The following is a 72089-nucleotide window of genomic DNA, read 5'->3' as shown; positions in this document are numbered from 1 at the left end:
GAAACTGTACTCTATAATTGCCTCTCAGAAATTTACAGCATACATTGATGTTAAAAAGTCTAGGAAATGCTTCAGGGGAGCTGGGTATCATGGTTTTAAACTATGCCTTAAGTTAGAGCTGGAGTTTGGCCCTGTGTAGATAGTGTAGTTCTGGACCCTGGCCCATAGCAAGTCTCCTTTTCTGGCTCTGGAAAGGTGGATTATGGCTGCTGGAAACACCTGATTGATAGGTAGGTGGACCTATTGGCACCTCCATTTGCTAATGGTATGCCATTTCTGCAGCCAATGACATGCTGTGGGTTTCCTCATTATTTTGATCTGCAAATTTCTTAATTTTGATTTTCCTCTTATTTTTGTGCATATCTCTTTATTTCCCTTTTAAAAAATTTTCAGATGTACAGACTTAGACTAAATATAGTGCTTGGTTCATGACACACTTTCCTCCTTGGCCCACTTATGTTTACATATGTATGTATGTATTTTTATGCATGTGTGTGTATGTTAATGTATTTTGTCATTTCTTTCTTTCCCTTCCTATCCCTTCCCACTCTGTTTCCCATTTTTTCTCTCTCTTCTTTCCTTCCTTCTTTTCCTCTTGCCATTAAGCTGTGTTTGACAATAATCTACATCTAGCAATACTGTTTTCCTCATCAATCCATCCCCTTGTCTCCACTTATATTTCTAAGTCCTGTAGTCATCATTCCTTTGCTTTTTTATATAATTTTAATGGATATGTATATATCTTCTGATGTATATTTTTATTTAAGTATTTTTTTACATCCCAAGAAAAGTTATTAGTGTGTATAATCCTTTGGGACTAACCTTTTCACTTTCTACTAAATATGCAAGATCCACCTTTATCATTTTGGGTCACTGTAGTTCATTTGTTTGGACCATTGTATAATAATCCATTTTGTTAATATATTATTGTTTATTTAGCCACTTTCTTACTGATGACATATGAGTTGCTTCTAAGATTTTGCTACTGAGAACTGCCAGTAATGTTTCTATAAAATTATTCTATTATACATCTGCCAAAGTTTATTGTATATGTTTAAGAATAGGCTCAGTGGGTTATAGGCAATATGAATGCTAAACTTTAGGAGGGAATGCCAGAATGTTGATTGCACCAAATTATACTCACCCAGGCAATGTGTAAAGAGATCCTGTAGCTCTACATCCTGGCTTACATTTGTCAGCTCAGTGAGTGCATCTTTTAGCCTAAAAGAATTATTTAGTCATTATAGTGTTTGAAATCGAGAGTGAAGTTTATGCCTATGCTAATTCTTTCTTTTTAAACTATTTATTTATTTATTTATTTTTGTCTTGCTCTGTCACCCACCCAGGCTGGAGTGCAATGGCATGATTTCACTCACTGCAACCTCTGCCTCCCAGGTTCTAGTGATTCTCCTGCCTCAGCCTCCCCAGTAGCTAGGATTATAGGCACCTACCACCATTCCTGGCCAATTTTTGTATTTTTAGTAGATACAGGGTTTCACCATGTTGGCTATGCTGTTCTTGAACTCCACTTTGGTCTCCCAAAGTGCTGAGATTACAGAAGTGAGCCACTGCACCTCTAATTCTTTCATTTTGACCTAAAAGGTCACTCTGAGTTAAAGAATGTAGACTAAAGAGCATAATAGTGGAACATGGACATGGTTGAAGGAAGTGAAATGTAGTGTAGGAAGACACTGTCTATTTAAAAAAAACCCACCATCAGAAGCCAAATAAACATTCCTGCATGAATTCAGAGGTGTCCGACTTGACTTTCTTTATTTTTGGTATCACCCTTTGCATCCTTACTGAATAAATAGACCTTGTTCTTTATTCTCTCCCAGGTCCCCAAAACTCCACACACTTTCAGTCTCTATGAATCTTGTCACCATTTAGCATGGTACATTAGTGAGCTTGGGCTGCCACAACAAAATACCACAGATTAAATACTTAAACAAGAGAAATTTATCTCCCACTGTTGTGGAGACTGGGAAGTCCAAGACCAAGGTGCTGGCAAATTTAGTTTATGGTAAAGGCTCCCTTTTGAGCTTGTAGATAGATAGCTGTTGTGGCCATGTTATTACACGACTTTTCTTCAGTGCACGTGTGAGGACAAAGTGAGCTTTCTATTGTCTCTTTTTATAAGAACACTGATTTTATTGGATCAGGGTCCCACCCTTAGGACCTCATTGAATCTTAATTACTTCCTTAGAGATTCCTTCTCCAAATACAGCCACCCTAGGGTTTAGGGCTTCAACAGGAATATTGGAAGGTCACAAAATTTTAGTCCATAAGATTCCACTCCTTCCATCCCAAAATGTATGTCCTTTCATGAAAGATACATTAATTGTATCCCAACAGCCCCCAAAGTTTTTACTCATTCTAGCATCAATTCTAAAGTCTAAGGTCACATCTACATTTTAAAATTAGATGTGGGTGAGACCTGAGGCATGATTCACCCTGAAGCAAAATTGCTCTCTAGCTGTGAAACTGTGAAACCACACAAGGTCTGTGCTTCTAAAACAAAATGATGAGAGAGGCACAGAATAAACATTCCTACTCCAAAAAGAGAAATAGGGAAGAAGAAAGGAGTGCCAGGTTCCAAGCAAATCCAAAACCCAGTAGAGCAAATTCCAAGAGATCTTAAGATCTGAGAATAATTTTTGGTTTAGTGCTCTACCCTCCAGCCCCACTGGGGTGGCAGCCTCACTCCTATAGCTTTGTGGGGCAGCCCTACCTGTTCACCTCCATAGGGTTTCCCTGCCCATGAAGCACTAGGTTGTGGCAGCCTGCCCTGCTGAAACTGAGGAGGAGGCCACAACTCCTGAAAGCTTTGAGATAGTGGAGAAAACAGCTTTGCCCTGGGCCTGCAATGAGAGCGGCAGCCCTGATGATCTCTGGATTATAGGATCAACCTCTTTTTTTTAAAGAATAACTCATGCTTAGCCAAATAGTTTTATTGTTCCATCCTGTTTCCTTTGGTCGAAACTGTCAGTGTTTTCACTGGTGTAATCTCTTCTTTATTCTTGGTTCCTGCTGAGATGGCTGGTTAAATGTGTTGTTCACACTCTTACCAATCTCCTTATCAAATAGTTGTTCATCCACAGCCTTACAGTTTTCTTCAGAACATGCTTTTTCATTTTTGCAATATTGATGGGCTGAGAAATTTTCAAAGCTTCAAGTTCTGGTTCTTTTTTTCCCTGAACAATTCCTTCAATTTCTCTCTCTTCTCTATCATTTTATTATAAGGGGTAAGGAGAAATCAAGCTGCTCCTTCAACAGTTAGCTTAAAAATCTCCTTAGCCAAATACCAATTTCATCACTCACTGGTTTTACTTTCTACCAAACATTAGAACATGTTTCAGCCAAGTTCTTTGCCCCTTTATAATAAGGATCACCTTTTCTCTAGTTTCCAATAACTTATTCCTCATAAGGCCTATATCTGGGGCCTTGCCAGAATGGCTGTTAATGTCCATATTTCTACAAACATTCTGTTCATGGTGATATATATGTTCTCTAAGATGACAGAAGCTTTCTTTATAACTCTTCTCTTTTCTTCCTGAGCCCTCACCAGGGTTGCCTTTAATACTCATGATATGGTTTGGCTCTGTGTTCCTACCAAAATACCTGGAATTATAATCCCCATGTGTCAGGGGAGGGACCTGGTGGGAGGTGATTGGATCATGGGGTTGGTTCCCCCATGCTGTTCTTGTAGTGAGGGAGTTTTCAGGACAGCTGATGGTTTTAACTGCAGCACTTCCTCACTCTTTCACTCTCTTTCCTGCCACCACATAAGATGTGCCTTGCTTCCCTTCCCCTTCCACCATGATTATAAGTTTCCTGAGGCCTCCCCAGCCATGCAGAACTGTGAGCCAATTAAACTTCTTCCCTTTCCTTTATAAACTACCCAATTTCAGTTAGTATCTTTATAGTTGTGTGAAAACGGACAAATACAATCCATATTTCTATCACTACTTAATTCAAGGCAGTGTAAGCTTTTTCTAGCACATAGTTCTAAATTTATCCCATCTCTATCCATCACTCAGTTCCAAAGACTCTTTCATATTTTTAGGTATTTGTTACAGCAGCACCCTACTCTTGGTACCAAAATCTGTATTAGTCAGCTTGAACTGTCACAACAAGCTTGAACTGGGTAGCTTTAACAACAGCAATTTATTTTCTCACTGTCCTGGAGGCTAGAAGTTCCAGATTAAGATTTGGCAGTGTTGTTTTTTTGTGATGGCTCTATTTTTGACTTGCAGACAGTCAGCTTCTTGCTGTGTCTTTACATGACCTGTCTTTGTTGTGCACACATGAAAAGAGAGAGTGGTCAAACTCTCTGGTGTCTCTTATTTTAAGTCCCTTTGAGATCAGGGACTCACCCTTATGACCTAATGCAACCTTAATTACTTCCTTACTCCAAATATAGCCAGCCTGGAGTTTAGGACTTCAACCTGTGAATTCTAGGTACACAAAAAAATTCAGTTTGTAATACATGGTTACACTGAATTGACCATTAATTGGTAAGAAGCTGGTGCTTCACTCCCAAACCTTAGCCTTCTAAGCACTCTTGTTGTCTGTTGCTGCCTGACTGGATTTACATGATCAGCTCTGACTAGTTTATCATCAGTTCCTAAGTATTCTGACTAAATAAATTCTAAATTCTCTAAATTCTGTGGTGGGCAAAGTTTGGGTTATAATTGGGCAGACTACAATGCTAGTTTCCTGCAGGCATGGATGACCAAGTATTAGGAAAGTAGCATGTAATTCAGGTAATTATTTTTTTAAGTGTATAAACATACTCTTTAAAATATAACATGTATTTTTCTTGATCGTAAATATAATGCATATTTATTATAGAAGATTTATGGAAGCAAAAGGAAGAAAATTAAAATCATCCAAATGTAATCATCCAGAATGTAGCTACTTTTAATAATTTGATGTAGATCATCCCCATCCATTATATATACCTTCCAGAAGAGTCTTTCAAGGAAGAATGAGTCAGCAAAGTGGTTTAAATGGACAGTAGAGAAGTGAATAAAATTGCTTATATAGACACATATGTAGGTATTGCTATACAGTGCTTTTTAAAATGAAAAAGGACATGGATATTCTTCTCTGTGGGATTCTATAGTTTAACTGATAATTACTAGGCTATTTTCTTTCTTTCTAGTTTTATAAAATATTACACAATGAGTATATCTGTAGGAAAATCTTTGTGCATCCATAATTTTCTATGAATAAATTCCTAGGAGTAGAATTTTTAGGTTAAAACATTTTTAAAGCTTTTGATACATATTTCCAGAAAACCCTTGTGGAAGCTACATTAACTCTCCTACCAATATTATAAAAGAATGTTTGCTTCTTTTCATCAGCACCCTCTATGAGTATTGGCATTAGAAAACAGCGTTACTGAATTGTTACGTGAAAATGGGTATGTGGTTGTTTTTATTAGCATACTTTCCTCTCTTTTTTCTTCCTTTTCTTCTGCCATTCTTTTCTTCCCTTCCCCTTCCTTCCTTTCCTCTCTCTCTTTCTCTCTTCCTCGCTTTCTCTCTTTCTTTCTTTTCCTCATTGTCTCCCTTTCTTTTTTCCTTCCAAGTTAAACATTTTTATCTATGGAACCAACTTGAGCAAATGTTCCCAGTAAGGTATAAACAATTTTATTCATTTCTACACTGCCCATTTAAACCGTTTTGCAAACTCATTCTTCCTTGAAAGACTCTTCTGGAAGGTTCAACGACTTTTACAAATAATCCTTCTGCCACTTCCAGTTCCAAAAACAGCTTCATATCACAAATTAAAATATCCAGTTCAGTGTCATATTGTACAACTCTATAGTACTTTCCACTCTACAGCTCTAGGCTGGGAAATCTGCAGTGGGGAGAAGGCATAGCTAGTTTCCCATTTTGTACAACTTAGCAAATTCCTTAAAAGTTTTTAGTAAAAAGTAATATATCATTTTACTTTATAACTTAGTGAAAGATAGCTTCCCACAAACTCAGTTTTTCCACAACTCCAGAAAAGCCAGACATGACCATAGTGAAGATTCTTTCCTAGGATCCTCACTCTATTGGACTCTCTTGAGGTGGACAATGCCTCTGTTGGATGGCTTGTTATATACCCCACCTCTCTGTGCATGCATAACCTTTCTCTCCTGAGGTTATCCAGGCCCTGTCAAGAAGCTTGCTAGGATGTCATCTTTAAAAAACTTTTCTTGCTCCTTCCCTTAGACCTGTTAACCTATAGGCAAACCCTACCATTCCTGGAAGAGACTAGATCCTGATATAACTCTTTTCCTCTTTGGGTTCAGATATAGCCACACACTTTTAGTCTCCTCAGACAACATAAAATTTAAATCCTATTCAGACTCAGGAGACTACAGATCATGCTCTCTGAGAGATTCCTTCTCCAATGACTGGAGGTGAAAAGGAAGTGTGGAAGAAAGCTGGGGATGCAGAGGAAGCACAGCACACTGATGACTTTTCTTCAAGCAGTTTCTTTAGCTTTTACTCTCTTACAGACTAGGGGTGGATGATTACTTGAGCTGAAAGAATAGTTTTCACAATTACTCAGTATATCTGAAATCTGAGGATCCTTGGTACTTACTATATTTCCACATATAATTTTAACATGTATTTGCATATGTATCTTTTTAACCATTTGGATTTTGTTGTTGGTGGTTGCTTACTTAAAAAAATTTTAGTTCATTTTCCTTTCTGATTTTGTATATACATAAAATTACACTTTAGGTTCTGGGGTACATGTGCAGAACATGCAGGATTGTTGCATAGGTACCTACATGGCAGTGTGGTTTGCTGCCTCTATCCCCCCATCACCTACCTCTGGCATTTCTCCCCATGTTATCCCTCCCCAACCTCCCTACCCCTCACTGTCCCTACCCTATTCTCCCCCAACAGACCCCAGTGTGTGATGCTCCCCTCTCTGTGTCCTTGTGTTCTCATTGTTCAACACCTGCCTATGAGTGAGAACATGCAGTGTTTGACTTTCTGTTCTTGTGTCAGTGTGCTGAGAATGATGGTTTCCGTATTCATCTATGTTCCTACAAAGGACATGAACTCATCATTTTTTATGGTTGTATAGTATTCCATGGTGTATATGTGCCACATTTTCCTTGTCCAGTCTATGATTGATGGGCATTTGAGTTGGTTCCAGGTCTTTGCTATTGTAAACAGTGCCACAATGAACGTAAGTGTGCATGTGTCTTTATAATAGAATAATTTATAATCATTTGGATATGTACCCAGTAATGAGATTGCTGGGCCAAATGGAATTTCTATTTCTACATCCTTGAGGAATCGCCACACTGTCTTCCACAATGGTTGAACTAATTTACACTCCCACCAACAGCGTAAGTGTTCCTATTTCTCCACATCCTCTCTGGCATCTGTTGTCTCCCAATTTTTTAACGATTGCCCTTCTAACTGGCATGAGTTGGTATCTCAGTGTGGTTTTGATTTGTATTTCTTTAATGACCAGTGATGATGAGCATTTCTTCATATGTTTGTCGGTCTCATAAATGTCTTCTTTTGAAAAGTGTCTATTCATGTCCTTTGCCCACTTTTGAATGGGTTTGTTTGATTTTTCTTGTAGATCTGTTTTAGTTCTCTGTAGATTCTGGATATTAGCCTAAATTTTCTTGTAGAGTTTTTATTATTTCAGGTCATACATTTATGTCTTTAATCCATCTTGAGTTACTTTTTGTATAAGGTGTAAGGAAGGAGTTCACTTTCAGTTTTCTGCATATGGCTAGCCAGTTTTCCCAACACCATTTATTAAATAAGTAATTATTTCCCCACTGCTTGTTTTTATCAGGTTTGTCAAAGATCAGATGGTTGCAGGTGTGTGGTGTTGTTTCTGAGGGCTATGTTCTGTTCCATTGGTCTATATATCTGTTTTGGTACCAGTACCATGTTGTTTTGGTTACTGTAGTCTTGCAGTATAGTTTGAAGTCAGATAGCATGATGCCTCCAGCTTTGTTTGCTTCCTTGCTTGTTTGTTTTTCAAATGGAGTCTCACTATGTCACCAGGCTGGAGTGCAGTGATGCAATCTTAGCTCACTGTAACCTCCACCTCCTGGGTTCAGGTGATTCTTCTGCCTCAGCTTCCTGAGTAGCTGGGACTACAGGCACACACCACCATGCCCAGATAATTTTATTTGTATTTTTAGTAAAGACAGCATTTCACCATGTTGGCTAGGATGGACTCAATCTCTTGATGTCATGAACCTCCTGCCTTGGCATCCCAAAGTGCTGAGATTACAGGCATAAGCCACTGCACCCAGCCCAGCTTTGTTCTTTTTGCTTAGGATTGTCTTGGCTATACAGGTTCTTTTTGGTTCCATGTGAAATTTAGCTTTTTTCTAATTCTGTGAAGAAAGTTGACTTGACGGGGATAGCACTGAATTCATAAATTACTTTGGGCCGTATGGCCATTTTCACAATATTGAGGTCCTTCACATCCCTTGTAAGTTGTATTCCTAGGTATTTTATTCTCTTTGTAGCAATTGTGAATGAGAGTTCACTCATAATTTGAGTCTCTGTTTGTCTGTTATTGACGTATAGGAGTGCTTGTGATTTTTGCACATTGATTTTGTATCCTGAGACCGCTGAAGTTGCTTATCAGCTTAAGGAGATTTTGGACTGAGACGATGGGGTTTTCTAAATATACAATCATGCCATCTGCAACAGAGACATTTGACTTCCTCTTTTCTTAATTGAATACCCTTTATTTCTTTCTTTTGCCTGATTTCCCTGGCCAGAATTTCCAATACTATGTTGAATAGGAGTGGTGAGAGAGGGCATCTTTGTGTTGAGCTGGCTTTCAACGGGAATGCTTCCAGCTTTTGTCCATTCAGTATGATATTGGCTGGGGGTTTGCCATAAATAGGTCTTATTGTTTTGAGATATGTTCCATTAATACCCAGTTTGTTGAGAGTTATTAGCATGAAGAGCTGTTGAATTTTGTCAAAGGCCTTTTCTGCATCTATTGAGATAATCGTGGTTTTTGTCATTGGTTCTGTTTATGTGATGGATTATGTTTATTGATTTGTGTATGTTGAACCAGCCTTGCATCCTAGGATGAAACTGACTTGATCATGGTGGATAAGCTTTTTGATGAGCTGCTGGATTTGGTTTGCCAGTGTTTTATTGAGGATTTTAACATCAATGTTCTTCAGGGCTATTGGCCTAAAAATTTCTTTTTCAGTTGTGTCTCTGGCAGGTTTTGGTATCAGGATAATGCTGGCCTCATAAAATGAGTTAGGAAGGAGTCCCTTTTCTTCTATTGTTTGAAATAGTTTCAGAAGCAATGGTACCAGCTTCTCTTTGTACTTCTGGTGGAATTTGTCTGTGAATCCATCTGGTCCTGGGCTTTTTTTTTAGGTTGGTAGGTTATTAATTACTGCCTCAGTTTCAGAACTTGTTATTGGTCTATTCAGGAATTCAACTTCTTCCTGGTTTAGTCTTGGGAGGGTGTATTTGTCCAGGAATTTATCCATTTCTTCTAGACGTTCTAGTTTATTTGTGTACCAGTCTTTATAGTATTCTCTGATGGTAATTTGTGTTTCTGTGGGATCAGTAGTGATATCCCCTTTATCATTTTTATTGTGTCTATTTGATTCTTCTCTCTTTTTGTTCTTTATTGATCTACCTAGCAGTCTATCTAATTTCTTAGTCTTTTCAAAGAACTGGCTCCAGGACTAACTAATTTTTGAAGAGTTTTTCTTGTTTCTATCTCTTTCAGTTTTGTTGTGATCTTATTTATTATCTTCTGCTAGCTTTTGAATTTGTTTGCTCTTGCTTCTCTAGTTTTTCAGTTGTGATGTTAGGGTGTCAATTTTAGATTTTTCCTGCTTTTTCCTGTGGGCATTTACTGCAATAAAGTTCCCTGTAAATATTGGGTTAGCTGTGTCCCAGAGATTCTGGTACATTGTGTCTTCATTCTCATTGGTTTCAAAGAACTTATTTATTTATGTCTTAATTATATTTTTTACCCAGTAGTCATTCAGGAGCAGGTTCAGTTTCCATGTAATTGTGTGGTTTCAAGTGAGTTTCTTAATACTGCATTCTAATTTGATTTCACTGTGGTCTGATAGACTGTTATGACTTCCATTCTTTTGCATTTGCTGAGGAGTACTTTGCTTCTAATTATGTGGTCTATTTTAGAATAAATGCACTGTGGTGCTGAGAAGAATGTATGATCTGTTGATTTGGGGTGGAGAATTCTGTAAATGTCTCTTAGGTCCACTTGGTACAGAACTGAGTTCAAGTCCTAAAAATCCTTGTTAATTTTCTGTCTCATTGATTTATCTAATGTTTACAGTGGGGTGTTAAAAGTCTCCCACTATTATTGTGTGTGAGTCTAAGTCTCTTGTTAGGTCTCTAAGAACTTGCTTTATGAATCTGGGTGTTCCTGTATTAGGTGCATGTGTATTTAAGATAGTTAGCTCTTCTTGTTGTGTCATCCCTTTACCATTTTGTGATACCCTACTTTGTCTTTTTTGATCTTTGTTGGTTTAAAGTCAGTTTTATCAGAGCCTAGGATTGCAATGCCTGATTTTTTTTACCTTCCATTTGCTTGCTGCATATTCCTCCATCTCTTTATTTTGAGCCTATGTGTGTCTTTGCACGTGAGATTGGTCTCTTGAATACAGCACACTGTAAAGTCTTGACCCTTTATCCAATTTGCCAGTCTGTGTCTTTAACTGGGGCATTTAACCCATTTACCAATTTACATTTAAGTTTAATATTGTTATGTGTGAATTTGATTCTGTCATTATGATGCTAGCTGGTTATTTTGCCCATTAGTTGTTGCAGTTTCTTCATAGTGTCAATGGTCTTTACAATTTGATATGCTTTTGCAGTGGCTGGTACCAGTTTTTCATTTCCATAGTTGGTGCTTTTTAAAAGAGCTCTTGTAAGGCAGACCTGGCAATGACAAAATGTCTTAACATTTCTTTGTCTGTAACGACTTTATTTCTCCTTTGCTTATGAAGCTTAGTTTGGCTGGATATGAAATCTGGATTGAAAATTCTTTTCTTTCAAAATATTGAATATTGGCCCTCACTCTCTTCTGGCTTGCAGGGTTTCTGCAGAGAGCTTCTGTTTGTCTGATGGGCTTCCCTTTGTAGGTAACCAGATCTTTCTCTCTGGCTGCCCTTAACTTTTTTTTTCTTTCATTTCAACTTTCGTGAATCTGATGATTATGTGCCTTGGTGTTGCTCTTCTTGATGAGTATCTTTGTGGTCTTGTCTGTATTTCCTGAATTTGAATGTTTGCCTGTCTTGCTAGGTTGGGGAAGTTCTCATTAATAATATCCTGAAGATTGTTTTCCAACTTGGTACCATTCTCCCTGAAAGTACAATTGGTGTACTTTCAGGTACACCAATAGAATGTAGGTTTTGTCTTTTCACATAAACCAATATTTCTTTGGAGGCTTTGTTCATTACTTTTTATTCTTTTTTTCTCTAATATTGTCTTCACATTTTATTTCAGTAAGTTATCTACAATCTCTGATATCCTTTCTCCCACTTGATTGATTTGGCTATTGATACTTGTGTATGCTTTATGAAGTTCTCGTGCTGTGTTTTTCAGTTCCATTAGGTCATTTATGATTTTCTCTAAACTGGTTATTCTAGTTAGCAATTTCTCTAACCTTTTTTCAAGGTTCTTAGCTTCCTTGCATGGGATAGAACATGCTCCTTAGCTCGGAGGAGTTTATTACCCACCTTCTGAAGCCTACTTCTGTCAATTTGTCAAACTTATTCTCCATTCAATTTTGTTCCCTTGCTGGCAAGAGGTTGTGATCCTTTGGAAGAGAAGAGGCATTCTGGTTTTCTAAATTTTCAGCCTTTTTGTGCTGTTTTCCCTTATCTTCATGGATTTATCTACCTTTGGTCTTTGATGTTGGTGACCTTTGTATGTAGTTTAAGTGTGGACATCCTTTTTGTTGATGTTGATGCTATTTTTTTTTCTGTTTGTTAGTTTTCTTTCTAAAAGTGAGGCCTCTCTGCTGCAGGTCTGCTGGAGTTTGCTGGAGGTCCACTCTAGACCCTGTTTGCCTGAGTGTCACCAGCAGAGGCTGCTGAAGAGCAAAGATTATTGCCTGTTCCTTCATCTGGAAGCTTTGTTCCAGAGGGGCACCCACCAGATGCCAGCCAGAGCTCTCCTGTATAAGGTATCTGTCGAACCCTGCTGGGAGGTGTCTCCCAGTCAGGAGGCACAGGGGTCAGGGACCCACTAGAGGAAGCAGTCTGTCCCTTAGCAGAGCTTCCCAGCACAGCGCTGGGAAGTCTGTTGCTCTCTTAAGAGTTGGCAGGCAGGAATGTTTAAGTCTGCTGAACCTGCACCACAGCTGCTCCTTTCCCCAGGTGCTGTGTCCCAGAGAGATGGAAGTTTTTCTATAAACCCCTGACTGGGGCTGCTGCCTTTCTTTCAGAGATGCCCTTCCCAAAGAGGAGGAATCTAGAGAGGCAGTCTTGTTACAGTGGCTTTGTGGAGCTGTGGTGGGCTCCACCTAGTTCAAACTTCCCAGTGGCTTTGTTTACACTGTGAGGGGAAAACTGGTTACTCAAGCCTCAGTAATGGTGGATGCCCCCCAAGCAAGTTTGAGGATCCCAGGTCGACTTCAGACTGCTGTGCTGGCAGTGAGAATTTCAAGCCAGTGGATCTTAGCTTGCTTGTCTCCATAGGGGTGGGATCCACTGAGCTAGACCACTTACTTGGCTCCCTGGCTTCAGCCCCCTTTCCAGGGAAGTGAATGGTTCTTCTCACTGGTGTTCCAGGCACTGCTGGGGTATTAAAAAAAAACTCCTGCAGTTAGCTCAGTGTCTGCTCAAAAGTCCGCCCAGTTTTGTGCTTGAAACCCAGGGCCCTGGTGGTGTAGGCACCTGAGGGAATCTTCTGGTCTACGAGTTGTGAAGAGTGTGGGAAAAGGGTAGTATCTGGGTTGTAATGCATTCATTCCTCATGGCACAGTCCCTCATAGCTTCCCTTTGATAGGGAAGCGAGTTCCCTGACCCCTTGCGCTTCTCAGGTGAGGCAACACTTTACCCTGCTTCTGCTTACCCTCCATGGGCTGCACCCACTGTCAAACCAGATCCAACAAGATGAGCCAGGTACCTCAGTTGGAAATGCAGAAATCACCCACCTTCTGTGTTGGTCTCACTGGGAGCTGTAGACCAGAGCTGTTCCTATATGGCCAACTTGCCCAGATCCTCTCGTGACCTTTTTTTTTTTTTAAAGTGTGCACTGACTTTATCTACTTATCTCTTTCAAGCTGGAAATTATCTTGTAAATTAGTTAAATCTATATACAATTCACTGTTTTTTAATATTAGGTATCCAACAGTTCTTTTGAACCTAGTTGTGGAAGACTTTTAAAATTATGTGTATTTTCCTGTTTAAAGCATATTTGAATAGAATATATTAAAAATTTACCATAACATACCTTCTTCCCACTTGTCAAATCCACACATGACACTTTTGGAAGCTTTCTTATGTCTTCATTAAGCCCCCCAGTAATTTTGCCCTGACTAGCTTCAAGCCCTTGACATTTATACAGCTGTACATATAGAAGCTTTAATGATGCATGCATATGTTAAATATTTTATATAACTCAAAACACATACATGTGCATTCTCTACTAAATTTTTGATGTAGGACCAAGACCTTTTCTCTGAGTAGATGTCACTGACTGAAGGTCTGCATGGTCATCTTGCATATATGACTCCCATAATGCACAACTTATAATTTTCAGTTTCATTAAATGGAGGTGAAACTTGAAGAGACTTAGGAAGCATTAGGAGTGTAGAATTATTCTATATTGAGATGTAGTTTTCCAGCATTTTATGTATCTGTTTTTCACTCTCAATTTGATGCTATTTTTAAAAAGTATTAGTAAGTGTTTTGTGAAGAGCCCAACTTTGTTTTTATGACAGCCTCATTCTTTGACCTTTCATCAATGCCTTGGTTTGGTTTGGAGGCATGTTTCAATTTCATCATCGATTTTCCCTAGCACATAGCCTAGCATAGCCCTTGAAACATGGAAGCTTTCTAATGTATATTTAACAAAGGATAGATTAAGGGAAAACAAAGGAAAGAAGAATTTGATAACACAGAAGATTTTTTGTTATATGCCAGGCCCTGTGTTTCCATTAACTAGAAAACTATATTTAACACAAGGCTTGGCATGTAGCAGAAAAATCATAGTCTGTTAGCCAGAAGTTCATGATAGATAGTCTGTGTTAAGAGGTCTGGACTGAATCCCGGGTAGAGTGACCCAACTGGGGCCTGACATCAGAAACTGGAGAGAATTTTACTAGAAGTTAAGAGATGTGGAAAGAACTTTCCAAGAATTTTTCTTGTGCAATGTATACCTCCTCTAGCTATTTATCATGCATTCCTGGGAGGAATAAAGGCAATGAAGAGAGAAGACGTGGATAAAGTCTGATCACAACCTTGGAAACAAACATTGTTTCCATGTTTCCTCATTTCAGCTCTATATCCACAATCTGGAATATTTTTTAGAACTGAAGCTCACTTAGATGTTTTTTACTCAACATTCATCTTGATTCCCTGTGCCACCTATCAGAGCTAGACACATGGCAGGTCCTTACTGACTGACCAGGAGGTAAGGACTGACCTTTGCTCGATGGCAGGGGAGAAAAAAAGAACACCAATAGATTACCAAGGAAAGGGGATGACAAAGACCTTGAAACATCCAGCTCGAGAAATATTGAGGCCAAATCACTGAGAGAAGGCTTTGAGGATAGCGTTCACATTCTTCCTCTCAAGTTTTATGCATCCAGGAAGAAGCTATTACATTCTGCAAGGTTTACATAATATTTCTGTACATCAGTCCAGTGAAGGTAGTATGAAATAGCAATTAAGAGTCAGAACATTGACATCTGACAGATAGCATCCCAGCTCTGGCTCTGAGAAGTCTTAGTTTCTTTGTTTGTAAATTGGCTGTAATTATACTGACTAACTCACAGCATTGTGATAAGGACTAAATGAATGCTTAGTAGAGTTTCCAGAACACAGTATTAATAATTTCTTCATAAAAGCATACACATAGGCTGGGTGCAGTGGCTCACACTTGTAATCCCAGCAATTTGGGAGGCTGAGGGGGGCAGATCATAAGGTCAGGAGTTGGAATTCAGCCTGGCCAACATGGTGAAACTCTGTCTCTACTAAAAATACAAAAATTAGCTGGGCATGATGGCAGGTGCCTGTAATCCCAGCTGCTCATGAGGCTGAGGCAGGAGAATCGCTTGAATCCTGGAGGCAGAGGTTGCAGTGAGCGGAAATTGTGCCACTGCACTCCAGCCTGGGTAACAGAGCAAGACTCTGTCTCCAAAACAATAAAAAAATAGCATACACATATCTATATACTACTGGGTGTGCTCAGTCAAATTCATATCATGAGAAAGTTTCCTAAGAAAAGTAATTGCCAACCAGCTCCCAGGAGAAGACAGGTAGGCCTGAAGAAATCGGGGGTTTCATTTTGAAATCTTCTCTTACTCCATTGATAACTTCCTGAAAAAGTGTTGTTAACTGGCATTTGCACACTCTCTAAGCAAGTGATGCTTGGTCTTTACAGGGACTTCCCCCTAAATCATCAGTGATTTAATTCTGTCCATTTAGTTGTAGTATTACATGAACTATATTTTATTCTAAAATTACTTGTATAAATTTGTAACCTAAATAAACTATTTAGGAAACCTGTAATACCGAATACCTTAATTAAGTAGAACCAAAATCAGGTGAAGAGTTACATATATAGAACAACTGCCTGGCAATCTATGACAGTCATTGAAACAAAGTAACTGTGTTTGACAAACTGGGTTTTTTTCAACATTGGTGGCTCATACTTTCCATTAACTGGAAAACTGTTATATTTGATTGAATTTGTCAGACATTTATAGACCACCTACTGTGACCCATTCTAGATCCTAGGGATCTCACAGTGTCAGGAGGAGACAGATAGGTATATTCGAATTTCTGATAATGTTATCGGTGTTATGATGGATTCAACACAGGTATTAGGAATGTCTTGGTGTTTATAATTTTTGTAATAAAAATAATCTGGCATACCTTCAACTTTAAAAGTAATTTTAGAAAGAATATCCATATTTATGTTCGACATGCCTCATCTTACCGTTTGTCATTATTTTGGGACCACTAGGTTAGACAAGTGATGAGCAGGTAAACCACAACAGAGGTACAGTATGTGTTCACCAAAGTGACTTCTGTAAACTTCCCTGCAGAAAAGTCTTGGAAAGTCTCTGGAGGAGACACTGACATCTGTATCTCAAAATCAGGATGGTGGTGGAGACTTGAGAAGGCTAGTAATGTGTAAGGAAAAGGCTTCCATGTGACTATCTCCAAGCTGAGATGAAACCTGTCACCTCTGTTAGATGACTCCTGTGCCCCTCCAGCCCTTTACCTCCTCTATCAGAGCAGTGAACACACTGTAGTATCATTATCTGTCTCTGGTCTGTCTGTCTTGTCAGTTGATGGCATTCAGAGGTCAGTGGTCATGTCCTGTTTATCTGAAGATCCCCCGTGCTTAGCATAGCACCTAGTGTACAGTGAACACTCAATAATTGTTTGTTGAATGAAGAATGAATAAATGTTACAAGCAAGTGTATAATCCAGGGATTGTAATCAACTCCAAGCTAATTCCTAGTCAGTTTCTAGCAGTGGCTTATGGCCATATTAAACCTTGCATTAGAATGATATATGATGCCTCGTTTAACACAATGACAATAACATACACAATGAAATAATAAATGAATTGTGTTTTAGGCATGGTCACTTGTCAACTAGGAATTTAATTCAGAGTTTCTGTTTCAATCAACAATACGATCACATGCAAATATTTGATGATCCCAGTTTCATGATATGGCATTCAAGCACACTTAACATTCAAGCAGCTTTTATTTACTAAAATCCCATAATTGAGGAAGAGCCTCTTCTTCAGTTAAATATTTGGCTTCAGTAAATGTGGTTCATAAATCTACTCTGTTTTTAATTGGTGTAGACATTTGCTCAACATTTGGTTTTATAACCATTTAAGTAAAGAGGTTTTGCTATAATAAAATGTGTATATTTGTCTTGAGTAGGTATCATTATTTTTATGTGAGTGTATCTTGTACAATGCAATTAAAAGCTTTGATAGCAACTTGCTTTCAAAATGTATAGAAAAATATGGTCTCAAAGGACTTTTGCTGCAGAAAGATATGAATAAGTAGAAATATATTAATTGAAGGCAATAAAAATTATTTTCCAGCACCCCGATGGCATTCCTATTATGTCATTTGCAAATTGTCAGATGCTTTAACCAAGAAAAAAGGAGTAATTTATGGAGTGCAATCCTCAAACCACATTCTCCTTCTCCCTCACATCACCTCCTCTCTTACCCTTAACTTGATCAACTTGGTCCATTCTCATTCCTGCACCCACATGAATTCATTCTAGTTACAGAGACACCTGAGGATTAGCTGTTAGACAAATAGTAAATTTTATTATTTTCTGATTTTGGTAACTTGGGCAAGGATGGGCTGCTAAAACTTAAAAATAATTGTGAGCGGTATATTTTATAGACATGTATGTGTGTGTATATATATGTATACATAATTGTTTACTTTCATGGACACTTTGAAAAACATTTCCAGAAATGCTCCATTCCATAATCATTTCTTGAACTCACCGTCTCCTCCTCTTGGTGTTTATTATTCTTTCTACAGCTTTCTGTCATCTTACCTAGGAGAGTATACATGCCAGCCAACGGTAAACTCATTTGGTCAAATTCTCATGAAAGCTTGGCCAGTATGACTCTAAACATTTAGTTGTTTGAAAAAAAATTCGTAGGACTCACCTAAGTGCTGGTTTTTCACCTGAGAGAAGAAGTGATGAGTTAGAAAGGAGGGTGGTAAGACTAGGGTGGAAAAAAGAGTAACTTGCTAAACAGAAGAAGATGCATTAATTAAGCTGATTGTGGTAATCATTTCACAATGTACATGTATATCAAATCATCATGTTACACACTTTCTATACATTTTTTATTTGTCAGTTATGCCACAAAAAAGAGGTAGTGGGAAGGAAGAGCACCTTTCAGAGACATTGTACAATTTCGAATTGCATTCCCATTATCCCTCCCTCACATCCCAGGAAGTGGGTATTATTTGCAAGGCAGTTTAAAAAGTATCCTGAGGGTTCTGATGGATAATCTCAAGAATCTTTTCCCTAGAACAATGGAAGGAACATTTTGTGTAGAAAAACCTGCATGTATATGAGAAAAAATGGGTGATGGCACCATTGATTGAGAACTGAGGAAGACAAGTTTGGCTACACAGTACTTTTTCTTTTCTTTATGGCTTTATCAATCTTTTAAAACTCAAACAATATTTTAATTGTAGCCTCTCCAAAGCTCCTTTTATTGTTTCCTTTAGCTTTGCTGCTTTCAGCCTTGTTCCTGAAATTTATGCTATTGTCAGAAATCCTAGATTAAAAATCTAGCAGTGTGGCTAAATATGCTTAACTCTCTTTCTCTCTAGGTGTTCAACACCCTTATCAAGGGTTCATCTCTTCATTTGACTAGCTGTGTTTATGTAGATGTGTGAAAGAAACACACACACACACACACACACACACACACACACACACACACTCTGCAGGAATTGACTTCATAGCCACTTTGCATCATCATCCCTATTAGGATTATCAGAGTATTGGATTGTGGGTAAAGGAAGATCTATTTCTTTTCCAAAGGGTGAGAAAAATGGGAGAGTGTCAGGGAGAGGGAAAAGAGGAGAAAATAAAGTGTGTGTGTGTTTTGGGTGGGGGGAGGGAGAAAAGGAGAGAGGGAATATGAGTGAGTGTGGAGGGAGGAGGGGAAATGAAAGGATATTATATATTTTTTTGTATCTGTCATTTCCCTGCTATCTCCCATATGACTTCTTAATCCATCAGAATGCTGGGAAGATAATGTTTTGGGCGAAATAACATGAGAGAGAGGATAGACTCCCAAGGACCAATATCTTTATTGCTCGGAGGATAAACGGATTATGTCAGCCATTTTCTGTTGCTGACAGCTTTTCTTATTAACCGATTTTATTTTTTAATCTTCCAGGGAAGAAATATGGTTTTATGTCACAATAAAACGCCGGTCACATCTAATTCTGCCCTCAAACAAACAGATTTCTGAAAGCCTTGCAGAGAAATTTGAAATAACTTTAAAGAGGGGGTTTTTGGATAAAGTCTTTATCCAGGGGCTTGTTCAACTGCAGTGTAAAAGGTTTAGCGAGAGAGGAGAGGAGAGGAGAGGAGAGAGAGAGAGAAATGGAGGGAGGGAGAAGGGAAGAGAGAGAAGAAAAGAAGGAGAAAGGAAGACCCACACAGCTGTTTTGCTTGGTGATCTCTCTTCAAACACACTGGGGCATAGTTAGGCTAATACAGTTTGGATGAAAGAGGGCTGGGTAGATGAAAAGAGGAATGGTGGGCTTCTTCTGGGGCTTTGGGTGTGAGGAGCTGCTTGCCCACACCTCTCTAAAACTGACACTTGTTTCTAGTTTTTCTGGAACCATTAGGAGTTGATGGTATATCTTTCAAGGATCATAAGCAAATCAATTTGAGTTCTGTGAGGCATTTGGAGCTCAGAGGCAATTCTCGTCTTTTTTCCATGATTCCTTTGCCAGGAAATTTCAGCCTGCTTGAGGATTTAGGTCTTCAGTTAGCCCCAAGAAAATCTTCTGTCAAACACCCCAGACAACTCTGGCCTTTGCTCACTTCTATAGGCCTGCAATGAGCATATAGCCATCACTAATATAAGAAAACCACTTGTTTCTTCTCTTCTGTGTGGCACAAAGCAATTTAGCTAGACAGGGCTCCTGCCCACCAGGGGCTTAGCCCAGGAAACATCCTTAATTTGTGCCTCTTGCTTTGTTCAGTGCCCAGCTCACTGCAGACCCAGTACCTTGACTGATAATGATGGCTGAGGCTTACATTGTGCCCTGCTGGGAGGTATTGGTGATTTAGAGTACTTTAAAAATCTGTTAAAAATAAATTTCTTGGATTTTCTAAGGTGTTGTTTTTTTATAAGAGAAATGGGCTTTTCAAAAAAGCATTCTGAAACCTGGGACAATTTGGGAGCCTAAAGCTGTCCTAAGGTGAGACAAACTCAATACTGCCAGCCAACTGTGAGAAGAGGGGAGATTCAAATTAACAGGTTGAGCCAAACCTCTTCTTACCTAGAAACAAAAAGACGGGTTTTCTTGCCTCATTTCTTTGCCTGGAGAGATAGAGAACTGGTAGAAATGGAGAGAAAAAGGTCATTTGAGGTTTTTCCACGAGAGAGTCATGAGGATAGCCACTCAAAGTGAGCAGCCCAGAGGCTGCTTTGATCTGAAGCAAGCCTGAACTTCCAGGAAGTGCTTATGACTCTAAGCTGTGATTAAGTTTTTTAAAAATACACAGGTCTTAAGTGAGCAGTTTTATTAGCTTTTGGACATATGTATATATACGTGTGATCAACACTCCAACCAACACTGAGGACATTCCCATCACTCCTGATTTTAGTGAACGATGCCTCTGACTGTTTTTGCTGCACTATCTGTGTGGATGTTTGTGGTGGTCCAGCATGCAGCTGTGATGAAGATCTACTGGTATAGAAGATGATTAACAGATAATTTGGCATGATAATAATAATAATGTTTTGCTTTACCAAGCACATTCACATATACTATCTTAGCATATCCTTTCAAATGATAATGGTAATAATGATGTAATAATATCCTCATCATCAACAGCAGTTACAAACACTGACATATGTTTATTTTGTGTCAAGCACATGTATTACTACATTTAATCCTTTCAGCAATGTTTCATCTATTTTATAGATGTTGAAACTTAAGCAAAGAGAGGTTAAGTCACTGGTCTAAGATCATAGAACGAATCTATGTTAAAGCCTGAGAATCTGCCTCCAAAATTTGTGCTTTTAACTGAATATATGAGATCTGGAAAAGGTAGATGACATACAGACAAAGATCACACAGCCAATTCAGTGGTGGATCTGGATCCTATAATAGGTTTTTTAAACTTACGTCAACCTACCCTTCAACCTCACTCTCATTGTTCACCACCACCCAATATACCTACCAATCCATGCCTCAACCCTACAGAGCTAATTACTGGTCTCTGAGCTTGCTGTCATCCTTTAGGCCCTTGTGCCTTTAAATGTGTTCTTTCCTCTTCTTCTTCTGAGAAACTCTCACTCATCCTTCGAGGCTTAGTTCTATTGCCACCTTCTCAGTAAACTCCCCCACCTCTAAACTTTCAGGCACATGGTCTGTTCCCTCCCTCAAAACTCTCAACTACTCCATTCTTCCCATCCGTCATATCTTTGTCTTTCCTGGTAGACTATGAGTCCCTCAAGGATAGGAAATATGTTTTGCTTTTTCTATGTGTGGTGTCTAGCATTGTTCTTGACAAAGTGCCTAGTTGAACAGTTTTCACTAAACTATATTAACTAAGACTTATATCTTTAATATTTGATATGGTTTGGCTCTGTGTTCCCACCCAAAATCTCAACTCAATTGTAATACCCATGTGTTGAGAGAGGGAGGTAATTGGATCATGGGGTGGTTTCCTTCATGCTGTTCTCATGATAGTGAGTGAGTTCTCATGAGATCTGATAGTTTTGTAAGTGACAGTTCCTCTTTCACACAGCTCTCACATGCTGCCTTGTGAAGAAGCTGATTGCATCCCGGGCAGCCATGATTGTAAGTTTCCTGAGGCCTCCCCAGCCATGTGGAACTGTGAGTCAATTAAGCCTTTTTCTTTATAAATTACGCAGTCTTGGGTATTTCTTTATAGCAACTTCTATAACTAACACGACATTAAATGGGGAAGAAGTGCTTGTGGTTATTTCAACTAAGTCTTTGGTTTATGCCTTATCATTTGGAACCCACGGCTATGAGACACCTACACCAGGTGGTGGCAGTGTGCCTAGTTAAGGAGTTTCTGGGAGATAAATGGTATTTTTTGAAAAATTTTCAGAGTTGCTAAAATTCACGACCATAAATTACAAAAAAGTCATAATGTGAGATGATTTTTATTTTTGATTCTGTAATAAAAATCTGTTGGGTATCATTAAAGACCCATCCTCCTGCCAATGAACCTTTACCCAGAGTTTGCAATGTGTGTGGTCAGATCCTTCTTCCTGCGATGCTCCCCACTATTATATTGCTCTTTATTTTCATGTGAGCATCTTAGGGACACTTTTATAATGCATTTTAACTTAGTAATTCATAACTAATGTCCTGTAACACTGTCCTAAAGCACATTAATACATAATTCAGATAATTCAGAGAAAGAGAGAGAGAGAGACACACACACATCTAATTGAAAACAAGCATGGAAAATGCTGAGTTAAGCTTTGTTAAATTGATTTCCTGAGAGCAGTACTTTAAAGAGCCTCTATTATGTAGTGTTTCCCAGTTTTATTAAAATAGAGAATCATTTTGGGGAGGCTCCAATTAGTATCTTCTATAATATTGTGCCTGTATCATAGTTAGGTAGGCTTCAACTCTCAAGCATAAATATCTTAAGACATTTTAAAATTAAAAGTATATTTTTAATTGTTGTTTTCATACAACTATGTATATGAGACAATATTTACCACAATCTGCATTGAATTATGCAATCACTGGGGACTGGAAGGTTTCGGATTCTCTTATTATGCCGGTATAAACTCTGGAATGCTTATAAGCTTCAATTGACCAGCATGTGAAAGAGGCTTGGTCCCCATGCAGACCTGCAAAAGAAATTTGCTATGGAGTCTGCTGTGAGAATGACTGTGGACACAGACTATGATCCAATGGTGTGGGACATGGAGAACCCAACGTCCTGGGCCATGTCCACAGCAGGCAGAGAAGATTGTTGTGGGTCTTTGATGCATTTATATGGAACAAATGGATCAATTATTTTAATCACGAAGCATGGAGACGTATCTGAGATTTTCGCAAAAACCGAGGTGCCAATGGCTGACACTAGGTCTCTTGCATGTGTGGTTCTAATTTAACAAGACATAAAATGAATCATTCGTTGAGAGCTTTAGTTATTGTTAGGAATGTGGAATATCAGCATAACAAAACTATTTCACAGGGTTGTTGACATAATTGACTGAGATAATGTCTTGAAAAGAATAAACATAAGGTTGGGCCTGTAATAAGTATTCAATAAATAGTGACACTTGTTAAAACACCGCAATAATAACAGTAATCTTTATAGCAAAGCCTTTGCACTGCATTATTTGGGTCATGCTGCCTTTTGCCACCTTGCAGTTCTCGGCACATAGGAAGCATTAAATAATATTTTTAAATGAATGAATACAAGCTTTTGTGGCCTATGATTTCATAGACCAGTTTGTCTCAATGTACTTATAACAACAGATTTTCTTTTCTGTTTCTTGTGGATTTTGCAGGATCTTAATGCATTACTGTATTAGTTTCCTGGGCCTGCCACAACAAAGTACCACAAACTGGGTTGCTTAAAATCACAGACATTTATTATCTCATAGTCGTGGAAGCTAAAAGTCCAAAATGAAAGTGTCAGCAAGGCATTGCTCCCTCTGAAAGGGAGAATATGTAGGGAAGAATCCTTTCTTGCCTCTTCCTGTCTTCTGGTGGCTTCCTTTGATCCTTGTCATTCTCTGGCTTGCAGCTACATCACTCCAATCTGTCTCTGTTGTCACATGATATTCTTCCTGTGTGTCTCTGTCTTTCCAAGGCATTTTCCTCATCCTATAAGAGTACCAGTTACATTGGATCAGGGCCCACCCTAATGACTTCATAGTAACTTCAAAAACTCTGTTTCCATATAAGGTATAGGTACTGAGAGTTAAGACTTCAGCCTATCTTTATGAAGGCACAGTGGTTTTTACCTTAGGGTCATTAACACTTCTTTACTTAATAAAAGTTATTTTTTTTTTTTTACTTAGTAAAAAGTAAGTAAATGTTATTGCCTCTCAGGTTAAAAACCAGTGCTAGTTAGGGTTTCTGTCACTAGCAGCAAATGTATCTCAGGTGATATAACCTGGGAAAAACCAAAGTCACAAGGGCTTCTTGGTACTAGGAGCCAAGGTACACACTCTTGGTACTAAGTCCAAAGAACCACAGGGATTATGATTACCTGGCTTGAGACATAGGCCTTCCCATTAGTCAGGCTGGAGCCAGTGTGCTGTGATTGGTACCATCAGAACCATGTGTGAGGAAAAGGAAGGACAATTTTCCAAAAAGAAGGTTGAGTAAGAGAGTGTAATTACCTGAAGAGAAAGGAAAGCAGGTTCAGCAGACCAAAGCGGTACATAACAACTGTGCAAACTAAATGTCTAACTCTGGAGAAATGGTGCCAACTTTTAATGGAATATTACCTGGACATTGAAAGTGTGTTTATGCACATTTCTGTAACAACAAGTATAAATGTTTATAATATGATTATAAAAGTATATACAAAGTTGTTTTCAAGTTTTCTTTAACAAAGATAATATCTCAAAAAAATTTGAAACATTAAATTTATGTAGATGAGGCAACCTTGTGCTAGCTATTATAAGAAGTAATAATGGTATTTATGTTGGTATAAAAATGAATGACTTTTTTAGAACAAAAAAATTGATATAAAAATTTATGCAAAGCTAAACTTTCAAGACACTTGGCATGGGAAAAGAACCTTAAGAAGATGAAAAAATGTCAAGAGCAAGAGTTTAGACTGGCGCAAAAGTTTTAACCATGACAGGAGACTTTCTGAAAGATGGTGGATTAAAAATAGGTCCAAATTCTTTCTCCTGGCTACTTTAACAGAAAAACAATAGCATGGTCTGATAAAAAGAAAATCAGTAACCCACAGTGTAGGCTTAGAAAAGAATAAGCAAATCTAAGTAAATACAGTGACCCCAATTCAACAAGGTAATTGTGCAACACTGGCTGAAAAGCTAAGAGAGGGGCAGGACAAACTCTTGAAGGAGGCTTGAATGAGTTGATACATTAAAAAAAAATAAACAATGATTGCTAAAAACAAAACAAGTTATGAAACCAAAGGACTGCACACAATGTGGAAATGCTATAAAGAGTGAAAAATGGTCACAAGAGGCTGGTAAGAACAAAAATCAAATACAAAAATGCAGATACTCAAGAATGTTTAAATATCTTATGAAGAGAAATAGAAAATCATGTAAACAGGAAATTTTTGCTGACCCCTTTGAAGGCCTTGCTACAGGAGTACCTCACTTACTCAGCCTGCAGCTCTTAATCCCTTGTGGGAGGGGGAGCACACAGATGAGTGGGTGCAGGGTCTAGAAGGAGTGCTGGGTGTCATCAGGAGCAGAACTCAGTGTGACCCCAGGACAGTGTCTAGGGGGGTACTCGCAACCCCTGGAGCCCCAGAGGCCATGTATTACAGTGCTCTTTTGGCTTTGCCATTCATGGACGGCTTAAGTATTTAAACAGCTCAGGCATCCACACTTGTGGCTCTGGAGCTCTTGTTAGGTGTTTAGGAAGAATCAGGTCACACAAATGAATTGAAGGGTGGAGAACACAGAGGATTTTATTGCTGATGATGAAAGTGGCTTTCCGCACAGGAAGGGGAGCTGGAAAGGGGATGGAGCAGGAAGGAGCAGGAAATTGGTATTTCCCTGGATTCTGGCTGTCTCCAACCAGTCTCTTCCCTAAGTCCTGCCATCAAGCTGTCCCTTTGAAGTCAATCTGCTTCTCTCTTGATGTCTGGCTGCTTCTTCTCTGCCACTCCTCTGCCAGTGGAGCCTGGGGTTTTTATGGGTACTTGATGGGGGGCAGGGCAGGCCAGGGTAATTTTGGAAAAAGCAACATTCAAGTGGGAAAACAGGGATGTAAAATTCTCACTTTGCGGTGTGGTTCCAGGCTCGAGGATAAGGCCCTTCCAGGGACGGCCCTTTTTTACCCAGTATTTCTCTGCCTCCTGTCTGTATCAACAACACTGGAAAAAATGGGAAAGACCAGTCATACGGGTACTAGAATAAGTGATTCAAGGAAAAACAAGTTCATTTCATGAAATAAATTTCAATATACAAATTGTAGGTTGGGTGCAGTGGCTCACGCCTGTAATCCCAGCACTTTGGGAGGCTGAGACGGGTGGATCACGAGGTCAAGAGATCGAGACCATCCTGATTAACATGGTGAAACCCCATCTCTACTAAAAATACAAAAAAATTAGCCGGGCATGGTGGCTCGTGCCTGTAATCCCAGCTACTCAGGAGGCTGAGGCAGGAGAATTGCCTGAACCCAGGAGGTGGAGGTTGCAATGAGCCGAGATGGCGCCATTGCACTCCAGCCTGGCTAACAAGAGTGAAACTTTGTCTCAGAAAAAAAAAAAATTGTAAAGGTACAGAGTTTCAGTTAAGAATGATCCTCAAAAAAAAAAAAAAAAAAAAAAAGATCTTTTTCCATTCTGTTGCAACATTTTGAAATGTTATAGCCAAAGACAAATTAACGAAAAAGAAAATGAAAGAAATAATAATATAACTTACATGTTTATTCTGAGAACTATCATTTAAAGGTATAAGAATAAACATGACTTTATTTCAGTCCTCAGAGTTTGAAGAAGAAAAGGAGTTCAAAATGGTATATGTATGTTTGTATGTGCTCATGCATGTGCCTGTACTTGGTCGGAAAAATCTATATCAAGCTAAATGTAGGATTATTGAAATGTAGTTATCTTTATATTTGTTTAATTATTTAATGTCTCTTTTAGATAGTTAAATAATACTTCACATGTAAGTCTCTTGCAAAATGGAGTTTTGTACTTTTCCTGCATTTAGAAAGTACAGTTATTCATGTGGCAAGCTAGGAGCATAGGGACAGTGGGGCAGTAGATCAGGAAGGAATGGAAGGCTTTCTGCTTTTATTAGCTTCCTAAAAAAAATTACCATAAACTAAGGGATTTAAACAGCAGAAATTGATTCTCTCACAGTTCTGGAGGCCAGAGGTCTAAAATCAAGGTGTCAGCAGAGCATGCCTTTTCTGAAGGCTCCGGAGAAGATTTTCTTTCCTCTTCTAGCCTCTGGTGGTAGCCAGCAATCCTTAGGGTTCCCTGTTTATTTGTTTTTTTTTTTTGGGCAGCATAATTCCAATCTCTGCCTCCATATTCACATGGTCATCTATCTTCTGTTGGTGTCCAAATTCCTGTCTCCTTATAAAGACAATAATCACCGACTAGATTAGGGTCTACCCTAATTCAGTATGATCTCTTCTTAATTTAATCAACTTAAGACATCTGCAAAGACTGTATTTCCAAATAAAGTCACATTTACTGGTTTTGGGTGGACAGAAATTTTGGGGAAACATTATTCAATCCAGTACACTGCTCTTGAGCCATTTTGGAAGAATCTGAATGAATTCTACTAATATGGGATAGCATCAAGCATACCACTCCATGCCTTGTGATGGAGGAAGCCATGAGCAATAGGCAAAGTTAGGAATGAGGAAACTCCTATAGGAAAAGCCAGAATGGTCAAATGCATCCTGTCCTAACTCACCTCTCATACAAGAAGAGTTATGGTGGGAAAAATGGAAATTTGCAATTACTGTTTTCCATTTCTCTCTGATCACTCAAGAACCCAATACAGGCGCTGTCCTCTCAATCTTCTGAATCTTAGCTATGTCCTCTAACTCCTTTGCATCAAGATGGAGGTATAATGTAAGAAAACTGTATCTGTATGTGTATATTCAAAGAGACAGTACAATGCTGCACTTAAGGCAAAGCCTCATTTACAGAGACCTGGATTGAAGTCATGGTTTTGGCCTCTGCTTAACATATGATCTTCTTTAGGCCTTAGTGTCCCTACTTTAAAATGGGAGTAATTGTAGCAACTCTTTCAGGAAGTTTTAAAAATAGTTTTAATTACAGTCATCTGAGGTCCCAGTACAAGATAGCTGACTAGAGACACCAGACACCTGCTCTCTCCAGAAAGAAGAACCAAAATTATGAATAGTTAATCATGCTTCAAAGAGAACATTTAGGAGAGAACACTAGAGTTCAGGAAACACCTGAGGCACAGAAGAAGGAAGCAAGCAGCCAACTCAGCTGAGATCTGCTGGGAGCCCTGAGGAGCTCCTTATTGTGAGGAAAGGGTAAGTGAGGGAACTTCATGGTCCACATCCCCACCACAGACTACTGCAATCCATACCATAAGAGAGCTGCTTTACTCACCCAAACCATGACACTAGCATGGGTGGTGATTTGAAGACTCTGTGAGGGCATTGCACCAGACAGGGAGCTTGTGCTTAGTCACTCAACACTCCCTCCACCCAGACCTAAGTAGCTGCAGCTGGGCACCATTGTGAGCGCATAGCCATCATGGGACTGTATCATGTACTGGGAACCACAAACCCAAAGTCTCCATACCGTATGAACCCCCACTGACATACCCCTGTGTCCACCTGGAGGGCTATAGTGGGATAGCACTGATTAGACCCAAAAGATGTATGGGGTCCCCAGTACTCTAGCCCACAGGGAGTACTACTTGCCAGGGAAAGGACAGTGCAGCACACCTAAAAGGCGGCCCCTGGGAAAAAGGAATACAAAGTGTAGGTTTTCCAGAGGCTGAGAGCTTGCTGTCTGGGGCTATGAGAAGTGACCCCACCCCTAGAAGTGGCATAAACTCTATCATGAACCTCTCAAGTAGAGTGTGATCCCCTCCCACTGGCAGAACAGCCTCTGTGCTGAGGCTCATGCACATAGAGTGTGACCCCTTCTCTTGGACACACAGCTGTGGGCACAGCCTCTGTTACTGCTGCTGGGGGCTGGAGTAGGTGAGTCAGAGGGCTGCCTGTCTGGGGCTGTGAGTTGCGTATGTTGAACCAGCCTTGCATCCCCAGGATGAAGCCCACTTGATCGTGAGGGATAAGCTTTTTGATGTGCTGTTGCAATCGATTTGCCAGTATTTTAATGAAGATTTTTGCATCTATGTTCATCATGGATATTGGCCTGAAGTTTTCTTTTTTGGTTGAGTCTCTGCTGAGTTTTGGTATCAGGATGATGTTGGTCTCACAAAATGATTTGGGAAGGATTCCCTCTTTTTGGATTGTTTGAAATAGTTTCAGAAGGAGTGGTACCAGCTCCTCTTTGTATGTCTGGTAGAATTCGGCTGTGAACCAATCTGGACCTGGGCTTTTTTTGGTTGGTAGCCTATTAATTGCTGCCTCAACTTCAGCCCTTGTTATTGGTTTATTCAGTGTTTCGACTTCTTCCTGGTTTAGTCTTGGGAGGTTGCAAGTGTCCAGGAATTTATCCATTTCTTCCAGGTTTACTGGTTTATGTGCATAGAGTAGTTTGTGGTAATTTCTGACGGTAGTTTATATTTCTGTGGAATCTGTGGTGATATCCCCTTTATTGTTTTTTATTGCATCTATTTGATTCTTCTTTCTTTTCTTTTTTTTATTAATCTGGCTAGTGGTCTATTTTGTTGATCTTTTCAACAATCCAGCTCCTGGATTTATTGATTTTTAAAATATATTTTATTGCATTTTAGGGTACACGTGAAGAACATGCAGGATTGTTGCATAGGTACATACATGGCAATGTGGTTTGCTGCCTTCCTCTCCATCATCTATATCTGGCATTTCTCCCCATGTTATTCCTCCTCAACTCCCCATCCCCCACTGTCCCTGCCCTAGTTCCCCCCCACAGACCTCAGTGTGTGATGCTCCCCTCCCTCTGTCCATGTGTTCTCATTGTTCAACACCCACCTATGAGTGAGAACATTCGGTGTTTGATTTTCTGTTCTTGTGTCAGTTTGCTGAGAATGATGGTTTCCAGCTTCATCCATGTCCCTAAAAAGGACACAAACTCATCTTTTCTATAGCTGTATAGTTTTCCATAGTGTATATGTGCCACATTTTCCCTGTCCAGTTTATCACTGATGGGCATTTCGGTTGCTTCCAAGTCTTTGCTATTGTAAACAGTGCTTCAGTGAACATTACTGTGCATGTGTTTTTGTGTCTCTGTCTCCTTCAGTTCTGCTCTGATCTTAGTTATTTCTTGTCTTCTGCTAGGTTTTGAGTGTTTTTCTTTCTTTTTTTTTTTTTTTTTGAGATGGAATCTTGCTCTGTCACCAGGCTGGAGTGCAATGGTGAGATCTCAGCTCACTGCGACCTGTGACTCCCTGGTTCAAGCAATTCTCCTGCCTCAGCCTCCCGAGTAGCTGGGCTTACAGGTGCATGCAACCACACCTGGCTAATTTTTGTATTTTTAGTAAAAATGGGGTTTCACCATGTTGGTCACCATGGTCTCAATCTCCTGACCTCAAGTGATCCACCTGCCTCGGCCTCCAAAAGTGCTGCAATTACAGGCACGAGCCACCATGTCTGGCCCAAGCCCCCATTCTTTCTGTAACCTCAAGGTGGTATAAAATCATCAACCATCTGGCTATTTGATTTTTTTTTTTACTTTCCTATTTCTTTTTTCATTGCATTTTAGGTTTTGGGGTACATGTGAAGAACATGCAAGATTGTTGCATAGGTACACACATGGCAGTGTGATTTGCTGCCTTCCTCCTCATCACCTATATCTGGCATTTCTGCCCTTGCTATCTCTCCCCAACTCCCCACCCCCATGTCCCTCCCCTATTCCCCCCAACAGGCCCAGTGTGTGATGCTCCCCTCCCTGTGTCTATGTGTTCTCACTGTTCAACACCCACCTATGACTGAGAACATGTGGTGTTTGATTTTCTGTTCTTGTGTCAGATTGCTGAGAACGATGGTTTCCAGGTTCATCCATGTCACTACAAAGGACAAAAACTCAGTTTTTTCATGGTGCATAGTATTCCATGGTGTATATGTGGCCCAATTTCCCTGTACAGTCTATCATTGATGGGCATTTGGGTTGGTTCCAAGTCTTTGCTATTGTAAACAGTGCTGCAATGAACATCTGTGTGCATGTGTCCTTATAGTAGAACGATTTATAGTCCTTTGGATATATACCCAGTAATGGGATTGCTGGGTCAAATGGAAATTCTATTTGTAGGTCCTTGAGGAATCGCCACACTGTTTTCCACAATGGCTGGACGAATTTACACTCCCACCAGCAGTGTAAAAGTGTTCCTATTTCTCCACATCCTCTCCAGCATCTGTTGTCTCCAGATTTTTTAATGATCGCCATTCTAACTGGCATGAGATGGTATCTCAATGTGGTTTTGATTTGCATTTCTCTAATGACCAGTGATGATGAGCATTTTTTCATGTTTGTTGGCCTCATATATGTTTTCTTTTTTTTATTGCATTTTAGGTTTTGGGGTACATGTGAAGAACATGCAAGATAGTTGCATAGGTACACACGTGGCAGTGTGATTTGCTGCCTTCCTCCCTTTCACCTATATCTGGCATTTCCCCCCATGCTATCTCTCCCCAACTCCCCACCCCCACTGTCCCTCCCCTATTCCCCCCAACAGACCCCAGTGTGTAGTGCTCCCTCCCTGTGTCCATGTGTTCTCATTGTTCAACACCCACCTATGAGTGAGAACATGTGGTATTTCATTTTCTGTTCTTGTGTCAGATTGCTGAGAATGATGTTTTTCAGGTTCATCCATGTCCCTACAAAGGACATGAACTCATCGTTTTTGATGGCTGTGTAATATTCCATGGTGTATATGTGCCACATTTTCCCTGTCCAGTCTATCATCGATGGGCATTTGGGTTGGTTCCAGGTCTTTCCTATTGTAAACAGTGCTGCAATGAACATCTGTGTGCATGTGTCCTTATAGTAGAATGATTTATAATGCTTTGGATATATACCCAGTAATGGGATTGCTGGGTCAAATGGAATTTCTATTTCTAGGTCTTTGAGGAATCACCACACTGTCTTCCACAATGGTTGAACTAATTTATACTCCCACCAGCAGTGTTAAGTGTTCCTATTTCTCCACATCCTCTCCAGCATCTGTTGTCTCCAGATTTTTTAATGATCGCCATTCTAACTGGCATGAGATGGTATCTCAATGTAGTTTTGATTTGCATTTCTCTAATGACCAGTGATGTTGAGCATTTTTTCATATGTTTGTTGACCTCATGTATGTCTTCTTTTGTAAAGTGTCTGTTCATATCCTTTGCCCACTTTTGAATGGGCTTGTTTGTTTTTTTCTTGTAAATCTGTCTTAGTTCTTTGTAAATTCTGGATATCAGCCCTTTGTCAGATGGGTAAACTGCAATAATTTTTTCCCATTCTGTTGGTTGCCGATTCACTCTAATGACTGTTTCTTTTGCCATACAGAAGCTGTGGAGTTTGATTAGGTCCCATTTGTCTATTTTGGCTTTTGTTGCCAATGCTTTTCGTATTTTGGTCATGAATTCCTTGCCTACTCCTATGTCCTGAATGGTTTTGCCTAGATTTTCTTCTAGGGTTTTTAGGTGTCAGGTCTTATGTTTAAGTCTTTATTCCATCTGGAGTTAATTTTGGTGTAAGGTGTCAGGAAGGGGTCCAGTTTCTGCTTTCTGCACATAGCTAACCAATTTTCCCAACACCATTTATTCAAGAGGAAATCCTTTCTCCACTGCTTGTTATTGTCAGGTTTATCAAAGACTGTATGGTTGTAGATATGTTGTGTTCCCTCCGATGCCTCTGTTCTATTCCATAGGTCTATATCTCTGTTTTGGTACCAGTGCCATGCTGTTTTGATTACTGTAGGCTTGTAGTATAGTTTGAAGTCTGGTAGTGTGATGCCTCCAGCTTTGTTCTTTTTGCTTAGAATTGACTTGGCTATGTGGGCTCTCTTTTGGTTCCAAATGAAGTTTAAGGTGGTTTTTTTCCAGTTCTGTGAAGAAGGTCATTAATGGCTTGATGGGGATAGCATTGAATCTGTAAATTACTTTGGGCAGTATGGCCATTTTCATGATATTGATTCTTCCTAACCATGAATATGGAATGTTTCTCCATCTGTTTGTGTCCTCTCTTACTTCGTTGAGCAGTGGTTTGTAGTTCTCCTTGAAGATGTCCTTTATGTTCCTTGTTAGTTGTATTCCTAGGTATTTTATTCTCTTTGTAGCAATTGTGAATGACAGTTTGTTCTTGATTTGGCCCTCTTTAAGTCTGTTATTGGTGTATAAGAATGCTTGTGATTTTTGCACATTGATTTTGTATCCTGAGACTTTGCTGAAGTTGCTTATCAGTTTCAGGAGTTTTTGGGCTGAGATGATGGGGTCTTCTAGATATACTATCATGTCATCTGCAAATAGAGACAATTTGGCTTCCTCCTTTCCTATTTGAATACCCTTTACTTCTTTTTCTTGTCTGACTGCTCTGGCTAGAACTTCCAGGACTATACTGAGTAGGAGTGGTGAGAGAGGGCATCCTTGTCTAGTGCCAGATTTCAAAGGGAATGCTTCCAGTTTTTGCCCATTCAGTATGATATTGGCTGTTCGTTTGTCATAAATAGCTTTTATTATTTTGAGATACGTTCCGTCAATACCGAGTTTATTGAGGGTTTTTAGCATAAAGGGCTGTTGAATTTTGTCAAAGGCCTTCTTTGAATCAGTTGAGATAATCATGTGGTTTTTGTTTTTGGTTCTGTTTATGTGGTGAATTACATTTATAGACTTGCATATGTTGAACCAGCCTTGCATCCCGAGGATCAACAATACTTGATCATGGTGGATAAGCTTTTTGATGTGCTGTTGCAATCGATTTGCCAGTATTTTATTAAAGATTTTTGCATCTATGTTCATCATGGATATTGGCTTGAAGCTTTCTTTTCTTGTTGAGTCTCTGCCAGGTTTTGTATCAGGATGATGTTGGTCTCATAAAATGATATGGGGAAGATTCCCTCTTTTTGGATTGCTTGGAATAGTTCCAGAAGGAGTGGTTCCAGCTCCTCTTTTTATGTCTGGTTGAATTTGGCTGTGAACTCATCTGGACCTGAACTTTTTTTTTGGTTGGTAGGCTATTAATTGCTGCCTCAACTTCAGCTCTTGTTATTGGTCTATTCAGGGTTTTGATTTCTTCCTGGTTTAGGCTTGGGAGGGTGCAAGTGTCCAGGAATTTATCCACTTCTTCCAGGTTAACTAGTTTATGTGCATAGAGTTGTTTATAATAATCTCTGATAATGGTTTGTATTTCTGTGGAATCTGTGGTGATATCCCTTTAATCTTTTTTTATTGCATCTATTTGATTTTTTCTCTCTTTTCTTTTTTGTTAATCTGGCTAGTGGTTTTATTTTGTTGATATTTTTGAAAAACCAGCTCTTGGATTTATTGATTTTTTGAAGGGTTTTTTTTTTGTGTCTCTAGCGCCTTCAGTTCTTCTCTGATCTTATATCTTGTCTTCTGCTAGGTTTTGAGTTTTTTTGATCTTGCTCCTCTAGCTCTTTCAATTTTGAGGATAGGGTGTCAATTTTACATCTTTCTTTGCTTCTTATGTGGGCATTTATTGCTATAATTTTTTCCTCTAGACGCTGCTTTAGATGCATCCCAGAGATTCTGGCATGTTGTGTCTTCACTCTCATTGGTTTTTAGGAACTACTTTATTTTTGCCTTCATTTCATTGTTTATATTCCAAAGCCAGTTGTTCAGTTTCCATGAAGCTGTGTGGTTCTGAGTTTGTTTCTGAATTCTGAGTTCTAACTTGATTGCACTATGGCCTCAGAGACTGTTTGTTATGATTTCTATTCTTTTGCATTTGCTGAGGAATGATTTACTTCCAATCATGTTGTCAATTTTAGAGTAGGTGTGATGTGGTGCTGAGAAGAATGTGTATTCTGTGGATTTGGGGTGGAAAGTTCTGTAAATATGTCTATTATGTTGCTTAGTACAGGTCTGAGTTCAAGTCCTGGATAGCCTTGTTAATTTTCTGTCTCATTGATCTGTTTAATACAGTGGGGTGTTAAAATCTCCCGCTATTATTGTGTGGGAGTCTAAGTCTCTTTGTAAGTCATTAAGAACTTGCTTTATGTATCTGGGTGCTCCTGTATTAGGTGCATATTTAGGATCATTAGCTCGTCTTGTGCATTGATCCTTTTACCATTATGTAATGTCCTTCTTTGTCTCTTTTGATCTTTGTTGGCTTAAAGTCTATTTTATCAGAGACTAGAATTGCAACTCCTGATTTTTTTGCTCTCCATTTGCTTGGTAAATCTTCCTCCATCCCTTTTTTTGAGCCTTTGTGTATCCTTGCGTGTGAGATGGGTTTCCTGGATACAGCACACCGATGGGTTTTGGCTCTTTATCCAATTTGCCAGTCTGTGTCTTTTGATTGGGGAATTTAGCCCATTTACATTAGGGTTAATATTGTTATGTGTGAATTTGATCCTGCCATTGTGATGCTAGCTGGCTGTTTTGCCCATTAGTTGATGCAGTTGTTCCTTGCTATGTTTAGTGCTTCTTTCAGGAGCTCTTATAAAGCAGGCCTGGTGGTGATGAAATTTCTGAGTTATTGCTTGTTTGTAAAGGATTTTTATTTCTCCTTCATGTATGAAGCTTAATTTGGCTGGATATGAAATTCTGGGTTGAAAGTTCTTTTCTTTAAGAATGTTGAATACTGGCCCCCACTCTCTTCTGGCTTGTAGAGTTTCTGCTGAGAGATCCACTGTGAGTCTGATGGCCTTCCCTTTGTGGGTAACCCAACCTTTCTCTCTGGCTGCCCTTAGCATTTTCTCCTTCATTTCAACCCCAGTGAATTTGATGATTATGTGCCTTGGGCTGCTTCTTCTTGAGGAATATCTTTCTTTGTGGTGTTCTCTGTATTTCCTGGAGTTGAAATTTGGCCTGCCTTGCTGCAGTCTTTACAACTCCTAGACCAGGAGATTCTCACCAATGCTGACAACACCAGCACTGCAGGTTTCCAGCACAAAACTTGGTGGCCATTTAGATGGTGACTGGAATGCCTGTGAAACAGAACTGCCCATTCCCCTGAACAAAAAGGGTGCTGAAAGCAGGGAGTCAAGTGATCTGGCTTGGTGGGTCTCACCCCCACAAAGACCAGCAAGCTGAGACCCACTAGCTTGATATTTTTGCAGCTGGCACAGCAGTTTGAGCTCAACGTTGGACAATTGAGCTTGGTGTGTGGAGGGGTGTCCTCCATTACCAAGGCAGTTCTAACCTTGCCTACATAAACAAAATTGCCGGGAGGTTTAACCCACAGCAGTTCAACAAGGCCTCTGCAAGGAGACTGTGACTAGACTCCTTCCTTGCTGGGCAGGGCATCTCTGAAAAAATGCAGCAGCCCATCAGGAACTTATAAATAAAGCCCCACATTCCCAGGACAGAGCACCTGAGAAAAGGAGTGGATATGAGTTCCACTTCAGCAGACTTAAAAGTCCCTGCCCAGCAGCTCTGAAGGGAGCAACAGAGCCCTAGCACAGTACTTGAGCTCTGATAAGGGATGGACTGCCTCCTCAAGTGGCTACCTGACCCCTGTATATCCTAAGAAACCCCTCATACAGGAGAGCTCTGGCTGACATCTGGTGGGTACCCTTCTGGGATGAAGTTACCAAAGGAAGGAACAGGCAACAATCCTTGCTTTCTGCAGCCCCCACAGATAATTCCCTGGCAAGCAGGGTCTGGAGTGGACCTCCAGCAGTCATGCAACAGAGCAGCCTGACTGTTAGAAGGAAAACTAAGAAACAGAAAGAAATAGCTTCAACATTAACTGAAAGTTAACTGAAAGGATGTCCACTCAGAGACCCCATCTGAAAGTCACCAACTTCAAAGACCAAAGGTAGCTAAATCCATGAAGATGGGAAGACACCAGTGCAAAAAGGCTGAAATCACCAAAAATCAGAATGCCTCTTCTGCAAGGGATCACAACTCCTCACCAGCAAGGGAACAAAACGGGATAGAGAATGAGTTTGACGAATGGACAGAAGTCAGAAGGTGGGTAATAATAAACTTCTCTGAGCTAAAGGAGCATGTTTTAACCCAATCCAAAGAAACTAAGAACCTTGAAAAAAGGTTTGATGAAATACTAACAAGAATAAACAGCTTAGAGAGGAATATAAGTGAATTGATGGAGCTGAAAAACACAACGTGAGAACTTCACAAAGCATACACAAGTTTCAACAGCCAAATTGACCAAGCAGAAGAAAGAATATCAGAGGTCAAAGATCAACTCAATGAAATAAAATGAGAAGGCAAGATTAGAGAAAAAAGAGTAAAAAGAAATGAACAAAGCCTCCAAGAAATATGAGTTTATGTGAAAAGACCAAATCTACTTTTGACTGGAGTACCTGAATGTGATGGGGAGAATGAAACCAAACTGGGAAATATTCTTCAGGATATTATCCAGGAGAACTTCCCCAACCTAGCAATGCAGGCCAACATTCAAATTCAGGAAATATAGAGACCACCACAAAGATATTCCTCAAGAAGAGCAACCCCAAGACACATAATCACCAGATTCACCAGGTTGAAATGAAGGAAAAAATGTGAAGGACAACCAGAGAGAAGGGTTGGGTTAACCACAAAGGGAAGCTCATCAGACTCAGAGCAGATCTTTCAGCAGAAACCCACTCAAAACTGTACAACTACATGGAAACTGAATAACCTGCTCCTGAATGATGACTGGATAAATAATGAAATGAACGCAGAAATAAGGATGTTCTTTGAAAGCAATGAGAATGAAGACACAACCTACCAGAATCTCTGGGACACATTTAAAGCAGTGTCTAGAGGGAAATTTATAGCACTAATTGCCCATATGAGAAGTGGGAAAAGATCTAAAATCAACACCCTAACATCACAATTAAAGAAATAGAGGAGCAAGATGAAACAAATTCAAAAGCTAGCAGAAGACAAGAAATAACTAAGATCAGAGTAGAACTGAAGGAGATAGAGACACAAAAACCCTTCAAAAAATCAATTAATCCAGGAGCTGGATTTTTGAAAAGATCAACAAAATAGGCTGCTAGCCAGACTAATGAAAAAGAAAAGAGAGAAGAATCAAATAGATAAAATACAAAATGATAAAGGGGATATCACCACTGATTCCACAGAAATACATACTACCATTAGATTACTACAAACACCTCTATGCACATAAACCAGTAGATCTAAAAAGAAATGGATAAATTCCTGGACATTGACACCCTCCCAAGACTAAACCAGGAAGAAATTGAATCCCTGGATAGACTAATAACAAGGTCTGAAGTTGAGGCAGCAGTTAATAGCCTACAAACCAAAAAAAGTCTAGAACCAGATGGTTTCACAGCTGAATTCTGCCAGAGGTAGAAAGAGGAGCTAGTACCATTCCTTCTGAATCTATTCCAAGCAATACGGAAAGAAGGAATCCTACCTAACTTATTTTATGAGACCAATATCATCCCAATACCAAAACCTGGCAGAGACACAACTAAAAAAGAAAATTTCAGGCCAATATCTATGATGAAATTGATGCAAAAATCTTCAATAAAATACTGGCAAACTGAAGCCAACAGCACATCAAAAAGCTTATCCATCATGATCAAGTAGGCTTCATCAGAGGGATGCAAGGCTAATTTTCAACATACACAAATCTATAAATGTAATCCATCACATAAATAGAACCAAAGACAAAAACCTCATGATTATCTCAATAGATGCAGAGGCCTTTGACAAAATTCAACACCTTTTTATGCTAAAAACTCAATAAACTAGGTATCCATGAAACGTATCTCAGACTAATAAAACCTATTTATGACAAACCCACAGCCAATATCATACTGAATAGGCAAAAACAGGAAGCAGTCCCTTTGAAAACTGGCACAAGACAAGGGTGCCCTCTCTCACCATTCCTATTTAACATAGTATTTGAAGTTCTAGCCAGAGCAATCAGGCAAGAAAGAGAAATAAAAGGGTATTCAATTAGGAAAAGAGGAAGTCAAATTGTCTCTAGTGGCAGACCACATGATTGTATATTTAGAAAACCCCATCATCTCAGCCCCATATCTCATTGAGCTGATAAGGAACTTCAGCAAAGTCTCAGGAGACAAAATCAATGTGTATCAATCACAAGTATTCCTATACACCAATAACAAACAGAGAGCCAAATCATCAGTGAACTCCCATTCACAACTGCTACAAAGAGAATAAAATACCTAGTAATACAACAAACAAAGGATGTAAAGGACTTCTTCAAGGAGAACTACAAACCACTGCTCAAGGAAATAAGAGAGGACACAAACAGATGAAATAACATTCCATGCTTATGGTTAGGAAGAATCAATATCATGAAAATGGTCATACTGTCCAAAGTAATTTATAGATTCAATACTAACTCCATCAAGTTACCATTGACTTTCTTCACAGAACTGGGAAAAAAAAAACCACCTTAAACTTCATATGATACCAAAAAAGAGCCCATATAGCCAAGACAATCAAAAGCAAAAAAACAAAACAAAACAAAACAAAAAAATCCCAAACAAAGCTGGAGGCATCATGCTACATGACTTCAAACTATACTACAAGGTGACAGTAAACAAAACAGCATGGTAGTGGTGCCAAAACAGAGGCATAGACCAATGGAACAGAACAGAGGTCTTGGAAGTAACACCACACATCTGCAACCATCTGATCCCTGACAAACCTGACCAAAACAAGCAATGGGGAAAGGATACTCTGTTTAATAAATGGTGTTGGGAAAACTGGCTAGCCAAATGCAGAAAGCTGAAACTGGACCCCTTTCTTAAACCTTACACTAAAATTAACTCCAGATGGATTAAAGATTTAAACATAAGACCTAACACCATAAAAACCCTAGAAGAAAACCTAGGTAATACCAGTCAGGACATAGGCATAGGCAAGGACTTTATGAGTAAAACACCAAAAGCATTGGCAACAAAAGCCAAAATAGACAAATGGGATCTAATTAAACTTAAGAACTTCTGCACAGCAAAATAAATGATCATTAGAGTGAACCAGCAACCAACAGAATGGGAAAAATTTTGCAATCTACCCATCTACAAAGGGCTAATATCCAGAATCTATAAAGAACTTAAACAAATTTACAAGAAAAAAACGACCCCATCAAAAAGTGGCAAAGGATATGAACATATACCTTTCAAAAGAAGACATCTATGCAGCCAATAAACATATAAAAACATGCTCATCAAGTTCGTGTCCTTTGTAGGGACATGGATCAATCTGGAAACCATCATTCTCAGCAAATCGACACAAGAACAGAAACTCAAACACTGCATGTTCTCATTCATAGGTGGGTGTTGAAAAATGAGAACACATGGACACAGGGAAGGGAGTAGCACACACTGGGGTCTGTTGTGGGGGGTTAGGGGAGGGATAACATGGGAGAAATGGCAGATATAGTGAGGGGAGGATGGAGGCAGCAAACCACCTTGCCATGTAAGTACCTATGCAACAACCCTGCATGATCTGCACACATGTGCCCCAGAACCTAAAGTACAATAAAAGAAATTCCTATTATCACCGATCACTAGAGAAGTGCAAATCAAAACCACATTGAGAGACCATCTCATGTCAGTTATAATGGCAATTATTAAAAAATCTGGAGACTACAGATGCTAGAGAAAATGCGGAGAAATAGGAACACTTTTACACTGTTGGTGGGAGTGTAAATTAGTCCAAACATTATGGAAGACAGTGTGGCGATTCCTCAAGGATCTAGAACTAGAAATGGCATTTGACCCAGGAATCCCATTATGGGGTATATACCCAAAGGATTATAAATCATTCTATTATAAAACCACATGCACACATATGTTCATTGTAGCACTATTTACAATAGCAGAGACTTGGAACTAACCCAAATGCCAGTCAATGATAGACTGGATAAAGAAAATGTGTCACCTGTGCACCATGGAATACTATGCAGCCATAAAAAAGGATGAGTTCATGTCCTTTGCAGGGATATGGATGAGTCTGGAAACCATCATTCTCAGCAAACTGACACAAGAACAGAAAACCAAACACCACATGTTCTCACTTATAAGTGGGTGTTGAACAATGAGAACACATGGACACAGGGAGGGAAACGTTATACACCAGAGCCTGTTGCAGGGTGGAAGAGCTAGGGGAGAGACAGCAGGGGCTTGAGAGATTGGGGAGGGATAACACTAGGAGAAATACATAATATAGATAATGGGGGGATAGATGTGGCAAACCACCATGGCATGTGTATACATATGTAACAATCCTGCACGATCTCCACATGTATCCCAGAACTTATAATAAAAAATAAAATAAATTACTAAGCAAAACACAAGAGAAAACTCTACAAATACATGGAAATTAAACATGCAGCTGAATGAACATCAGATCAATACAGAAATTAAAATCAAATTTAAAAAATTTTCTGAAACAAAAGAAAATGAAAAAATGACATATCAACTCTTACAAGGCACAGTAAAAGTGGTGCTAAAAGGAAAGATTATAGCAATAAATGCCTACATAAAACAAAAAACCAGAAAGATTTCAAGTAAACAATCTAACGATGTACCTCCAGGAACTCAAAAAGCAAGAACAAATTTTTGAATTAACAGAAGAAAAGAAATAATAAATATCAGACCAGAAGTAAACTAAAAGACTAAAAAAATACAAAATATCAACAAAACAAAAAGTTGGTTCTTCCAAAAAAAAAAAAAAAAAAGCTGATATGGTTTGGCTGTGCCCAAACCCAAATCACAACTTGAATTGTATCTCCCAGGATTCCCATGTGCTGTGGAAGCGACACAGTGGGAGATAATTGAATCACAGGGGCCAGTCTTCCCCTCGTGATAGTGAATAAATGTCATGAAATCTGATGGGTTTCTCAGGGGTTTCCACTTTTGCTTCCTCCTCATTTTTCTCTTGCCACTGCTGTGTAAAAAGTGCCTTTCACCTCCTGCAATGATTCTGTGGCCTCCCCAGCCATATGGAACTGTAAGTCCAATTAAACCTCCTTTTCTTTACAGTCTTGGGTATGTCTTTATCAGTAGCATGAAAACAAACTAATACAAAAGCCAAAATGATAAACTGCTTACTAGAATAACCAAGAAAGGAAGAGAGATGATTCAAATACAATTAGAAATTAAAAAGGAAGCAATCTGATACAATAGAAATACAAAATGTGAATAACTATACACTAACAAACTGGAAAATCTCGGGGAAATGTATAAATTCCTGTATACATAAAATATATCAAGATTGAATCAGGAAGAAATAGAAAACCTGAACAGACCAATAATGAGCAGTGAATTTAAATCAGTAATAAAATAATTCCCCCAAAGAAAAGTCCAGACTGGATATTTTACTGCAGAATTCTACCAAACATATAAGGAAGAACCAATGTCAATCCTACTCAAATGATTGCAAAATATCGAAGAGGAGGGAATTCTCCTTGAATCATTCTATGAGCCAGCATTAGCCTGATACCAAAGCCAGAAAAAGATACAGCAAAAACTACAGGCCAATATCCCTCATGGATATAGATACAAAAATCCTCAACAGAATATTAGCAAACTGAATGCAACAGCACATGAAAAAGATAATACACATGATCAAGTGGGATTTATCCCAAGGATACAAGCATTGTCCAACATATACAGATCAATAAAAGTGATACATCACATCAACAGAATAAAGGACAAAAACCATATGATCAACTCAATAGATGCAGAAAAAGCATCTTTGTGAAAATTCAATATCCATTCATGATAAAAAGTCTCAACACACTCGGCAAAGAAGGACCATACCTTAAAGTAATAAAGGCTATATATGACAAACCACAGGTAACATTATCCTAAATGGGAAAAAGTTGAAAGCTTTTCCTCTAATAACTAGAAAAAGACAAGTATACCCACTTTCACCACTCCTATTCAGTGTGCTTCTGGATGTCCTAGCCAGAGCAATTAGGCAATATTTATAGCACTTAATGCCTACAAAAGAAAACAAAAGATGTGCCAAATTAATAACTTCATCTTCCACCTTAAGAAACTCGTAAATGAAAAGCAAAGTGAACTCAAAGTAGGCAGAAGAAAGGTCTCAAATCAATGACTCATTTTTCCTTGAAATGCTAGAAAAATAAGTGCAAATTAAACTAAAAGTAAGTAAAAGAAGTAAAATAACAAAGATCAGATTAGAAATCAAATGAAATAGAAAAGAGAAAAAAACCAGAAAATCAATAAAATCAAAATCTGATTCTTTTGAGAAGATCAATAAAATTGATAAATAGCTATCCAGACTTGTCTTTGATAAAATAGACTTAAACCAACAAAGATCGAAAGAGACAAAGAAGGACATTACATAATGGTAAAAGGATCAATGCAACAAGAAGAGCTAATGATCCTAAATATATATGCACCCAATACAAGCGTAAATTAGTCCAACCATTGTAGAAGACAGTGTGGTGATTCCGCAAGGACCAAGAAATAGAAATTCCATTTGACCCAGCAATCCCATTACTGGGTATATATCCAAAGGACTATAAATCATTCTACTATAAGGACACATGCACATGAATGTTCATTGCAGCACTGTTTATAATAGCAAAGACTTGGAACCAACTCTAATGCCCATCGATGATAGACTGGACAGGGAAAATGTGGCACATATACACCACAGAATACTATGCAGCCATAAAAAAAGATGAGTTCGTGTTCTTTGTAGGGACATGGATGAACCTGGAAACCATCATTCTCAGCAATCTGACACAAGAACAGAAAATCAAACACCACATGTTCTCACTCATAGGCGGGTATTGAACAATGAGAACACAACACATGGACAGAGGAAGGGAGCATTACACACTGTGGTCTGTTGGGGTGATATAGGGGAGCGACAGTGGTGGGTGGGGAGTTGGGGATAGCATGGGGAGAAATGCCAGATATAGGTAATGGGGAGGAAGGTAGAAAATCACACTGCCATGTGTGTACCTATGCGACAATTTTGCATGTTCCTCACATGTACTGTAAAACCTAAAGTGCAATAAAAGAAAAAGTACAACAAAATAAAAATAGCTATCCAGACTTATCAAGAGGAAAAGAGAAACAAATTTTAAAATACTAGGAATGATAGAGAAAATATTATTACAGATTCTATTAATATTTAAAAGGATAATAAAGGAATATTGTGAAAAACTTTGCCAATAAATCCAACAATTTAGGTGAAGTGGAAAAATTCTTTGAAAGATGCAAACAGCCGAAGTTCAATCAAGAAAAAATAGAGAACACTTACCTGGCAGGGGAGACACTATGATCACGAAGGTGGTTTTCCCAGGGTGAGGCTTATCCATTGCACTCCGGATGTTGACCTCTGCGATGTTGACTCAGTTGACCTCTGCGATTTCTCTAAATGTGGGAAACTCGACTGCATAATTTGTGGTAGTGGGGGACTGTTTTTGCACTTTCTCCTGGTTAATTTTTTTTAATTAAAAAAATAGAGAACATAAATAAGTATATCTATTGACTAAACTGAATTTATGGTTTAAAATTCTCCTAAAAGAAAATTTCAGACTCAGGTAATTATACCATATACCAAACATATAAAACCTATTCTACATAAACCTTTCCAGAAAACCAAAAAGAAGAAAATACTTTCCAACTCATTTTATGAGACCTGCCTTATTCTGTCCCCCAAAATATGAAAAGGACATTACAAGGAAAGAAAATTATAGAAAAATATACCAGATGAACTCGACAGAGGGTAAAAGTTCTAAACAAAATGTTAGCAATTTGAATCCAATAATATACAAAAAGGCATAGTATATTATGACCAATCATAGCATACTCCTGAAATGTAAGGTTGGTTTAACATTTGAAAATCATATGATTATCTCAACAGACATGAAAAGCACCTGATAGTATTTTAAATAATTTACAATAAAATTTTCCAGCAAAGTAGGAATAGAAGGAAACATCTTCAAACTGATAAAAGGTTTCTATCAGAAACCCACAGCTAATATTATTTTTTTGGTTAAATACAGAATGATTATTCCCCCTGAACCCCTATGCCATCTAAGGTTAAGAAAAAGACAAGAACATCCACTCGCACCGCTTCCATTCAACAGTTCATTGAAGGGTCACAATAAGGCAAGAAAAAGAAATTAAAGGCATCTAGATGAGAAAGAAAGAAAACTATTTTTTCTTCACAGATGATATTATCATCTATGTAGAAAATCTGATTGAATTTACAAAAAAGTTGCTAAAACTAATGAGTGAATCAAGCAAGATTGCATGATACGAGATCAATATATAAAAATCAATTGTATTCCATATATTAGCAATAAACAATGAGAAATTGAAATAAAAATACCTTTTACAATAGCCTGAACAAACAGGGGTTATTTAAGAATAAATCTGACAAAAGATGTTCAAAGCCTATTCTCTGGAAATTAAAAACCATTCCTGAAAGAAATTAATTTTAAAAACTCCATAAAGGCTTTTATTACCTAAAACCATAAACAAATGGGATGATATACTGAATTTATGGGTTGGAAGACTTGATAATGCTAAGATGTTACTTTTCTTCAAGTTGATCTAAAGATTCAGTGCAATCCAAGTCAAAATCCCAGCAGGCTTTTTTTTTTTTTTTTAGTAGAAATAGACAAATAAAATCTGAAATTCACTTGGAAGTGCTAAGGATGTAGAATAACCAAATCAACTTTTAAAAATAAGAACACAGTCAGAGGAGAAACAATACCTCATTTTGAGGCATATTATAAAACTACATTAGTTAAGACTGTGATATGGATATCAGGATAGGCAAATAGATGAAACACAATAGAGGATCTAGAAATAGATTCACACATGTGAATGTATTTGGGTTTTTAAATTTCTTTTCTAAATTTTTAAACTTTAAAAGGCATCACTAACCATATATGGATTTTGGACAAAGTTGTGAGGAAAATGCAATAGAGAAAAGATTTTGTCTCTTCAACAAATGGTGCTGGAACAATTGTTTACAATATGCAAATAAATAAACTTCAAAGCACATCTCACAATAATTCAAAAATTAATTCAAAATGGACCATATATTTAAATGTAAAGCCTGAGTCTATAAGACTTCTAGGAGAAAATGTAGAAAAAAACCTTTTTTGACTTCAGATTAAACAAATACACCTTAGATACCATAAAAATGAATAAACTGAATGTCATCAAAATTAAAATGCCATACCTTTGAAAGATACTGTTAAGAGAATGACAATACAAGCCACAGACTAGAAGGAAATTCTTTTAATACATATATCTGATAAAGGAATTTATCAGAATATTAAGAACTCTCAAAACATATAAAAAAGTAATTGATGGGCTAGATATTGGAATAGGCATTTTGCCATGGAATTTATATGGATAGCCAATAAGCACATGGAAAGATTCACAGCATCATGTGTCATTAGGGAAATTCAGATTAAAACCAGAAGGTGATATCATTTCACACTTATTAAAATGCTGAAATTAAAAAGACTGCCCATTGCAAGTATTGGCAAAAATGTGAGCAATTAGAGCCCTCATAAACTGCTGATGGGAACATAAAATGGCACAACCAATCTGGAAAACAAACTGTTAGTTTCTTCAAAAGCTAAACATTCACCTACCATATTATATAGTTATTCCACTCCTAGGTATTTACCCAAGAGTGAAGCCATATATTCAAAAGTATGCACGACTTTGCAGCCCTCTTTATAATAGCACCAAATTGGAAATAACCTAGATATCCATCAGTAGTTGAATGGATAAAAAAATTATGGTACATCCAAATAATGAAATATTATTGACCTACAAAAACAAATCAATTACTGAAACATACTATAACAAGGATAAATTCAACGTAATAAATATGGATGAAAAACTAGAAAGAAAAGACTATGTACATCTGATTCCACTTATTGAAAATTCTGGAAAATGTACACTAATCTATAGTGATGGAAAGAAAAGTCAGTGATTACCTGGGAACAGGGTGGATTATGTGCAGGAAGAAGTAGAGTAATGGATTGGAAAGAAACAAGGAAACTTTTGAGAGTAATGGATATCTTCATTATCTTGATAGTTTCGTGAGTGTATGCATATACAAAACTTATCAAATTTGACTATTCCCCTGAGGATGGATGAAATAGAAATAATGACAAAACCCAAGGTCAATGAGGATGTAGGGCAATTGTAACTCATACATTGCTAGAGGTAGTGTAAATTGATAAAAATCATTTTGGAAAACTCTGCAGTGTTTATCTACTATCAAATACTGCATACCTTTTCTTCATACTACATACCCTATAACCCATCAATTTCACTTCTGGACATATATAACCAACAAAATTAGTCTTTTTGTTTTGAGATAGGGTCTTGCTTTCTCACTTAGGCTGGAGTGCAGTGGCACAATAACTGTTATTTTCAGTGGCTCACTGCCAATTTCCCAGGGAGCTCAAGTGGTCCTCCTGCCTCAGCTTTCTAAGTAGCTGCAACTACAGGTGCATACCACCCTGCCCAGATTTTTAAAAAGTTTGTGTTTTGTAGAAACAGAGTCTCTACAACACTATGTTGCCCTGGCTGATCTCAAACTCCTAGTCTCAAGTGATCTTCTCACCTTGGCCCCCAAAATACTGGGATTACAGGCATGAGCCACCATGCCTGGCCTCGTTTATTTTTTTAACCATGAAAAAAAAACATACAAGAATGTTTATAACAGCCTTATTCATAATGATTAGTGACTGAAAGCAGCCTATGTCTATGATCCATATGGTAGATAAGTAAATTGTGATATGTTCACAACTATGAAATCTATTGATATACACAACACAGATGAGTCTCACAGATATAATGTTAAGCAAAAGAAGCCAGTCACAAGTAATACATATTATATATATTAGTTTTCTATTGCTGTTTTAACAAATTGCCACAAACTAAGTGTTTCAAACAACAAAATGTGTTATCTTATAGGTCTGGAGTCATAAGTCCAAAATCAGTTTTGCTGAGCTAAAATTAATGTGTCAACAGAACTGTGTTTTTTCTGGAGACTAAAGGGTAGAATTTGTTCCCTTACCTTTTCCAGTTTCTAGGCTCCTGGTCCCTTCTGAAATCTTCAAAGCCTGCAGCATAGCATCTCCCAATCACCTTCTCTCTGTTCACCTCTCCTTTTCTTCAATATCTACATCTGTTGTCATTCCTCTTCCTCTTCCTCCTCTTCCTCCCCCTCCCCCTCTCTTCCTCCTCCCCCTTTCCTCCTCCTCCTCCTCCTCCTTTCTTCTTCTTCCTCCTCCTCTTCCTTTTTCTTCCTCCTCTCCCTCTTCTTTTCTTTTTCTTCTTCTTCTCTCCTTCTCCTTCTTTCTTCTTTCTTCTCCTTCTTCTTGTTTCTCTTCTGAAGGAGTTTCACTCTTGTTGCCCAGGCTGGAGTGCAATGGTGTGATCTTGGCTCATTGCAACCTCCACCACTCAGGTTCAAGCGATTCTCCTACCTCAGCTTCCCAAGTAGCTGAGATTACAGGCATGTGCTACCATGCCCAGCTAATCATAACAAATAAGTACAAGTTTATTTGCGTGCAAAAAGTTGATCCATGCATAGTTTTTTCATAATATGCATTGTCATGTATTTTTAAAACCCCTTGTATATGAAGTTGACTGAAATGTCATTACCTGGCACATGACTATAATTTGTTTTCCTTAAAGGACTCTATTTTATTTTATTTCCACTAAATAATTATACATTTAAAATTTTATGTGTTATACTATTCAGGGAAGAATGTGTTAGAATGAGCTAGGTTATACTGCAGTAACGTAAACAGCAAAGGCTTAGTAGTTCTTAATAAGTGTCTTGCCTGCTCATATCACAGGTCCATCACAGGTTGCCTGGGAACTCTGCACCATGCCTCCTTACTCATGGAACCAAGCTGATGGAGTATCTACCATCTTGAATGTTGCTGGTAGTCACAGAGGAAAGAGGTATAAAAAGCTCATTCTCACACTGCTAATAAAGACATACCCAAGACTGGGTAATTTATAAAGAAAAGAGGTTTAATTGACTCACAGTTCTACATGCCTGGGAAGGCCTCGAGAACCTTACAATCATGGTGGAAGGGGAAGCAAACACATCCCTCTTCTTGTGATGGCAGGAAGGAGAAGTGCTCAGCAAATGGGGCTTACTCCCATAACACGTGGTGATTATGGAAACTAGAATTCAGGATGAGATTTGGGTAGGGGCACAGCCAAACCATATCAAAAAGGTGTTCACAAATGTGCCAGGTTCTTTAATTTTCCTTCTAAAAGTGTGACATGTTACTTCCATCTACATTTTATTGCCCAAGGAAGTCACAACTAACCTAAAGGGATCAGGAAAGTGTAATTATATCATGTGTCTGAAAGTGGGGAGAGCCAGAAATATTTGGCGAGAAGCACCAACATCAACTACTAGGAGTTTGGATAAGAACGAATACCCAGACTGTGCAAAGAGTCTTAACACTGGTGAAAAAGTGAAAATGATTTTTTTTTTCAAGTTAGAAATAAGTAGTAAACTCCAATTCAATGAGTATCTAATTGTTTCTCAACTCTAAGTTCCTTGAGAGTAGGATTTTTTTTTTCTAAATTGTCTTGTTGACATGACATAGCCTAGTGACTTTGGCATCAGACATACTCAACTTCATGATTTATTTGTTGTGTGAACCCATCCATTCTTTTTAGGGAGAAAATAGATCATGCCAGCCCCTATGTCCACAGTTGTACTCAGAGAATAATAGCTATTTTTTACTGAATTCCCCTTATACTCTAAGGCTACATGTTTTGGCTGAGACCAGCTAGTTGTTCAACATAACTGTTTTCTCATTTTCGTGGCCACACAACTAGAATATAAACAGTTAGATATGGCCAGGTGACTAAGTTCTAGAATTGAAACGAGAGTAGAAGTGATGTGTACCATATCCAGGCTGGGCAACTATATCCTCCTGTGCATGATTTTCAGTGCTCTTTCTCCTGTTAACCTAATGCAGGCAAGCATGATGATCACAAAAGCCACATGTGAGAATAGCAGAACCACGATAGAAGGAGCCTGGATACTTAAATCATTACTTTGAGAGAAAACCCATTTGCCAATCAGATTCAGCCATTTTGGATTTATCTTGAATAAGAAAGAAACTTCTTTTTAAAAAAATTGTGACCGAGATGGGGGGTCTCGCTATATTGCCCAGTCTGGTCTTGAACTCTGGCTTTAAGCAATTCTCCCATCTCAGCTCTCTAAAGTGCTGGGAGCCATTATTCTTTTTCCTTTGATTGTTAAAGGAGCCAACATTTCCTTAACTGATACAGATGTCTTTGATGAGAGATGAGGTCTTGATGAGCTGGTGGAGAGGCCCTTTTTTCTCTCTCTCTTTTTGTGAGATGCAGTCTCACTCTGTCATCTAGGCTTGGGTAGATTGGAGCAATTTTGGCTGATGGTAACCTCTACCTCCTGGGTTCAAGTGATTCTCCTGCCTCAGCCTCCCTAGTAGCTGGGATTACAGGCGCATGCCACCATTCCCAGGTAATTTTTGTATTTTAGTAGAAACAGGGTTTCACCATGTTGGTCAGGCTGGTCTCAAACTCCTGACTTCAAATGATCCACCTGCCTTGGCCTTCCAAAGTGCTGGGATTACAGGTGTCAGTCATGGAGCCCCGCCAGAGAGGCCCATTGAGGTGACAGTCTGTCCTCAGATTTTGGCAGAAGGTTCTACAAGAAAAGGAATGGTAAGAGAGGAAAGCAAGAAAAAAAAGCAGGAATTTTTTCTTAGAGATGGAGAGTCAGCCCCCAGCCAACTCCATCCCTGTGGAGAGAGCTTATGCTCTGGGGTGAGGAGTGGGAGTCTTCTCATGTCTGTGTGAACAGATAGAGTCTTAGGCTATCTGGAGAGCCCCAGTGCCCTAATGATGGTGAGCTGAGGGCACTGAGCAAGTAGATGACAGCCACATCAAATGTGAGAATTACCCTCAAATTTTCTCTCCCACATGCTGGAAATCCCCACTAGGGTAGTTCCTCTGAGCTTTAGCATTGACTCCAGAAGATTCTGTTAAATTATATACAAATTGGCTGGATGTGGTGGCTCACATCTGTAATCCCAGCACTTTGGGAGGGTGAATCACAAGGTCAAGAGATCAATACCATCCTGATAAACATAGTGAAACCCCATCTCTACTAAAAAAAAAAAATACAAAAATTAGCTGGGTGTGGTGGCACATGTCTGTACTCCCAGCTACTCAGGAGGCTGAGGCAGGAGTATCACTTGAACTAGGGAGCCAGAGGTTGCAGTGAGCCGACATAGCACCACTGCATTCCAGCCTGGCAACAGAATGAGACTCTGTCTTAAAATATATATATGCAAATTATCAAACAGCATAACTAATAGACCCAGAACCATGTTTTAACTAACAGGTAATGTCTGCAATGTAAGAAAGCTAGGGATGAAGTGGAAGGAGGCTGGGCAACCATATCTGGGAACCTCTGTTTCAGTCCTGGCATGGCCAGCTTGATGTGCTAATTTGAGTAAGTCCTTGTAACTATGTTTCCTAACTTCCTAGTTTTATTCCTTTGTTTCCTAAGAAGGCAACAAATCGAGATTCAGCTCAGATGCCATCTTCTTGAAGACTTCCCTGACCCCCACCTAGGAGAGGTACCCTGGCAGATTGGGCTCCTCCTCTGTTCTCCCACAGGGGAGCATGCACTGCAGCACGCTCCACAACTGGACTGGATAGTCTCCGAAGCAGGAGCTATGTCTTACTCACTGTTGAATCTCCAGTGTGTGGCCCAGGGTCTGGCTTATCAAAGGTGTGTTGAATACATTAGCAACTTATTTTGCTGGGAAGTTTGTGATCATGGCAATCTTCATCTCAAAAGACAGGATCTGAGCTAGGACCTAGAGGAAGGGAGGGGAAGAGGGAAGAAGGAATTCCAAGTAGAGGACACCAAATGACCAGGGTCCTCATAAGACTGGATCTGGAACAGCCTTCACAGGATAGTGCAGTGACCCAGAAGACCCTTGAATTTTGGGTGGCATAGACATCTCTCAAGGTCTCTCCATGCAGACAATGGGAAGAGGCTGGTAGAAACAGAATCCTGCTCTACTGACCGCAGAAATGCCCTGTCACCTCAGGAGCTGTCTGGCTGCGGTCCTCAGGCTTGGGCTGTCATCAGTAATGGCAATGTCCATGGAATAAAATAAATAAATAAAGCTATATTGATATCGGTTCCATTAGAAACACAGGAAATAAATTAATGTTGGCCAAACGGGAAAAGAAAAAATCAATAGGGAAAGAAATATTATTTTTAATCTTCTGAGAAGGTTTTTATAAACAACAGAAAGGGAAGAAAATACAAACCATGAAAAAGGATCTGCCATCATCCTTTTAACCTTTATTTATTATCACTCATTCTATATCATCCTGAACTGCATAATTTAAAATTTCATTTTAATTTCATATAATTCAGTGTATCTCATAATTCAACCTAGCCTTTTACAGCATTTTTTTTTTTTTGGCTGAAAACTTTTTAAATGTCTCAGAAGGAAATGTAACCAGGGAGAGGGAGGGTGAGAAGTCCTATAACCTTCTAGAGTAGTCATTTAATTTCTGAGATTAAAAGGTCTGTGCAAAAATATGATAACACTAAAAGCAACAGATATGAACAATGTGAATGTCCCTTAATGGCATGCTGAATCACGTAGCATGTCTGTGGCTTGGCTTTCTCTCTGCGTCTTCTGTGCTTCCACTGGAATTCAAATTATTTTAGCCATTTTGATTGTTTTAGGAGAATATGCCTTCATTTGTTTCACTATGGTATATTCCAAGAGAATGGCGTGTCCTGTAGATCATACCTGAGAAACTTCTAGAGTTTAGGAAAATACTCATATTAGTAACTAGCATTTACTGAGCATGTACTTTGTGGCAGACATCAACTTAAGTGCCATAAATGCCCTTTGTTAATTAATTCTCACTGCCTTGTGAGATGGAGGGCATTATTGGTCATATTTTATAGAAGAAAACTGAAGCTCAGATTGATTGAGAAAATGCCTAAGGTCACATAGCTTCAAGGTCAATGCCCACCTTGACCTTGAAGTAGTTGAGTTGTGAGCCCAAGCCCAGCAGATGCCCAAGACTGTGCTTTTAGACTCATTAAAAGGAGGATAATTAATGAGAGGGACCACAGAAGTTCCTGACTTCCTTTCTCACATTGCCCCACCAAGGCTCCTGCATGAGAGATCCCACTATACCATAGCTTTCTTGAGAAATCTATAAATTTTTCCAAGGAAATAACTTACTTACTGAGAAGAAGCATCCTCTGTGTGACCCCTGGCTTTGGAGCAAGGCTGGACCTGTAACACAGTCAGCAAGACCTTTACTTTACCTTACAGTCTCCATTCTGGGTTTAGCTCTGGTCTTATGCTATTGGCTGTAAGCAAATCTGAGTTGGCCTCTGGTTGCTTTTGACTGAGAGATGTGCCGAGATCATCTGCCTATTTAGTATGTTCATTTATCATTTATTCACTTCGTCACTATGTTAGGATAGGTTAGATTATACCAAAGTAACAAACAACAGCTGTTCTCCAAATCTTGGGGGCATAAAATAGCAAACATTTTTCTGTGATATATTTTCAATGTGAGGTGTCAGGCTTGAGCCTGAATGGTACTTAGGCTCAAGTTCTACCTTGACATGTGCTTCCCTGAGATGCAGGGACCAGAACCTGCAGCCAGGGTAAGGGAATATAATTAATCACACACTATCTCTTAAGGGTTCCATTTAGAAATGATGTGTGTCACTGCTACTTACATCTCATTGGCTAAAGCAAATGAGGTAACTAAATATATCTGGAAGGATGTGAGCTAGATTATTTGTGAATAGCTTTGATGATGGCCATGACACTATTCTAGGCAATGTGGATGCCGTAAAATGTCTTCATACTAATGGGGCAGGTAGTTAATGAACCTGGGAATAAATATCGAGTACAATTTTAAGCTGAATTAAGTGCTATGGAAAATTAAAGGCTGAGCAGAGAGTGATGGAGGCAATGGGTAGAGGAAACTTTTTTTGATAAAGTATTCAGGAAAGACCTCTCTGAGACATGGCATTTGAGCTAATAATTACAATGAAAAAAAGAGATACAAAAAGATCTAGATGAACATTTCAGGAAGAAGAAATGGCATGTGTAAAGGTACTGAGGTAGGAATGGACTTCACATGTTAGAAGGCCAGCAGGCTGAAGTGTAATGAGGAAGGGGAAGGTGACTGCTGCTGAGGGCAGAGAGGAGCCAGCTCATGGGAGCCTTAGAGGCTGTGATAAGGACTGTGAATGTAATTGGTGGGTTTTCTAACAAAGGAGTGGCATGAGTTAATTTACATTTTTATAAAGATCATTCGGTTGTTCTGAGAAGAAATTATAGATGGTGACGGTATGAGTAGGGAGACCACTCAGGAGGCTACCATCAGCCTAGTGTCCTCTTTTCCTCCCTGGGAAACCAGAGACAAATTTCCATGGTTTGGATCATTCTGCCCCTCAGAGCTGGTCCCCTCATCCTTCACTGGGTCATCCACACAGATGAAGCCTGGCTCGGGGAGATTCTTTCTAAGGGATGCATGTTTTCTGCCCATGCCACAACCAAGAATTTGCAAGGAAGAATGGCACTCAGACTCAGGATCTCTTCCCCTAATGGAAGAATAGAGAAGACATGGCTGCAGGGTTGAACTGACGCCTGTGGAATCTGATTATGGTGCTGAGAGCCACCCCCACGTTTGATTGCCACAGTTTTTCCTCTGTAAACATAATTGAAAAATAAACTCCTTGCTTTTTAAACAAAATGTTATTTCCAAAATTCCTAAGCATTAATTTGCTTCATGCTGCCCTGTTGCAGACCATGTGTTTAGCATGATGCTTTGGCACGAGAGATGGGCAGAAGGCGCCTCATATATTTGTGTCAGGCTCCATTGGCAGTGGTGTTTGTCAGGGACTGCTTAAGTGACAGCCACAAAACACCTGATTGTACACCTAGAATTACCTGCTATAGAAGAGCAGCTCACGTCTCTATCTGCCATCAGTGATTTGTATATTTCAGCTGAAATGGGCATGAAACAAATCTGGAAGGAAGTAGATATCCAAATTAGTTCTCCGACCAACCTTTCACAATGGAAACAGGCATCTTCTCTGAAAGTTTCTGTGTGATGAGTTTACTTGGGGCATTTGTTTGCTGTCTCTATTCTTTCCTCTGCCTGAGTATAAGCACTTAGGCTTAGTTAAGCCCAGGGTAAGGGGCCTAATTCAGGCATTGCAAACGATTTTCAATTAGAGAGGATTCATTTCTATTATTTCTGAATCTAGCCCAAATTGGCATTCAATCCTCAAGACCAGAAAAGAGAAATAGATAAACTTCCTCAACATTTGTTCAAAACCCAATTTGACATTTTCTTGGATTAAATCTGAATTATTATGGAAATTAAAAACAATGCATTAAAATAAAGAAGAATAAGAATGACAGCACATTTATAACTCTGCCACTTTTAGAAGCTTATTGTCATGAATGCAGTACCTATTTATTTTTTATTTCTTGAGTAGGTAATATTTTTATATGCTTTAAAAATAAAAACAATATATGTACATATCTGCAGAAATAACAATTAGAAATAGGCTTTTTTTTTAACTTCTCATTTTAGAATAACTTTGGATTGATAAAGAGTTGCAAAGATATCCCATTCGCCCACCTTCCTTTAAAATGAACATCTTACATAACCGCAGTAAATTTGTCAAAATTAAGAAATTAGCTTGGTACAATACTACTGACCCAAGACTTTATTCAGATTTCACCACTTTTTCTACTCCTGTTGTTTTGTCTGTTTTAAGATGCAATCTAGGATATCACATGGATTTAGTTGGTGGGTCTCTTTAGTTTTCTCTGATCTGTGATAAGTTTCTTGGTATTTAGTTGTTTGCTATGACCTTAACAGCTTTGAAAAATACTGGTCAAATATTCTGCAGAATGTCCCTCAATTGTGGTCTATCTTATGTTTTCTTATGATTAGACTGGGGTTGCAGTTTTTATCACAGAGATAAGGTGCCCCTCTCATTGCATCATATCAGGGGTATGTGACAGGCTAAAGCTGATCACTTGGTTAAGGTAGTGTTTGCATTCTTCCAGTTTTCTCCACTGTAAAGTTATTATTTTTCCATTTCCATAATCTGTGATTTGGACACAGGTCATCACCTCTAGCCTCACACTCTATAAGCGGGAAATTCTATCTCCTGGAGAAGGGATTTTCTGCATGTATTACTTGGAATTCTTCCATAAGGAAAATTTATCCCTTAGTCTCTCATTTATTTATGCGTTTGTTTCTATCAATGTAGACTCATGGATATTTATTTTATTATGGGGGTTATAATTCAATACTATTGTAATTAATTTTGTAACTGAAGTTGTTCCCTCTTTGGCCATTGGAAGCTCTTTTTAATTGGCTTCTTGGTCCTTTTGACTTGACCCCATACTCTGAATTTTTTTTTCTCCTTTGATTGCTTTCTTGGTTTCTGACTTGATGAGATGGTCCAGGCTCATCATGGAGTTTCCCTCTCTCAGTCATAGAATCAGCCATTTCTCCAAAGAGCCCTGGTTTCTTTCATTAAAGAATGGTATTTAAAGGCTGGTTGTGGTGGCTTATGCCCATAATTCCAGGACTTTGGGAGGCCGAGGCAGGAGGATTACCGGAGCCCAAGAATGACTAGCCTAGACAATAGAGGGAGTCCCCATCTCAAGAAGGAAAGCAAGCAAGCAAGCAAGAGAGAGAGAGAGAGAGAAGGAAGGAAAGAAGGATGGAAGGAAGGAAAAAGAAAAGAAAGAAAGAAAAAACAATTAGCTGGACCTGGAGGTGGGTACCTTTAGTCCTGGCTACTGTGAAGGCTGAGGTGGGACAATTGCTTGAGCCCAGGAGGACAAGGCTGCAGTGAGCTGTAATCATACCAATGTACTCCAGCTTGGGTGACAGAGTGAGACTGTGTCTCCAAAAAAAAAAAAAAAAAAAAGAATATTTAGAAATCAAAATCTGGGCAGTGGTGTGCCTGTTGTTAGTAGGATATCCCTGCTTTTTGTTCTACTCAGTGAACAAAGCCAGGAAATAATCCATGTATATATACAGATTGATACCTGTCTCACTCTTACAACAGCCAGGAGTTCACACTTAGATCTCTGGCTCTAACCCACAGGAGAGATGGTCCAGAGTCCATCTCTGACTCCTATCCACAGGATACATTGTAGTCTTCCACCCTACTTATTTGTAATTCCCTTCTATGATAGTGAGAAAACTGGCTCCTATTATCTACAATGTATTTATTTTGTTCAATCCAGCATACACTAAGTTTCAGGATTACCAACCCATATGCCACTGAGAAATACATTTATCAACTAGAATAGTAGTGTTTGCACATAATTCCTTTGTCTCTGGCCTTAGTGTCCCGCTCACACACGACTTTCCAAAGCTACTTAGGCCAGCTCCATTTTTCTCTCCTCTTTTCAGTGAAGTTATGTCATACATTGATAATACAGTTAGATTCATTTGTCTTAGTCTGCATTCCACCCTGGGATCCCTTCACTTTCTGCTTTAGTGTTTTTCAAATTAGCATACAGTAACATTCATACTGTACTGTGTACAGTTCTGTGAGTTTTGACAAATGCCTCCACCACCCCACAACCCTACAGAGCTGACACGCCCTTCTGTGGCCCTTTATAATCAGCCTTTCCCTCTCCACCAAGCAACCACTGATTTGTTTTCCATCCCTAGAGTTTTATATATACTTACCACTTTTCTTCACATTATTTTAAAATTCAGGTAGCTCCTTGTTACATGGACTTGATACATCACAGTCCCTATCTTCTCAATATTGAATGTGTTAAAGGACATCTATCTGCAGTAAGAAAACTAAGACATTGCTTGGGTACACACCAGCTCCAATATTTACTAACTGTAGGACTGTAATCAAATTCCTTAACGTTTAAATGTCTCAGTTTCTTTTTTTCTAAAGTGAGGATAATAATAATAATACTTGTTTTCTAAGATTGTTCTGTGAAAAAAATATGGGCTAATACATGTAAAGTTCTCAGAATGGGACTTAGAACATAGCAAGCACTCCAAAATGTTACTTGTTATTATCATCATTATTGTTACTATTCTATATGCTGAGTCACCTCACTAAAGTGAAAAAAAATTCTCTTTAGTAAGTATTTCATCCACTAAATTACAAGTAGAAAATCTGGTGGTTGGGGAATGGAAACTTTTTTTTTCTTGTTTATTGATACTTCTCTTTTATTTATAGTTGAACTCTTGCTCACTATATAGACAACACACAGATATAAGAATAAGAATTCTTGCTTATAGATACTTCTCTTTTATTTATAGTTGAACTCTTGCTCACTATATAGACAACACACAGATATAAGAATAAGAATTTATTCATGACTTAGCACCGTAACGGTAACCAATTTTGTTTTTACTTGCTACTGCTAGCACATGGTAGATACTCAACACCTCATGGCAGCCTCAATGAATGGGACCTCCCTGTGTGCTCGTGGTCCTTAGAAATACAAAGGTGAATGAGTTCTGGTCCTTCAGTTGAGCAAGTGCTACAGGCAGGCAAGTGCTATGACCAATGCCTCCACCTCCCAGAGGTAGATTTGGCTGGCTTTTCCTGAGTGGGATGCAAAGTCGGCACTTGGAGACAGGTCTGCAAGGAGAATTAGAAAGCTCCTGTGTGGATAAGATGGGAAAAGGGATTCTAGCAGGGAACCTAACACATATAAGTTTCTGGAGGCTTGAGAGATCTCAGTATGTTCCAAGAATGGCGAGTAAATGATGTGGCTGAAAGTGGAATGCTTTCTAATGGGAGGCAGGAGCTGAGGCCAGGGTGGAAGCCAGGGTCAGATCTTGATGGTTTTTATGTTTTATGCTGAGGAGCTTAGAATCTCTTATCAGGGGAGTGGAAGCCAGGCAAGACTTTTGAGCAATGGAGTAGAAAGGTCAGGTTTGTGTTGAGTGGATCAATGAGGGTGCAATAGTGAGAATGGATAAGAGGTGGTAGGCAAGCATTTCAGAAGCAGAGAGTCCAACTGGAAGCCATTGGAGCTAACTAGGAGAGAGATGGCTGTGGTCTGAACTGGAACAGTGGGAGGAAGAATGGAAGGGAAGGGGCAGTTGAAAGACATTTTGATGGTAAATTTGACAGCATTTTGAGATGAATTATATACAGAAGACTGAGGACAGAAAGGAGTGGAGAAAGTAACAGCTGGTATGCCTACGTGGGTAAACTACTGGTTGGTATACTCATTCCTGTACATAAGACTTAGGCCTGGGTGAATAGGTTTTGGGGTGAAAGTAGGAGTTAAAGAATGAGTTCAGGTACACAGAAACATAAACATTGCATACACCTATGCACACGTAATGCATACACATCATTCATTCACCAATAATTATTGACATTACCACAGGAAGCATAGAATCAAAAGTGACAGGGGAAGTTTAGTGTGTGCTTGAAATAAACATGAGGATGTGTCTTTCCAGGAACATTCAGATTGAGGTTGAGGCCAGGAAAGTGACTAGGTGCATAGTCACTGGCTTGTGGGATGACCTAGGGCTGCTTTGTCTTTAGTCACTGCTGATTGACATGGTGTTTTCCCTCTAATGGTGACTTTCTATTCATAAAGTAACATATTTTATGGATGGATATGACCCTGCTGTCCACTGCCCACAGGAGAGACCCTCTGAGTTTCTGTCATCCTTTGGATGGTGACATTTTCACAGCATCAGCTGATCTGGACTACAGGTATAGCCACAGACCACAGAGCAGAAGGAAACTGTGGACTGGTCCCAATAAAAATGGAGGCCCTATGACCTTCACCTTGTCAATGATGCTCTAATCAGTGGAACAAACCAGCAGCACTGGGAAGAAGGTGTTTTATACTCCAGTTACTGCCTGTTTTCCTGAAATAACATGCCCTGTGATATAATGTTGAAATGAAATGCTAGAGTCAGAAGAAAGGTCCTATGTTATGGAAAGGAAACTTAAAGCACAGAAGCAAAGAGGAAGAGGCCTTCATCCTGACACCTTGAGGGGAACAGGGAGGCTCAAGCCTTTAACTGTGCTGGGCACCCCTTGCCTATCAATGTACATGTGCATTGCAGGGCAGGTGAGAGTTGGTCTCACTCAGCACTGCCAGAAATATAATAGGATGGCTTTATGTCAAGCAAAGAGGCACGTTTATTACACAGAATCTCTTGCTCCAAGCTGCAGATGAGAAAAATCCTCCAATCTCACTCAATTTTAATCCTGGATTAAGGCAGATTTGTTAATAAAACACAAGTAAAATCAAGAATAGTTTGCAATTATCTTTAACTTCTATTACTTACATTATAGTATAGGGTTTTAAAAATACACACAGATGAAGTAAAGTATGTTTTAAATTCCCTGCACCCTTGAAGAAAGGGTTTAGAAAAATTAAGAGTTCCTGTGATAAAGTCACTACTAGAAAACTCAAGGAAGAGAAGGAAAGAGAGAAGAGAATGGCTCAATTAGGATAATATTTTCAATTTTTGTGTAAACAGGCTAATCCAAATCAGAAAAATGACCCCAAACAGTGTTGGCAGAGGGTAATGCTGAGTTGTTGGGATGAATGTAGTGTATGTTGAGCTCAGACACAGGTATGCTGACCCAGGCCCTCCCTCCCACCTAAAGCGAGAGCTGCATTACCTATGCAGACAAGTGTTTCTGAGGCAAGGTAGGAAGAATAAGCTGTCCTCATGCATCAGCTCTGCACATAGAACTCAGCCAGAAAGAGCATCATATACCTGGTGAATCTGTGAAGGGGGCAGACATGGTTAGACTATTCTCAAACAGTCTGCAGCCCCAGGAAATGCCTTAAGTAGCTACCTCTTTTCTTATTTCTAGAAGCTGGGCTGCTGTTTGTGCCAAGGCAGTGCCAGTTAGAGGGCAAAGAAGCCTTGCTCCTCTGAATCCCTGTGAGGGTGCTTGGGTAGCAGTCATCAGTGAGAACTCATCACTTTCCCAACATGCTTTCTGTATAAACTTGTCCACTTTCCACTTTGCTTTAAATTTAGTGCCCATCTCCTCCTTCTCTGGAAGTGCCCCCAGAGCTTCTCTCTTCACTGAGGACTGATGTGGAAGGTGGGGAGGTTGCAGAGAAACAGCCATTCACAGCCATTCACAAGCGGGACCCAGCTCACCTAATACGTTTTGTTTGTTAGCAGTTAGCTCAGACAACATTGAGGGGAAAGGAATACACTTCACATAACAACCCAGATTTATGGCTCCTAAAAAATTTGAGAGCTGTGGTAACCCTGAGCTGTGTCCCCACCTGGCAGCAGTCTGCAGAAGGGCAGAGTCAGCTTCCCATTTGATCAGGTGGTGTCCACACACTTCATGCTGTCTGGCCACATGACTCCCTGCTTCCCACTCATCACGGAGGTGAGCGTCAATGCCACTGAATCCTCTGCTAGTGCTGTTGTTCACCTTATAGAAAGAAGAAATGGACCCTTTCTTGTTCCCATGTTTCTCTCTAATAGACCACTAAGTGCATGCATCTTTTTTTTTATTTTACTTTAGGTTCTGGGGTACATGTGCAGATCATGCAGGATTGTTGAATAGGTACAAACATGGAAATGTGGTTTGCTGCCTCCATTCCCCCCATCACCTACATCTGGCATTTCTCCCCATGTTATCCCTCCCTGACCTCCCCACCTCCTCAGTGTCCCTCCCTTGGCTGCCACCAACAGACCCAAGTGTGTGATGCTCCCCTCCCTGTGTCCATGTATTCTCATTGTTCATCATCCACCTATGAGTAAGAACATGTTGTGTTTGATTTTCTGTTCTCGTGTCAGTTTGCTGAGAATCACAGTTTCTAGATTCATCCATGACCCTGCAAAGGACACAAACTCATCATTTTTTGTGGCTACATAGCATTCCATGGTGTATATGTGCCACATTTTCCTTGTCCAGTCTATTTGTCAATGGGCATTTGGGTTGGTTCCAGGTCTTTGCTATTGTAAACAGTGCCACTATGAACATACATGTGCCTGTGTCTTTATAACAGAATGGTTTATAATCCTCTGGGTATATATCTAGTAATGGGATTTCTGGGACAAATAGAATTTCTATTTCTAGGTCCTTGAGAAATCACCACACTGTCTTCCACAATGGTTGAACTAATTTACACTCCCACCAACAATGTGAAAGTGTTCCTATTTCTCCACATCCTCTCCAGCATCTGTTGTCTCCAGATTTTTTAATGGTCACCATTCTAACTGACGTGAGGTGGTATCTCAATGTGGTTTTGATTTGCATTTCTCTAATAATCAGTGATGATGAGCATTTTTTCATATGTTTTTTGGCCTCATATATGTCTTCTTTTGAAAAGTGTCTGTTGATATCCTTCACTCACTTTTGGATGGGTTTGCTTTTTTATTTGTAAACCTGTTTTCATTCTTTGTAGATTCTGGATATTAGCCCTTTGTCAGATGGATAGATTGCAAAAATGTTATCCCATTCTGTTCACTGCTGGTTCACTCTAAATGATTGTTTCTTTTGCTGTACAGAAGCTCTGGAGTTTAATTAGATCCCATTTGCCTATTTTGGCTTTTGTTGCCAATGCTTTTGGTGTTTTAGTCATGAATTCCTTGCTTATGCCTATGTCCTGAATGGTTTTGCCTAGGTTTTCTTTTAGGGTTTTTATGGTGTTAGGTCTTTTGTTTAAGTCTTTAATCCATCTGGGGTTAATTTTAGTGTAAGGTGTCATGAAGGGGTCTAGTTTCTGCTTTCTGGACATTGCTAGCCAGTTTTCCCAAAACCATTTATTAAACAGAGAATCCTTTCCCCATTGCTTGTTTTTGTGAGGTTTGTCAAAGATGTGTTGGTTGTAGATGTGTGGCATTGCCTCCAGGGCCTCTGTTCTGTTCCATTGGTCTATATTTCTGTTTTGGTACCAGTATCATGCAGTTTCGATTACTGTAGCCTTGTAGTATAGTTTGAAATCAGGTAGCATGATGCCTCCAGCTTTGTTCTTTTTACTTAGGATTGTCTTGGCTATGCAGGCTCTTTTGGTTCCATATGAAGTTTAAGGTGGTTTTTCCCAGTTCTGTGAAGAAGGTCATTGGTAGCTTGATGGGGATAGTGTTGAACCTATACATTACTTTGGGCAGTATGGCCATTTTCATGATATTGATTCTTCCTAACCCTGAGCATGGAATGTTTCTCCATCTGTTTGTGTCCTCTCTTATTTCGTTGAGCAGTGGTTTGTAGTTCTCCTTGAAGAGGTCCTTTATATCCTTTGTTAGTTGTATTCCTAGGTATTTTATTCTCTTTGTAGCAATTATGAATGGGAGTTTGCTCATGATTTGGCTCTCTGTTAGTCTGTTATTGGTGTATAGAAATGCTTGTGATTTCTGCACATTGATTTTGTGTCCTGAGACTTTGCTGAAGTTGCTTATCAGTTTAAGGAGATTTTGGGCTGAGATGATAGGGTCTTCTAAATATACAATCATGTCATCTGCAAATAGAGAAAATTTAACTTCCTATTTTCCTATTTGAATACCCTTTATTTTTTCTTCTTGCCTAATTGCTCTGGCTAGAACTTCCAATACTATATTGAGTAGGAGTGGTGAGACAAATTCTTGTCTAGTGCTGGATTTCAAAGGGAATGCTTCCAGTTTTTGCCCATTCAGTATGATATTGGCTGTTGGTTTGTAGTAAATAGCTTTTTCTGTTTTTAGATATGTTCCTTTGATACCTAGTTGAGAATTTTTAGCATAAAGCACTGTTGAATTTTGTCGAAGGCCTTCTATGCACCAATAGAGATAATCATGTGGTTTTTGTCTTTCATTCTGTTTGTGTGGTGGATTAGGTTTATAGACTTGCATATGTTGAACCAGTCTTGCACCCCTGGAATTAAGCCTACTTGATTGTGATGGATAAGCTTTTTGATGTGCTATTGCAATCAGTTTGCCAGTATTTTATTGAAGATTTTTGCATCTATGTTCATCATGGATATTGGCCTGAAGTTTTCTTTTTTTTGTTGAGTCTCTGCTGGGTTTTGGTATCAGGATGATGTTGGTCTCATAAAATGATTTGGGAAGGGTTCCCTCCTTTTTGGATTGTTTGGAATAGTTTCAGAAGGAATGGTACCAGCTCCTCTATGTATGTCTGGTAGAATTCAGCTGTGAACCTGTCTGTACCTGGACTTTTTTTGGTTGGTAGGCTATTAATTGCTGCCTCAACTTCAGCCCTTGTTATTGGTCTATTCAAGGTTTCAACTTCTTCCTGGTTTAGGCTTGGGAGGGTGCAAGCGTCCAGGAATTTATCTATTTCTTCCAGATTTACTGTTTTATGTGCATAGAGTTTTTCATAGTAATCTCTGATGGTAGTTTGTATTTCTGTGGAATCTGTGGTGATATCCTGCTTATTGTTTTTTATTGCATCTATTTGATTCTTCTCCCTTTTTTTTTTTATTAATCTGGCTAGTGGTCTATTTTGTTGATCTTTTCAAAAAACCAGCTCCTCGATTTATTGATTTTTTGAAGGGTTTTTTGTGTCTCTATCTCCTTCAGTTCTGTTCTTATCTTAGTTATTTCATGTCTTCTGCTAGCTTTGAGTTTTTTTGATCTTGCTCCTCTAGCTCTTTCAATTTTGATGATAGGGTGTCGATTTTCAATCTTTCCTCGCTTCTCATGTGGGCATTTATTGCTATAAATTTCCCCCTTGACACTGCTTTAAATGTGTCCCAGAGATTCTGGTACGTTGTGTCTTCATTCTCACTGGTTTCCAAGAACATCTTAATTCCTGCCTTCATTTCATTGTTTATCCAGTCAACATTCAGGAGCCAGTTGTTCAGTTTCCTTAAAGTTATATGGTTCTCAGTTAGTTTCTTAATTCTGAGTTCTAATTTGATTGCCCTGTGGTCTGAGAGACTGTTATGATTTCTGTTCTTTTGCATTTGCTGAGGAGTGATTTACTTCCAAATATGTGGTCAGTTTTAGAGTAGGTGAGATATGGTGCTGAGAAGAATGTATATTCTGTGGATTTGGGGTGGAGATTTCTGTAGATGTCTATTAGGTCCACTTGGTCCAGATCTGAGTTCAAGTCCTGGATATCCTTGTTAATTTTCTGTCTCATTGTTTTGTCTAATATTGACAGTGGAGTGTTAAAGTCTCCCACTAATATTGTGTGGGAGTCTAAGACTCTTTGTAGGTCATTAAGAACTTGCTTTATGTACCTGGGTGCTCCTGTATTGGGTGTGTATATATTTAGGATCATTAGCTCTTCTTGATCCTTTTACCATTATGTAATACCCTTCTTTGTCTGTTTTGATCTTTGTTTGTTTAAAGTCCATTTTATCAGAGACTAGGATTGCAACTCTTGCTTTTTTTTGTTTTTTTTTTTTGCTCTCCATTTGCTTGTTAAATCTTCCTCCATCTCTTTATTTAGAGCCTATGTGTGTCCTTGCATGTGAGATGGGTTTCCTGAATACAGCACACTGATGGGTCTTGACTTTTTATCCAATTTGCTAGTCTGTATCTTTTGATTGCTGCATTTAGCCCATTTACATTTAAGGTTAATATTGTTATGTGTGAATTTGATCGTGCTATTTTGATGGTAGCTGGATGTTTTGCCAGTTAGTTGACCCATTTTTTTTTTCATTGTATTGATGGTCTTTGCCATTTGGTACTTTTTTGAGTGGCTGGTACTGGTTGTTCCTTTCCTTGTTTAGTGCTTCTTTCAGGAGTTCTTATAAGGCAGGCCTGGTGGTGATGAAATCTCTCAGCAATTGCTTGCCCATAAAGGATTTTCTTTCTTGTTTGCTTATGAAGTTTAGTTTGGCTGGATATGAAATTCTAGGTTGAATATTCTTATCTTTAAGGAAGTTGAATATTAGCCCCCACTATCTTCTGGCTTGTAGGGTTTCTGCCGAGAGATCCACTATGAGTCTGATGGGCTTCCCTTTGTGGGTATCCCAACCTTTCTCTCTGGCTGCCCTTAGCGTTTTTTCCTTCATTTCAACCCTGGTGAATCTGATGGTTATGTGCTGTGGGGTTGCTTTCCTTGAGGAATATCTTTGTGGTGTTCTCTGTATTTCCTGGACTTGAATGGTCACCTGGGTTGCTAGGTTGGGGAAGTCCTCCTGGATGATATACGGAAGAGTGTTTTCCAGCTTGGATTCATTTTCTCCATCACATTCAGGTACACCTATCAAACATAGATTAGGTCTTTTCACATAATCCCATATTTCTTGGAGGCTTTGTTCATTTCTTTTCACTCTTTTTTCTCTATTCTTGACTTCTCATTTTATTTTATTGAACTGATCTTCAATCTCTGATATCCTTTCTTCTGCTTGATCAATTTGGCTATTGAAACTTGTGTATGCTTCCCCAAGTTCTCTTGCTGTGCTTTTCAACTCCATCAAGTCATTTATATTCTTCTCTAAGCAGTTTATTCTAGTTAGCATCTCATCTAACCTTTTTTCTAGTTCTTAGTTTCTTTGCATTGGGTTAGCACATATTCTTTTAGCTCTGAGAAGTTTGTTATTACCACCTTCTAAAGCCTGTTTCTATCAATTCGTCATATTCATTCTCCAACCATCTTTGATCCCTAGCTGGTGAGGAGTTGTGATCCTTTGGAGGAGGAGAGGCTTTCTGATTTTTCATATTTTCATCCTTTGTGTGCTGGTTTCTTCCCATCTTAGTGGCTTTATCTAGCTGTGGTCTTTGTAGTTGGTGACTTTCAGATGAGGTCTCTGAGTGGACATCCTTTTTGTTGTTGATGAAGTTATTTCTTTCTGTTTCTTAGTTTTCCTTCTAACAGTCAGGCCCCTCCGCTGCAGGACTGCTGGAGGTCCTCTCCAGACCCTGCTTGCTGGGGATTATCCACAGGGGCTGCAGAACAGTAAGGGTTGCTGCAAGTTTCTTTTTCTGTTATCTTCATCCCAGAGGGTTACCTGCCAGAAGTTGGCCTGAGCTCTCCTTTATGAGGTGTCTCCTTGGGTATATAGGGGTTGGGGAGCTGCTTAAGAAGATAGTCGGTCCCTTATAGGAGCTCAAGTGCTGTGCTGGGAGATTTGTTGTTCCATGCAGAGATGCTGGGCAGGTACTTTTAAGTCTGCTGCAGTGTAACTCATAACCACCTCTTTTCCCAGGTGCTCTGTCCTAGGAAGGTTGCTTTATTTATAAGTTCCTGTCATGCTGCTGCCTTTTTTCATAGATGTCCTGCCCCGCACAGAGTAGTCTAGTCACAGTCTGCCAGCAGATGTGTTGCTGAGCTGCTGCAGGCTCTGCCCAGCTGCTGTGTGAACTGCCTCGGTAGTGGCAGACTGCCTTGGTAGTGGTGGTCGCCCTTCCCTGCACTGAGCTGGACCATCCTGGGTCCATCTGCACTTGCTACGAAACTCTGAATCCAGAGTGTTTCAGATTGCTTGATTTGCGGTGCTGGTATCCACAGAGCCAGATTGCCTGGCTTGCTGTCTCTGCCCCCTCCCTTTCAGTTGAATGGATGGCTCTATCTCCCAGGCGTTCCAGGCACCAGTTGAAATGGCCACCCAGATTTGTGTGAGTTGCTGTGCACCAACCTGGCACTGGCTGAAACCGTCTTGCTGAAAACTCATGGCATTTTTCAGCCTGGGAACCTCCTGGTCTGTGGTCAGTGAAAATTTGTTTGGAAATGTGGTGGGCACTCACCCTCTGCATTGTTCTTGCTGGGAACTGCACTCCGAAGCTGTTCCTATTTGGCCATCTTGGATCCTCCAAGTGCATGCCTTTTACCATGCTTCACTAATTTATGGTACTTGCCTGACCCCTGTCAACATCTGTTTTTGTAATTCCTGCAAGTCTAGGCATGTACATGGCTGAAAGCCTGAGCTCTTTGAGAATTAACAATATTGTTATAGCATATACCATAAGAGTACACATATTTCTCTTGGCTCAAACTGCAGTGTTTCAGTTAGGAGCCATCACTGTCTCCCATCTCTCCATTTCCATCACCAGTTCTAGCAGTTGGCTCTCTTTTCAGACCCATTTTCACAAGGAAAAAAAAGTGTACAATCACTTCTTGAGGATTATCATGGCCTGGACTTGAGTAGAGCTGCACTGTGGACTGCTGATTTGCAGGCAGCAGCTGGGCTCACTCATGGGCTTGGTGATTGGCCCTGCCACCCTCATACAGAACAGAATCCTGTTCTGCATCTCAGAACTGTTATAGAACCTGCATCTCACATTTGATGAGAGGCCATGGAACTTGGGACACCAACTCGTCCAAATCATAAATGTTAAATCCACAAATCCCTTAGATAAAATTGTGGGGAATAATTTCTTATAATTCCGGCATAGCTTTAGGAAGTCCAGAACACTTTAAACTTCTATACAAAATTTCATGTGACTAAGAGGATGTGTTTTTTCACTGATGAGATGGTTGATAACTTTCATTAGATTCTCAAAATACTCTATGTTTCAAAATAGTTAATGACTGTTAGTGTTCTGTGTGTGTTTTCACCCCATCTTATTCCACCAAATTTAAGGTTATTTGGGGAAAAATGTCTACAACATTAAAGTTGTAAATTAGAACCAAGTGTTAAAAATGAGGGCTGGTTCAACTGATCTGGCTGGTTGGAATTAGAACCCCTTACCTCTGATCCTGTCATATGTCTCTCTGTATCATTCATTATTCATGGTCATTGGGGTGCTGGTACATCCAGGCTGTGGCTCCCAGCAGGTTCTTAGAGGAGTAATGACTTTAGGAAGGAACCACATCTCTGGGGCATATTGGAGAGAGGAGAAGGAGTTGACAACTCTTTCTCAGAAGCAAAACTGGGAAATCATGTGTATGCACAGGTGTAGGTATGTTTATGTGTATGTACAATTGTAATTAGTTGTGTGGAAGAATATATATGTGTGAGTTTGAAAATATGAGTGTGTGTATATGGTAATGTGCACACAACTACATATGTGAGTGAGCTTCATTATGTGTTTGTGTTCAGATTTGAGTGTATATACAGGTGTATCACGTCTACAAATACACAGAATATTGAGGATGAGAAAGGGCAAGGCCTAGGAGAAACATAATAAGAGAGGAGACAAAAATTCCCTGGGAATATTTTTAAAGTAATGAAGAGCATAAACAGTATTTCAAGATATCTTCAATGAGCTAAATATATATGTGAGTTCTATTGGTGATAAAGTCACAGGTACTGCTAATACTACTACAGTTTGTTGCCTACATTAACAATAGAAGGGAACATTAAATTTCAGTTTCAGCTAGTAAAAATGAAGATGTAAAATTTCCCATTAAAAGTTATGAACCCTTGAAATATATTCACAGCCCTTGTTTAAGTGTCCATTTACCCTGTTAAGAAACCCTGATTGAGACAGTCCTGACCAACATTTTAAAGGAAAATATAGAATAGAATGGAAAACATCAGAAAATATTTCGCATAGGAAGAATAAGTAGTAAGTGAATATATTGTTTCAGTTACTAGGTGGTGTGTGTGGTTATGATGTGAAAACAGGCATAACGGGAACACATTATGCCAGGGAATCAAATTTAAATAAATCATACACCTCTTGGAATGTCAGGAATTACAGGAGGCACCTGACTAGGGTTCAGTTTTAGAAAGTTTTTTTCTGATAGCTGTAAGAAGGATGGACTGGAGTGGGGTGAGGCAGAAGGAAGACAGCTGTTAAGAGGTTACTTACCATGAAATGAGGGGAAGAGAAGAGTATCTGGGATGGCAAAAAGCAAGGCGGGGCTGGGTTAGGTTCCAAGGCTACGAAGGAGGTAGAATCTAGGGATTTGGTGACTCACGGGATGTAGTAGATGTGGCAAAGAAAGGAGTCTTGTTTGCTTCTGGTATTCTTATCTAGGTCCCTAAGGGGGTGAACATGCTCATCTGAGACAGAGCTCACAGGAGCATGAACAAGTGTGAGGGGGAAAGGGAGGAGTTTGGTTTTAGAAATGCTGTTTTTTGACGCTCCAATCTGGGATGTCATAACTGCTCTATATCTCAGTTTCATCATTTCTGAAATGTAGTATTTTTGTTTGAAAAAAGATTTTTAAAGCCTTATTAAAGATTCTATTTTATAAAGGTATGTATATGATTACATTAAATGAGCTTATATATGTGAAAAGGACTGTCTAAACTGAATCTTAAAAACCTTTCTAAAAATGATAGTTATCTACTGTGTAAGGAAATTCTGTTCTCTGTGCGAGAAACAAAACTCAGAGCAAACCAAATTGATTTCAAAGGGAACATATCAGCTCATTTAAATACAAAGTGTAGAGATAAGTCTAAGCTTCAGGTAGAGCTAGATCCAGGAGTTCTTGATTTTGTTTCAGCTCTCAGCTGGGTCCTGCTCTTCTCTGTGGGCTGGCTGTATTCTCAGGGAGGTTTTCTCTTTATGTGATCAACTTGGTAGCAACAGCTCTACCTTCCCAGCCTCCCATGTTCCAGTCCAGGAGGAAGAATCTTTTTATTCTACTTCCTGCAAATGTGTTATTCCGATTAGATGAGTTTAGGCTACTTGCCTACCCATGGATTAGTGAAGGGAAAAATGATTGACTAATTTGCTTAGGGTTGGAGACAGTAGTGGATCTCATTCAGATCACTGGCCTAAGGGAGGAGAAAGGGGATCCCTGAAAAAACATTGGGGGCTATTCCCAGAAGGAGGTAGAATAGATACTGGGGAGGCAAACATGAAAAGTGTGGATATCTAGACCAGAGGGGATGACAGCTTGGTGTAGGGCTGTGGTTAGAAAAGGTGCTGAGTATACTTCAGCTGAACTGGATATTTGGGTCCAAGTTGAAAGTTCAAATGCTCATATAGCTCTGAAGAATCAGGCTGCTCTTAGGAGACTGGCTGCGATAAAAATTCAAAAAGTCCTTAATAACTGTATCCTTGGAAGCCCCATTAAGGGAGGGAATCAAGAATTAGCAGGTAGAGATGTTTACAATAATTTTGATTATCTTCTTGATGATTAAATTGACGGATTTCATAACTCCTTATGCATTGGAAAAGAATGTTCCTGAGCCTCCACAGAAGGAAAAATAGCAATTGCTCCCCTTCACCCGCTCCATGCACTGTGGAGCCCCTGCGCTTGGAGCCTGTTCTGGCTGTTTCTTTGGGTGGGGGCCCTGAGGATAGGCAGAGTAGGCTTTCAGAGATAAGTTTATGGTTAGTACTTTACCTCTGGTCAGTTGATCATAAATAGATTTTTATACATGCACATAAAGTACTCTGATTGCCCACACATACCTATAAGTGGATTTGCACGTGTGTGTGCATGCAGACACACATGCACACACACCTCAAAAAGCAATTATCCCCCCAGAGCATCAAGAAAGTTCCCCTTTCCACTTAAATGCTTTTCCAAATAGTCTTATTTTATTTTATTTTTTTTTATTTATTTCTCTGCCATATCCTTTTCAATCTGGAAAGTGACTTGGCCTCTTTTCCCCCATCTATTTTCTGCCTTCCTGCTATTCAGTTTAGGCATGAAACACAGAACTAGATTGAAAGCATTCAATGGCTATTCAATCGGAGAAGAAAAGAGCCCCTTGGAGCTTTATTAGATATGAAGATCCACAATAAAAATCAATTTCTGCCTCTTTATGCAGTTTAAATGACAAAGCACCCACCCATTCTGTGGCCATTGTGCTGGGGAAATGTAATTCAGTCCCTGAGCTGCGCCCAGAGCACCGCGGACTCCCTGACCTGCACTGACAGATTCCAATATGATACAGACCTTCGGAGATAATGACAGCCACTTCATCTCACTGCAAGAAAAAAGTTATCTGATATCTTTGAGGGTTAAAAGGCTATGTGGGCAGCATTTTCAATAACCCACTAAATCAGCATCTTAAAAAATACCTAAGCTTTGTTCCTTTAAAAAAAATTTTGCCCCTTACTCCTAACTCCATTTCTGAGCCCCAGCTGATAGTGTCACAAGTGTCTCCTGCCAAATCTATTGAGCCTTCCTTGCCATAGAAGGGACCCTCCTAGATAATTAGCCCAAGGGGAAACAAGGTGAGAAAAACGTCTTTATTCCTCTGGGGAATACAGATCCTCAGGTCTCCAGGTCCTGATAAAATGAATGGTATAAAACTA

At 39.2% G+C, this 72089-nt stretch overlaps 2 long non-coding RNA genes and 1 pseudogene across 2 annotated transcripts; 2 read left to right on the top strand and 1 right to left on the bottom strand.

Moving 5' to 3' along the window:
- Window positions 1-12036: 12036 nt before the first annotated feature.
- On the top strand, window positions 12037-49404 carry LOC128929972 (uncharacterized). Its single transcript, XR_008477388.2, has 3 exons — window positions 12037-12192; window positions 21746-21834; window positions 48782-49404. It is a non-coding gene; the product is annotated as an uncharacterized LOC128929972 (long non-coding RNA).
- Window positions 44186-44371, top strand: LOC118149069 (U1 spliceosomal RNA; annotated as a pseudogene).
- LOC118148865 (uncharacterized) lies at window positions 44200-60842 on the bottom strand. The gene is made up of 5 exons (XR_004735905.3): window positions 56822-60842; window positions 54959-55037; window positions 53232-53281; window positions 51696-51826; window positions 44200-44368 (listed from the first exon to the last, which is right to left on the bottom strand). It is a non-coding gene; the product is annotated as an uncharacterized LOC118148865 (long non-coding RNA).
- Window positions 60843-72089: the final 11247 nt, after the last annotated feature.

Source organism: Callithrix jacchus, chromosome 17 (assembly GCF_049354715.1).
Source record: "Callithrix jacchus isolate 240 chromosome 17, calJac240_pri, whole genome shotgun sequence".
NCBI lineage: Eukaryota > Metazoa > Chordata > Mammalia > Primates > Cebidae > Callithrix > Callithrix jacchus.
The sequence above is the reverse complement of the archived record's forward strand: the minus strand, read 5'-3'. Positions and strand labels throughout refer to the sequence as shown.